This window comes from Vombatus ursinus, unplaced genomic scaffold (genome assembly GCF_900497805.2).
Source record: "Vombatus ursinus unplaced genomic scaffold, bare-nosed wombat genome assembly UNPS02014774.1, whole genome shotgun sequence".
In the NCBI taxonomy this organism is placed as follows: domain Eukaryota; kingdom Metazoa; phylum Chordata; class Mammalia; order Diprotodontia; family Vombatidae; genus Vombatus; species Vombatus ursinus.
In genome coordinates, this window is record NW_020954552.1 from 2167118 (window position 1) to 2239206 (window position 72089).

A 72089-nucleotide genomic window follows, 5' to 3' on the forward strand; every position below is an offset into this window, starting at 1 on the left:
ACTCCCAGTACATTAATAGTTGGTCCCATTTGGTGATCTTTGATGAATATATATATATAACAACTATGAGGAACCGTTTAATCATTCAATGCATATTCTGAACTCAGTTTTTCTTCTGCATTTATTATTAAAAAGAGCACCAGCCAAAGTGTGGGGAAATTGGACATATAAAAAAAAAGCAAACAGGCTATCATCCTGTCTTCTTTATTTTACACCTTCAAACAAATATGCAATGTGTCCCAAAAGTCATAGTATCGTTTTGAGCTTTAATACCATAAGAAGGGTTTTTTTTAAGCTTTTTAAGCTAGTAAAGTTTAAAGATGTACTGAGAGTTTTGGGACATCCCGCTTTTCTACAATATATTGTGACACCCAGGATGAGAATAAAAATTGAATATTTTTTTTCCCAAAGGATCTTCTTGGTACTACATACAGTTTTAGCTTTTGAGATGGAAAAAGTTCTACAGTGCCCATCCTAAAGACAAGGACAAATCACTCCCTGGAATGGCTGCCCCCAGGAAAGAGAATGAGAGGCCTTGCACCATAGCTCTGCACATGCCCTTGGAATGAATGAATGCCATTGTATCATCAACGAGGGCATCAGTGAGAGACAAAATACTCTCGGCCAAGAGTGGAGGAGCAATGACACAAAGGGCCCAATTCATGCAAAGCATAGTGGGTAGAGGATTCATTTGTCGACTTTCAACAGACTGCTGGCATTTCCATTTACTTTTTGTTTACATTTGATTTTTTTTTTTTACAGAAATGCTGAAGTGATTTTTGCAGGACCTCTTTACATATTGAAAAACTGAATATGTAAATGATAGCACAATTTGATATTTTGGAAGATTTATTGGTTCTCTAGAAATACAAAAAATTGGCATCAGAAAAAAAGCTATGAAACAATTCAAAACTATTCAAATAACAAACAAAAAATGTCATTTCCTTGTTATAGCTCTGCAAATGAAAAATACAGCCCTATTATTCCCTTTCATGCATCTGGCCCAAAGTGTGAAGGAACAAGCAGAAACAATTCCAAATGACAGATATTCAGTTCTACTTTATTGCACTTGGATTCTCAGTATCTTGTCAGAAATCTTATATATTGCTCACCTGTCTTTTTTTAGTAAGAAAAAAAAGATCCTCACATATATCTCTAAAAAATACCTAAATTCATTCTTCAGTATATGCCATGTTATATTCTAAATGCATTCTCATCTCATGTTGATGAAGATCTCATCCTTGGTGATAAGGACAGTAAGATAATGAGGAAAATAAATCATTAAGCCTTTTCTTTTTCCTCTTAGGAAATTGGGTCCACTGTGGTTGGTGAAAGTGTACAAGTGATGCATCTGTACAGAGCCAAAAAAGAATGTCCATGTGGATAAAGGATAGATACCGCCAGTCTTCTACTATTTGTTGTATATGTTGGAAGCTTCCTAGTTATGTAGTTGAATTCCAGGGCCAGAAGATGCTTTAGAACATACTTTTAGCTCTAATGAAATGTTTGGTTATATATTTCTTAAAAACCAAGTTTTGACTTACCAGAGAAATAGATGCTAAGGAATATGGGGTATCTTTGAAATATGTGCTTTTAGTTTATTGTTATTATATTATATTATTATTGTATTAAATTTATTATTTCATGTGTTTGTCATCTCATATACTAAGCCTCAGTTTCCACATCTGTAAAATTAGGGTATGATATCTAAGGTATTTCTAAGCATAAATCTATCATAATACATAGCTATTTAATAGACATATTAAATTCATATTGCTTGAAAATCACTCTGCTCAGCACCAGAAATGACAAATAGTATGAATAATATGAAAAAGAATAGTCCTTGGTGTTGTAAAGCTTCAAGTCTAGTAGACGGAGAAAAGGCCATAAATGCAGCTAGCTTTAACACATTATTGCATAACTATATAAGTGGGTTAATACTCACATGAATCCATGAGCTCATTGATTTGTATGTTCTCCTTCAATGATGCAAATTATAATCTATCTCCTCCCATAAGTTGGCCAGAGGAAGTCCACCCAATGTGCTAGAAGTCAAGTAGAGAGTCTTCCATCTGCCCCAAAGTGACCTCTTTTCTTGCTGCTGCTCGATTTCTAGCCTTGGGTGAGGAGAGGAGCCAATTTTCTTCTGACTATATTTCTTGTTCTACAGCATGTCCCCTGAGGCAAAGTGGCAAGGGGCTGGACCTTCTTTCATCTGCCTCAAAGAAATGACTTACATCTGTGCCAGGACAAGGCAACTTTCACCTCCTGTGACCAGCCTGATCTCCAAAACAAGATAAGAGGTTCTCCTTTGGTGCAAAGAGGAGCAACCTTCCTTTTGACCTCAAGTCTTCCATCTCCTGTTGCATCTGTCCCTGGAGGGAAGAGGAAGAGGAAAGTCAGTGGGGAATTGGACTTCCTTCTCCTATCTGACTTCAATCCACTGCTATACCCCTTCCTGACTAATCTCCAGCCTTGGAGGGAAGAGGAATATTGAAGCAAGGCCTCCCATCTGACCATCTGACCATATGCCTCCAGTCTCATACTGAACTTGTCTTCAACTCAATCGCCAGCTTCCTTTGGGAAGAGGGCACCTTTCATTCAGTGATGAGCATTCTTATACCTGGTCATGCTTTTCATATCCCATTCATTCTGAATCACTGCAGGTCATCTTCCAAACCCCATTTGCTACCTCCTAGCAGATGATTCTTTAGTCCCACCCCTCTTGACCATTTTAAAATTCCAACCAAAAACCACCCACCCCTTCCACTGTGCCCTCCTGAATCATGTTCCATAAGCAACAAGCTTTCCTTCATCACAAATTTTTTCTCTTTCACTCTTTACGTCTATTAGCTCTTACTGAAACCTAGCTCCTCCTTGATGACACCGCCTTTTTGGTCAGTTTCCAGTACTAGTTGAACCTTCACTCATTTCTCTTGGCTCATGGTCTGAAATGGGGGAGGAGGGAAATAGATTATTCCTTGCTCCTCATTGCCACTTCCAGATTCTTTCCCTACATCCATCACTCAGTAACCTTTTCTCATTTGAAGGTCATACTTTTTTTTTGTCTACCACTCAATCAAAATCCTGGTAGCTATCATACACAAACCATCTACCCTTTCCAAGCTCACTCTGTTTTCCTCCTCAATAAATCTAGGACTTGGCTCACAATTTATTTTCTTCTCTCCAACTCTTGCCCTCATATAAGGGGACTTCCACATACACATTGACTCTCTCTGATACACTCTAATCACTCAGTTCCTCCACCTACTTACTTCCCATTACCTATTCCTTCACCCTATCTCAGTTACACACAAAGACAGTCATACTCTTGATCTTGCCTCCACTAACAAATGCACCACTTCTCTGTTTAAGAATTGCAATTTCTTCATCCTTAATTTATTGGCTTCTCATCTCTCCCCAGTCTTCTTTTATTCTTTATCCATACCATGATCTTTAATCCCATCTTAATTATCTCCCAGATTATCTCAATTGAATTAGCCACTTGCTCTTCTTTTCCCCATCTTGACCTTACTCTGTCATCTTCTCCTGAGTTCTTAACTCCTTATCATTTCACCAACCTCATCCTACTAAGTCTCCATTTTAGATTACCCTCACCACTCCTGCCTTTGGTTCTATACACATGGTGCTGAATGAAAATAGGGAAAATCTTGTGACCATTTTGACTGAGTCCTCTACAAACTGATGTACAATTTTAACTGCTGGGCCCTCGCTGCTGCATGGCAAGTCTCCTATATCCATCTCATCAATTCACTATTCAACTCTCCACAATGGCTCTTCCAAACCTTTTCATCCCTCCTCAACCCTCCAATGGCTTCCTGTCCTCCAACCCTCCCACCTAAGAAATGCCTTGTATTTTATAGAAAAAAATGAGGCCATTTGCTATAAGCTCCTTCTTGTCCCTCTTCTTCATCTGAAATCTCTACAAAAGGTACTTCTAGTTTATTCTTTCACTCTCTTCTCAACCCTTTTTCCACCAAAACTCCTCAATCCAAAGTTATCAATAATCTCTTAATTGACAAATCCAACAGCCTTTTCTCATTCCTCAGTCTCCTTGACCTTTCTGAAGTATTTGACACTGTTGATCACCTTCCTCTTGTTACTGTCTTCTCTCTAAGTTTTTGGGACAACACTCTTTCCTAGTTCTCCTCCTACATATTGGACTATTCCTTCTCAGTCTCCTTTGTTAGATCTTCATCCATAGCATGCCCTCTAACGGTAGGTGGCCCATAAGGTTTTGTTCTGGGTCCTCTTCTCTTCTCCCTCTATGCTACTTCACTTGGTGATCTCATCAACTCCCTCTAATTATCATCTCTACGCTGATGATTCTCGATTCTATATATCTTTCCCCAAACTTTCTGCTGATCTCTCATCTCACATCTCCAACTACCTTTCAGATATCTCAAACTGGATGCCCAATAGACATCTGAAAGTCAATATGTCCAAAACAGAATTCATCATTATTTTTCTCCCTAACTCCCTCCTTCTACTTTCCCTATTATTATAGAGGGCAACCTCATCCTTCCAAGCCCTCAAGCTTGCAACCTAGGAGGCATCCTATATTCCTCACTATCTCTCACTCTGCTCCCCAACCCCACATTCAATCTGGGCCTGTTGATTTTACCTTTGCAACATCTTTCCAATATGCTCCATTTTCTCCTCTAACAGTATTATCACTCTAATACAAGCCCATATCACCTCATGACTATATTATTATAATAGGTGGATCTGTTTGCCTCAATTCTCCTCCTCCATTCAGTCACTAAAGTAATTTTTCTAAAGTGCAGATGTGACCATGTCACCACCCCTGATCATTGAACTTCAGTGGCTCCCAATTACCTCCAAGATCAAATACAAAACCCTCTGTTTTATATTCAAAGCTCTTCATTACCTACATACCTCCTAACTTTCCAGTTTTTTTTTTTATATTTTACTCCCTGCCACAAACTCTTAGTCCAAAGACACGTGACTCCTTGCTATTCTACAAATAAAACACTTCATCTCACAACTCCAGGAATCTTGTTTGACTGTCCCTCCATGCCTAGAATGCTCTCTCTCTTTCTTCATATCCACCTACTGACTTCCTTCAAGTTCAGCCTAAACTCCTATCTTCTATAGGAAGCCTTTCCCAACCCTTCTTAATTCTAGTGACTTCCCTTTCTTAATTATTTCCTATTTATCCTGTATGTAACTTGTACATATGTGTTTGCTTTTTTCCTTCCCCATTAAATTATGAGTTCATTGAGGGCTTTGCTTAGTCATTTTTCAGTCATATCTCTCTCTTTGTGACCTCATTTAGGGTTTTCTTGGCAAAGAAACTGGAGTGGTTTGGCATTTCCTTCTCCAGATCATTTTACAGATGAGGAAACCGAAACAAACAGGGTCAAATATCTTGCCCAGGGTCATACGACTAGTAACTGTCTGAGGCCAGATTTAAACCCGAGAAGATGAGTCTTTCTAACGTCAGGCTTAGTACTCTTTAAGGGCAGGGGCTATCTTTTTGTATCCCCATGACATCTGTTATCTCTGTACTTGGAAGTTCTTTATTGTTATATTTTGTAGGTCATTCATATTCATTATGAGCCTCCCCATTGCCTTTTCTTTACTATTAATTTCCAGTTCTCTGGAGACTATTATATTCCATGACTTGTATATAATAGCATTGGTAGAAGAGGAGTATTGAAAAAAAATCAGGGGTCTTTGTTTCCTGAAATTTGGAATCTGTAATTTCTTGAAAATTATATGTCCAATTGTAAGAGCTAGAAGAGATGGAAGAGCATCTATTCCAATTGCCTCATTTTGACAATTAGGAATAACATAGCACAGCATAGCATAACATAACATAATTAATGCGACATAACATAATATAATGTAATATACCATAGTATACCATACCATACCACACCATACCATACCATAACAGTATACAATACAGTACAATACAATACAATATAATACAATATAATATGATATGATGTGATATGATATATGACATGATATGATATGATATAATATTATATAATAAATATAATACAATTAATACAATATAAAAAATGAAATACTTTGCATAAAATTACACTGGTAGCAGAAATTTAGATTTTAACCTAGGTTTTAGGATGCTGAATCCAAGTTCCTTTCCAATACATCATGCTAGCTCTCTCATATCCTCTAAACTTTCTTAACCAAGCAAATGACCTAACATTGCTGGATAAAATGTCCTCTGCTTAATTTTTTTTTAATCTTGTTCAGTTCAACAAACCCACCTCATTATCCTTGTGTGAAGGCTGTGTCTTCACTGTATCTTGGATCTGGCAAGATAAGTGTCTGCTCTACATTGGCACAAATGCAAGCCTAATGGAGGAAAGTCACCAGGTCAATGTTTCGAGCTCTAGGTGACCTTGCAAAAGGTCATTCCTGAATGTGAGATTTGTGTGTGACTGTTCCTAAGTGATTTTTTAAAAGAGTAATTTTCCCAAATATAGTACAATAAGCTCATTATAGACATACATGGAGGGCAATTTTTGGCTTTTGACGTAACTTGGAACTCCCACTGATATCAATGAACGTTCAGCATGATGAAAAAAGCCCATGGCCCTCTGTGAAAAATACTGAACTATAAGAACTTTATTGCATACGCTTAAAAAGAATATAGGGATAAGCTTAAAAGTTTGGCATGCTAAAACCTCAAGATGCTAGTTCAAGGCAAAAGCTGTTAAAGCTTAGAGGGATCAGGGAAGGCTTTGCAAAACAGGAGGAATAAAAATTAAAGAACATGTAGAAATGTAACAGGTGAAGAGAGGATGAGAAGACAGACCTTCCATGAAGCCAGTAGAATGATATGAATATTTGACAGTAGAACCTAGTCCAATTAGACTTTACTATAGAGGGCATGAAGAAGAGAAATAAGAGATAAGAAAGTCACAGGATTGAGAAGGGCCTTTAAAGTCAGAATGAAAGTTTGAATTTGCCTTAGTCTGCTATGTGTCAGGCACTGCTCTAAATGCTAAGGATTAAAATAAAGCAAACAAAACAAACAAAAAACCATTCCTGTTCTCAAAAAACTCAAAATGTAATGGGGGAGATTATACACAAACAACTACATGCAAACAAGATATACACATAATAAATTGGACATAATGTCTGAGGGAAGATTAAGGAGTTCTTAAAGGCACCTTGTAAAGGATGGGTAATACCCTACCTGAAGCTTAAAGGAAGCCAGGAGGTGAAAGTGAGAAGAGAGAAAGTTACAGGAATGGGTGACAGACTGAAAACACCCCAAATCTGGTGTTACAGTGTCTTGCACATAGAGTAAAAAAATGGAAGTCAGGATAACTGGATCATATGTTATAAGTAAGGGAGTAAAGTGAAAGAAAAATAGAAAAGTAGATGGGGGCCAGGCTACAAAGGGCTTTAAAAGGCTAACAGAGTATTTTATATTTGATCCTGGAATTAAGATCCATTAGCATATTAATTAATTAATTATGCATGTTAATTAATTAATTATGTTATGTTATGCTATTAGAAGCCATTGAAGTTTATTGAATAGGGGAGTGACATGGTCAGACTTTAATCAATTTGACAGCTGAATGGAAGGTGGACTGGTGTAGAGACAGATGAGTTAGGTAGTAGTATATCCCGGAGGCTGTTGAAATAGTCTACATATGAGATGATGAAGAACTTCATCAAGGTGGTAGCAGTATCAAAGGAGAAAAGAGGGTACATATGAAAGATGCTGCAGAGGTAGAATGAATAGGACTTGGTAATAGATTGCATATGGGAGGTGAGAGTAAGCAGTCAAAAATGACACCTAGCTTGACACCCAAGCCTAGGTGGTTTGGAGGATGATGGTGCCTTTGATAGTAATAGGAGGGAAGTTTTGAAGAAGGAAAAGGGCTTTGAAGGAGGAAGATCATTAGTTAAATTTTGGAAATGTTGAGTTTAAGATATCTATAAGGCTTCCAGTTTGAGATTCCAGTAGGCAGTTGAAGATGAGAGAATGGAGGTCAGTGGAGAAGTTAATACTAGATAAGTAGATTAGAGAATCATCAGTATAGAGATAATGAGTGCATGGTTGCTGATGAGATGACCAAGTGAAGGTGATCTCTAGAGGGAGAAGAGGGATAAAGACAGAGCCTTGGGGGACACCCAGTGTAGGCGTAACTTGAATGAAGATCCATCAAAATAGACTGAGCAGTGGTCAGAAAAGTATAAGAACGAAGAGAGAGCAGTGAAAGCTTAGAGAGAAGAGAATAACAAGCAGAAAGTGATAGATAGCATCAAAGGCTGCAGAGAGGTCAAGAAAGATAAAGATTGAAGAAAAGACCTTTACATTTATCCATTAAGAGATCTTTGGGAACTTTGCAGAGAGAAATTTCCAGACCAAAGAGAATTAAGAAAAAAAAATGAGAAGAAAGGTAATGAAGGCATTGATTGTAGATAGCATTCCAAGGAGTTTAACCATGAAAGGAAGGAGAGAGCAGGAGAGAGAAAGGGGTGGAAGCATTTATACAGCACCTGCTGTGTGCCAGGCACTGCATTTAGCATTTTACAAATATCATCTCATTTGACCTTCACAACAACCCCGGGAGGTAGGTACTGTTACTATTCCCCATTTTATAGTTGAGAAACCTGAGGCAAACAGAAATTAAGTGATCTGCCCAGAGTCACCCACTTAATAAGTATTTGAGGCTGGATTTTAACTCACATCAGGATCAGGATCACACAGCTAGTGAGTGTCAGAGGTAGAGTTTGAAATCAGGTCTTACTGATTCCAGGCCCAGTGCTCTCTCCTCGGTACTGGCTAGCTACCTCTTTGAGAGCAGAGATTGTCTTGGCTTTGTATGTGTGTTCTCAGCACTTCTCATAGTTCTTTGCAAATAGTAAGTGCTTAAGTTTTGTTTTTGTTTTTGCTTATTCATTCATTCAGAGCTATGAGGGGCATCAGAGGTCATATAGTTCAATCTCCTCATTTATAGATGAAGAAACTGAGCCCCAATGATGGAGGGAAATAATCTGTCCACAATCACATAGGCTGAGTCGATAGCTGCGAACGGATTTGAACCCAGATCCTCTTCTCTTTCTCATTGTGCCACCCTGCTTCCCTTTCATTATAGATATGCCCATTTTATTGAAAGTTTGGCAAATTCACTTGAGTAAGAACTAGCTTAGGGATTTGTGCATATTAGGATTAGTCTCTTTTCTCTTCTAAGTAATTTAGTAAGTTTTATGAGTTTCAATCTTTGTAAATACCCAAAATTCAAATTTCTATTGGAACTAGAAAAAGCCATCTTGAAATGTTAAAAGCAAGGTGTTGTTTTGGGACTATTATGCTCAGATGGAATGACCAAAGTACCAAAAGGTATCAAAAAAGCATTCAGAAAACATGCACATTACAGCATGATCTGGAGGCCAGATCCAACAAGTTCAGAGAAGTCAGCTCATCATCCAGACTTTGTGATGTTTAGCCTAACAGAACCAAACTTCTTTAGTTTTTATCATTTTTTTGCTCGTTGATTCTCACTGTTCTCACTGTTTCTGTTGAGCTTTCTTCAAGCTACAATTGCAGTAAGTAGGCCTGTAAAACATTTCATATACTTCAACTCATTTCATCCTCAGAATAACCAAGGATTATCCCAAATTAGATGGTGCAGAAATTGAGTGTCAACAACATGAAGAGACCTGTCCAAAGTGACAAAGTTAATTAATGACAGGAAATAGGATTTGCCCAGGATTTCTAACTCCAAATTCATTGTTTCTTTCAATATATCACTTGCCCACTCAACTTTTGAATTACAATATAATCTAAGGTCAATCATAGAGTTAATTTTACCAGGCTCAAAAAAAAGAAGCTGACTTTGCTCATTCCTTTCTGTTGTTATTGTGTCGTTTTTCAGGCATATCTGACCCTTTGTGACCCCATTTGGGGTTTTCTTGGCAAAGACACTGGAGTGGTTTATCATTTCCTTCTTTAGCTCGTTTTGTAGATGAGAAAGCAGAGGCAAACAGGGTGTGGGTCACACAGCTAATAAGTGTCCGAGGCTAAAATTGAACTCATGAAGATGAGTCTTTCTGACTCCAGGCTTGGCACTCTATGCACTGTTCCTTTCTTTTAACCAATATGAATTACATTGCTAACTCTATTGTCCTTCAATGCTATTGTTGTTGTTTTCAGAATCAAGTACATGTTTTTGCTTTTCAAGGAATGTTCTTGATTACGATCACAAGATAGTATGTTGAGAAAAGGACCACTGTGAGATATAACTTAGAGGATTTTGAGTATTTGCAATACTAATCATTCATTAACTGAATCCCTGAAAACCTGGGATTAGATGAAACTATATTATATGTGGCAGCCTATTCTATAGGAATAATATTATAAATGAGAAACCATAAACAATATTACAGAGGGGCTTTATAATATTGCACTGGAGTTTGATTATAATATATTAATCCTTTTACAAGAAATTGACATTGATCAGTTGGGAAATAGTATGGAGGATATGAAAACATTTGATTACTCCTGATTCTCCCTACAGCTTGCTGTTCCAAGGGCTGAAATGACCAGGAGATTACCTCTAAGTGGATTATCTGGTATTTGTATTTTCATCATAAATTCTTCTCTTCATTAATTTGGATGAATAATATTCTGCTGTAAAAGCTTACAGATAGAAATCCTTTTCAATGAGGTTGATCGGACATAAAATCGTGGTTTATCATGGTTTAATTTCACCTTGTTAAAATGGAATCCTATTGCTAAGGTGAAGAACATATATATTTTATTGGTTTGCTTTTTATTTGCTAAGACTAAAGTTAGTTGTCCTATGTGTTTACTAACAAAAGTTGGAAGGGCATTGGTATAAAAAAACCTTAAATCAATGGTACATTTGAAGTTAAATACACCTATAATTTGGAATATAATATAAAACAGTTGAATGAAATTTAACTCGCCACCCCTACCCCAAATATTGTTTAGGGACTTAGCTGTGGTTATGTGAGTTTCAATCCATAGACAAATTCCTAGAGTTCAGAGATATATTTGCTGGCACATCATCGTGAGAAGCTGAAGGCCAGGGCAGGACAACAACTGGGAATAAGGCAGGGTAGACAAACAGGTTGAACAATGAGAGATGAGAGGTAGAAATTTTGACTAATTATGCCAACAGCAGCTACAGGAGGAGGCAAGTTCTGGATATCCAGATGGAGGCTTGCAGGGGTTAAGGTTCAGAGGTCCAATTCAACAGACAGATGGATGTTCAATGTATTTGGACCAAAGACCAATACCCATAGTTTAAAGACAGATAGTAGACAATAAGTATTAACGAAGTCTGAAAATGAAAGTAAGATTCAAGGTTCATTCTTAAAGCCTGAAAGCTTGAAAAGTCTAATGGGGACCAGAGTTTCAAACAAATGGAAAATCCTGAATGAAGATCTGGAACAGGCAGGTAGGCTCACACAACAATGCAACTGGACCCTGACTATTAATCCTAACATGGCCTCTGTCTTCCCTCTGTCCTGCTTTTAAAAAACCTCCCTAGAGTGAGTGGAAGAGTACTGGAAGGTGTGAATCCTCCTTATGTTGAAGCAGGATTTTACGGGGTTAAAAGCTGATATTTAAGCCCTATGCAGAGCACTTATGGTACCTCCTTTCTGATTGGGAAGGGCAGAACCTTTAGAGTTCTGGTTTCTCTTACTAACATTATTCGTGAAATGCTACAAAGTTGCTGCCAGGGCATTGCTGTCTGAATGCATTACTTATAAGATCATAGGATCATAGATTTAGACCTGAGAAGGACAAATTTCCTTATTATACAGATGAGGAAACTGAGACACAGAGTGGAGAAGTGACTTGCTCAGGATCACCTAGCTAGTAAATGTCTGAGGCAAGATTTTAATTCGGGTCTTTCTAACTCCAAGTCCATTTACTATATACTATGCCATATGCCTCTCTCTAACATCTTAACTTGGTGGTTAAAAATATTCATAATGGATTTAAAAAGTATTGCAATTTTCCCTACCAAAATCAGGTTTTTGTCAAGTTGTGGCCAGATTGGGTCTGGTTGAACAGTTCTAATATGAAAAGAAGACGGAGTTTATGTGTGTTGACTTGAAACCCAGTAATCAACAGATCACATAGAATTTAGTATTAGAAAAGGTCTCAGAGGTCTAGCCCAGCCTTTTCATTTTACAGATGAAACTGAGACCCACAAAAGTCCTACTACTTGCAAAGCTGTCAACCACTTTCATTGCTCCTTCTAAGCCATCTTGATTAATAAAGAAGAAAGGTATTTGGGAGAATATTTGGCAGGATAAGGAAAAAGACACATGAATTCTTTCTAATGGAAGACCTTGAACACTAGACCATAGATGTGGCTGAAAAAATACTTGTTTTCCAGGTGTAAGTTGTGCCCAAAAATCATGGGTGTTTTATGATGAGAAGGTTTCAATTCTTTTCTTTTCAATTATATCCTAGATATTGATGATCAGGGCTTGCAGCCCTAAATTATCTGGATCCTAGGTTTCCAAAGAGGCATAGAGTAGGTGTGAATAAATGCTTATTGAATGAATTGAGTGTGGTGTATCTTCTGGTCTCCCTATAGCAGAACATGGGCCAACAGGACAGCGAAATTCTCTGGGAGTCAAGTGGCTGTAACTACTCCAAAGAATTCATGCAGGTAGCATCTGTTTATTGAATTGAATGGAATTCATGCCATTCCTCACTTGCAGGATGTTCCTGGATTTTCTCAGTCAGCCAGACTTCTGAATATTCAGAACCTTGGGAATTACATAGCCTTATGTATCTCCTACTTTCCATATTACCCAAATGCATATGAGAGGGTTCTTTTGATTCAGCCAGAATGGAATTGTTTTGTAGCAGGAAAGTCCAGTTAGATATTGTCTCTGGGTAGGTGCACTGGCTCAAGATAAGCCTGCTTAATTGGGTCTAGAATAAGTCTAGATGAGTAAGAGTCAAGGCCCTCAACTTTTGCCCTAATTTTCAATGTCATATAACTATCCCTTTATTAGATCAAATATTAAAAATGTTAAATCTAGAAGAGAATGCAATCCAATTCCATAGTGTTCAGTTCTTTAATTGTTGAGTACTCTACCACAGGAATTTGTCAGACCTATAAAATAAATCTATTTCTTCAAGAATTACCATGTCTAAACTGTATTGGTGAAATGGTAGTTTGCCAGCCTTTCACTGTGCTTTGGTAATTTGCTTAAACTTGCAGCATAGAACCTGTTTCTTGGAGCACAAAGCAACTTTGCAGGAAGAAAAAAGAAATATTCTTGATCTCTGAGATGTTTTGCAGAGGGGAACATATGAGACCAAGGTCATGCCATAGATTTATGTTCTTTAGATGGCTATACACCTGATCCAGGCATCAGAATACTAGCACTTTCTCAACCAAATCAGGGTATCTGGTCATCTTATTTAGATATCATCCTTCAAACCCAAATGAATGCCTTACCTACCTCCTACCCTTTACTTTTACTTACAGTGCCTTTACTTTCCTTAGTAGTTCATGACAAGTGCCATGTGTTAAGCTTTTGTCCATAGCCAAGACACAGTCTTCACAAAGATACACTTATGACCCCTTCAGTGAATTAGCAGCAGAATATTTTGAAAAGCATATCAAAATTTACTGCTAATAATATGTAACTGCACAGGTTACATCCATAAATGTAATACTCACACTGATCTGTCCCTTGTCTAAATTCTTTTGCACTTGTTTTCCATATCACATAATGAATACTTATTGGATCATAGATCATTGATGTTGGTGCACAGAGGAATACTAGAAATCATTTAAATACAAACCTCTCCTGTTCTATTCTTCATTGCTTGACACTCCCCCTTCTTTGTCATAATTTCTTATATTTCTCTTCATGGGGGGGGGAAGAAAAATGCCTTAGTTTTGTTATTTTTGGCATACCAATATCTACCGATGTTGAGCCTAGATATCAACTTATTTTCATGTGCATTTCTTTAATGGAATATTTATTCCTGGTTCTCTGATTAGCTACTCCAATAATCCCTGGACAGATGAGATCTTTGCCTAAAGCTCAGCCTCCCAGGAATGGCCAATACAAGCCCTACTCTTGAGCATCCAACCCGTGTCTAGAGAGCTACAAAAAGTCATATGACAGGGTTAGGGATCAGGAGTCTCTACTACTTCTTTATTCTTCCAATACTTACTTCCAATACTCAAATATCAATTGTCTACTATGTGGCTTTCTTTACACAATTCCCTATGCCTGGAATATTCTGTTTCTCTCTCCACTCTTCCTTAACTATGAGTCTGGTCTCCCTATTGAATTTCTAGGCATATAAACATTTTCCAGGAATGGCTCTCTGTTCCTTGTAGTCATAGCCCTTTGTCCTCTTGGATGCCATCAAGAACTTTGCTTGAATTTCTTTTAGGCATTCAATTTGTATTGTTTTTTTTTTTTTCTAGTAATTTATGTATGTCTCCCATCTCCTCACTAGTCTATAAGCTCCAAGAGGGAAGGAACCTTTTTTTTAATCTAAACTTTGTATTTCACTCCATTCCTAGCATGCTCAAATGTATCTCAGATTTATTGGTATGGGAGTGGCCTCCAAAGGATGTAGATTATAACTTATCCATGCCTTCCCATCCTGTCCTGCCATAAGTTCTCCTTAGTGGGGCTACCCAAAATATTGGAGGCCTTCCTTGAATTGTTGTGTTATTCAACACACTTTAATTCAATTGTGTTATTCAACACAACTCAATTCAAAGTAATTCAATAATTTAATTTAATTTAATTCATTAAGAACCTACTATTATATAAGTTATTATGCTAAGGATGGATATGCAAATACGAAAAAGTAAAATAGCCCCTGCCTTCAAAGAATTTGTATTTTTCTTGCCACATATATTTTAAACTCAGTTGTTGAATCTAATGCTGCTGATGAAAAGGGGAAAAAAAGATCCAAAATAAAAAAAAAAAAACAACTACTCATGATGGGTGAGAAGCATTTATAGTTTTATAGTCTCTCTCTCTCTCTTAGTACATATGTGTATATGTATGTTTATGTGTACATATATATACATATTTACATATATATGATAAAAATGAATGTACGATGACTTCCACAGAGTAAGGAATTAATTAATATTCGTTGAATTGATCCCTGTTTGTACACTGGTAGTTTTCTAAAGGCCATACTACACTCACCAGATAAGAGATTCATATAATCTGTCTGAAATTGAAATAGATTCTCTCTAAAGAAACAATCCAGGAATTGAGGTTTTTGTTTCATTGTCGATTTTCCTGTCAATCTTTAGACTAATCTTAGTATTTTCTATGCTTTTGTATTTGCATTTCTTAACCCAATGATAATGAATCACTTTTTTAGGATGACATGATATAATATTTGAGATCATGTAATATGTAATAATTAAGATCGTGGAGTTAATTTCGAGCTGGAAGGAATCTCTGAAGTCATCTGGTTGGACCTTATCATTTTACAGATGAGGAAACTGAGCCAAGAGATGGAATGACTTTCTCAGGGTCACATAGATCCTAAGAGGGATAGTCAACATTTGAACCTATGTCCTCTGACTCCAAATCTAGCACTATGCTGTTAAATAAATCAAAACTGAGGTTTAACAGCATCATGTTAAGTCTGGATATATGAGGTAAATGCTACTGAATATCACAGTGAAAACCGATGCCCTTATCAATGTCTTTCTGAATCTAGAGTGATGTCCCTTTGTATACTAGTGTGTAGACGTGGAAATGGGATGTAAATCAAGTTTGCCCTTCGGACATTTTACATAGTAATGTTTACCCAAAACAAGAAGGTTATAGCATATTAGTAAATTAAATCTCTATCTATCTATCTATCTATCTATCTATCTATCTATCTATCTATCTATATCCTCTTCCTGCTGGATGTAGTGAAACACCCTTCCATCTTTCCAACTGTTTTCATTGTACCTGAGAAGGATATCACTTCAAAGGAGACAGTACATTATTTTGTATACTAAGACCAAGGCTACTGAGGCAGAATAGGTACAGACAGCCTGTGAGTTTACTTGGATCAATAGCTTTGGGATTTGCCCATTCATCAGCTACTGAACCATCAGAGCAATTTGTGATCTTTTCGAGCCATCTAGTTTAAGAGCTCAATAAAGCCACTTGGCTTTGACATTGTATTTATAATATCTACTTCTTGGTCATATGGTATAACTTACTATTAATTTTTTAAATATGTGAGGATATTTGGGATATATGATATGCTTTTTAACTTCCCCTAGAGTAACATATTTTCCCCTTACTTTTTCTTATAAGAGATGGCTTGCTACATTTGGATTTGGGAAGACCTGAATTCAAATACTGACTTTTTTTTCTCACTAGGTTTGGGAAAGCCACTTAACCTATCAGGTAATTCTGTAAGTTAGGGGAGGGAATTATTAACTTTTTGTTACATAGTTACTTTCCCATATCTCTGTGGTAAATGCAAGTTTTTTGTTTGTTTCTTTGTTTGTTTTAGTGCTTTTCAAAAACCTCAAAGTACAACATAGATGAGACAATGGTTCAATTCACTTTACTTTAAAAAGCATTTTTTTCATTGCCTATTATGTTCAAGACATTGAAAAAGACACTAAATGAATGAAATATATACCTTGCCCTCAAGGAGCTTATGATCTAGCAAAGGAATTGATATTTGCATAAATAACACAAAAGATCCCCAAATGTGATAAATACCACAAAAAAAAAACGTGCGGAGTACTAAGGAGGTTGGAACAGGGAGATAACAGAAAGTCTTACATTCCTGTGAATAAAAAGAGGATGGGTGTGATTGTCTTTCATTTCCCTAATGGAAAACATTACATGCCTGGCAGAGCAGGAACTGGGAGTCAGTTTTCTGGATTCTCAATCTTGTGTCCTTGATGCTAATCTAGGCTGCCTGGTCCAATAATGTGCTTGGAGTTTGATGAATCATCAAATCCAAGCTCTGACAAGGAATCATTTCTGGCTGCTTTTCTTTTTCTCATGATTTTCCCCTCTCTTGGCACCTCTATAGAGCCTATTACTATAGTGGAACAGTGTTCATACAGACACATATTAGACAAGATGAAGGCAGGGGGAGAAAATAGACTGCTGCATGCCATATCTAGCTTGAGAGCTTAATGGTAGTGTCTTGTTCTGAAGCAGAGTGGCTCTCTGGAATGATTCTTAGAAACTGCCATGAGAGAAAGGATAATAAAAAGAGAGCAATTAAAAGAAGAAATAGAAAAATAAAAATCATTCAGCTGAAAAATAGAAATGCATTGACTCATCAAAAGTTTCTGCCAGTTCACTGTACTTATTATTCTCTCCTTCTCTCTTACTTGCTCCAAGTGGAAACATGTAATCCTGAATGATAGGATAAGTGAAAGCCTTCAAAGCCCCATTCAGGCCAAGTTGCTGTACTGAGGATATGAGTGCTTTCTTGGAACACAGCCCAGCTCGCCTCAGCAAGAGGAGGAAAGTCACCCCCTGAATCCCTTTGCCACAGAAAACGACTCCTGCCATTGATATTCGACTGACTCTATCATATCTTAGCGTGTGATTCAAGTAGCATTAGGGTGACTGAACATGTAGCAGCTGAGCAATTGCAAATGTATGCCCAGGGAGACAGATCTCTCCATTAGAGGAAAATGAAAAATTCTGCTATGAAATGATCATCTATGACTCAGCATTTGTTCCATGACCTGACATCTCATGCATGAACTGATAGGCTATTATAATAACTCAAAATAGAAAGGAGGGTTTTTTCTTCTTTTAGTGGTATTTAATTTTTTTTCCCAGGAAATGATTAACAAAATGTTATACATTTGAGAACTCTGTAATCTTTGGGAGGATGATGGTGATAAAAACAGTTCAGTTAGAGGAGGGACAGGTTTTTTTTTTTGTTTGTTTGTTTGTTTTTGTTTTTTTGGAAGGAAGTGTTCAGCTTTGGTTATATTGAATTTGAAAAACAGGCAGGATGTCCAAGTTGAAATGGCCAGCAGGGAATGGGAAAATGTGGGTTTGGAGTTCTAGGGAGAGGTCAGGGATAGAGCTTTCTAATCAGAGAATCAAGGAATTTGGGAGTTGGAAGGACCTCAGCAGCCACCTAGCTTGGCCTATACTTTAAAGGAATTACCACAATAATGTCCTAGACAAATGATCTTGTAACTTTTTGAAGACTTGCAAAGGGGATCCTCATGTTTGTTGCCTAAATTTGGATCATTTTTAAATCATTTTTTAAAATAGGCAGACATTTGAGACCATGGATTTTATTACGGGCTTCTTTCTTGGATTTTTTTTTTTTGTAAAATTCTGCATATCTCTATTGCTATTCTTCCCACTTGAAGCTTCTCTCTATGGTATGTACCTTGGCAGGTTCATAGGCAAACTTCTCTTTACTCCATCCTTTTCATCTTAAGGCCCTTTTGATTAAATTTGCAAGACACTTGAAAATACATTCTTACCAACCTTCATTAGGCACAATCTCACTCTGGTTGGGAATCTATCATGTTTCAAGTCATGGCCAGAAATCCAAATTCTATCCATATAGTACCTTCTTCTAACCTATTTGATTTAACCAATTTCCTAAACCTTTTTTTTTTGGTTTGGTTTTGGTTTGAATTTTTAGAGGCAGCCAGGTGGCACAGTGGATAAAGTGCTGGATCTAGAATCAGGAAGAACTGCATACAAATATTGCCTCAGATACTTAAGATATGCTAGCTATGTGATCCTGGGGAAACCTCTCAACTTCTCTCTGCCTCAGTTTCCTCATCTGCAAAATGGGAAAAATAATACTACTTACCTCCTGGGGTTGTTGTGAAGGTAAGATAATATTTGTAAAGCATTTGTAAACCTTACAGCTCTCTATGATGTTATTGATTATTATTATTATTATTAATTTATGGATAACAGAGCAACATTTAGACTATTCATCTGTTATCCTTCACTTGCAATTATGTGAATAGCCTACCTCCTTTCTAGTCACTAGTGGATTTGATGTCTTTTATTCTACATCTACTATGCAACTCATAGTTTGGCAATATATTGTGGTCTGTACATCAATTATCTTTCCATTTTTTTTTATCATCTGCAATTTTCATTCCTCTGAGATTATAATCTTCCATGATTCATAGCCATATAGCATCACTAAGAGAACATGCATTAAAATGTTCTTTGGTTGTTTTTTCGTGTATTTAATAATTCAGTTTGTGATCTTGTCAATTCTTTTAGAATCTCCATTTTGTGAAATCTTACATATTGATTCCCCATGCCTTTAAATTTGTTCTTGCCTCCAGAATTAATGCCTTTCACTTATTTTCGATTAGGCTTATGTTTTCTTTCTCACAATACCTTCTTAAATGGCATTTCTACTTCCTCAAGTAATGCAAAGTGATAGAGTATAAATATAGTGGTTCCATTGTCATCAATATGAGAATAAATTGCTTTTGGAACTCTGGCAGATCTGTTCCATTTCACATCTACTTTTGGTCTTTCTTCCAGTTTCATCAATAAATATTCTTGGGATCATCTGACCTGACTGAGTTTCATGCCAAAACTTTTGTAGAATAATTTTCTCTCCATCTTTTTTTTCTGTTTTAGGAGATGATGCTACCGCTCCTGGCATCCTCCCCTCCTCCACCAAATCATTCCTGCTTGTTTTTACTCCTCAAATTACTTCATAGTTATGAATCAGGCACATAGGATCATAGATGTAGACTTAGATTTAGACCTCAGCATTCATCTGACCTATTCCCTTTTAATTTGTGGATGAGGAAACTGTGGTCAAGAGAAATTAAGTACTTTGCCCATAGTTACATGGCTAGGAAGGGACAGATGTAGTAATCAAAAATAGTAATGTTTCCTGAATCAATGTCTAGCATTTTTCCCACTGCCCCTACACTGCCTCTCATACATGTTATATCTCTATGTATAAAATAAATTCTTTGAGAGTAGAGACTTTCATTTTTGCATTTGTGACTCCAGTGCCTAGCACATTGACACACATGATGTTAAGTAATGCATGTTAAATTATAGAAATTAAATTATTTAAATCTTAGCAGAGCAGTAATAACTAGTGATTGATCAGCTGGTTTTCAGAAACAACTGTGGGCCATTAGATTATTGACTATTGAGAACAAGGGTCCAAAATCATTATTCCTCTTATGTACTTATTACATACATTCTAATTTATATTGCATTTAATTATCTATGTAGAATTTTTTTATCTTCTCCAACTAGATTTTAAGCTCCATTTTTTTTTTGTAGGAACTTTCCTTGTGCTCTGGGATCTTAATTCCTATGATATTTGCTATATTTTCCCCAATTGGCCTGACTCCAAGGGAAGCACTCTATCCACTATGCCACACTATGTCCTTGTGATCTGCATAGAGGTAATTGATGTCATGAGAATGGATGAGACTATATGCTAGAGAGTATACCATTTACTATACTATATGTTATATGCTTTGAGACCAAATGAAGATACTATATACTTGGCCTATCTTCATTAAATGTATGCAAAGTGCTATACAACCGAGAGTTATGATTATTATGTCACACTTATTACAGCTAGAAGATTATATACTCAAACTGTTATAAAATTATCCTCCACAACATCCTACTCTATTGGGTATTGGTACTCTTAATGTGAGATCCTTGTCCAATGGTCAATGAAGAGACTTATTGCTAGAGGAACTGAATCATATCAATCTTGACATTCTTGCTATAAACAAACTCAGAAGAAGGACATTTCAGGGAAATGGAAGAATAAATCAAGGGTACTTCTTGAAAAGGAAAAGAAATGAGCTAGAGGAGGTTTTTATTATACGCTCAGAGTCAAGAAAAAATAATATTCCATGGAATATTTGCTCACCATTTTTTCACTACTAATAACAAATATTAACAAAAGTATTATGATGAAAATAATTGAAGATTACGCACCAGCAACAGTTGCTGAATATAAAATGGTAGAGAAATCTATAAAAGAACTTGTTAGAACCCTCAAATAGTGTCAACATACATTTTTGATACTTGGTGATTTCAAAGAAAAAGTGAATATGAGGAAAGATACATGGGGAATCATGACTCTGGAAAAAGTAAAGAAAAAGGCCCCAAACTCATAAGTGACACAGAAGCTCCTTACTCCTATAAAATGAAGACTTTCTTAGAGAAAAAAAGAATTGGTAGATGTTAGACATGACAAGCACCATGTAACTAAAGCATAAAACAGATAATATTTTAACAGACTGGAAAAATAGTTTTTTTTAAAATGTAGTAGTTATCCTCCTATCACTATAAGGTGTGTGTATGAGTGTGTGTATATGTATATGTGTATAGGCTATTGGTACTCTAAATGTGAAATCTCTAGCTCTATCTATATAGATATATATGAGGGGAGAGGAAGATAAGTGTATATCTATATGTAGATCAATCACTAGATTTAGCTATAGATATGTGAGTCTCTATGAGTCATTGACTCATCCAAGGGAAGCTCAGAAAAAAAAGTACAAAGGAAAAATAATAAATGTTTCATTTCATTCATCCATTAAATTACAATAGCTTAAGTGTGGGGGATAAACAAACAAATTTTGCCGTCCAACATGTTGAAGAAATAACCAGTTGATTGAGTGAATCATGAAGATCCAAAATGGCTATGATTTCCACCAGACTACCAATATGTATTTAACATAAGAAATACTTATAACATTTATTAAATTCCTAAGTAAAATATTGTTTTACTTTCTTAGGAATTTTTTCTCTTAGGTGTAAAAAGAAACCTCCATTATGTAGAATATTTTCTATTTTGTTATTTTTATGAAAAGATGAACCAACAATGAAGGCTAATGAATATACTGACAATGATTAGAACCTGTTTATGAGTACCTAGATCCTTAAGTGGTCCTTTTCTGCAGAATCAAAGCAATGAAGTTATTTCATCTGTGGTGTTGTTAGCAATATTTGCTCTTCTTTGCCAAGGAGTATTTTTTTTTTTATATTTGCAATGATTGTGAAGGACTTTAACAACTACCAGAACAATTGGACACCGGTTTTAGTAAGACACAAAACAGAATAAACACAGTCTAGCCTTTGACCTCTTGGTTTGTAAGCAGAGATTAAATTAATAGTGTGTTGTCTACACCTATAAACAATCTCTTAAAATAGAGGTGACTCAAAATACACATGTGGCAGGTGTTAAAACATTCTTTTAAAATGCATCATACTCTCACTCTGAGGAAAAATGCATTTTAAAAGTTTTCTAGGAAATGTAAATTAATGATTTTCATAGTTAATTAGATTTTACCAATGATATGCAAAAATATATACTAAAGTAATATTTTATTTTCTTCAATTTTATAGTTTATGTAATCAAAGAAAATGCTTGAATTCAAGTTTTTCTTTTTCATTTCTTATGACTTTGTTAAAAAAAAAAAGAAAAGAAAAAGGAAACCTTTACCCCTAATAAATAATCCATCACTGTTGGTCAAAAATTTTCAGTCACTGCTTAGGATAAGACCATGAATAAGTCAATCTGAATTCTATTGATCTATCATCCTATTTCTTTTAAGATAAAAGACGCCCTCAAAAGGTTGAAATAATTGAAATAAAGGGCCACTGTGTTGAGAAGTTGTGCATTATGTAAATGCCCTAACATGTGCTCTTTATTTTGACTAGAGTAGTGAACTTTCATCTGAGTCCTGCTATTTCAGTAAACTTCTTTAATTATAGCCAGCTGATCAGTATTCACCTAACATAGGAGTAGAAAGCTACATAAGACATCTCCCAATAAGAGATGAAATAAATTTATTAAAATCATTTGGACATAAGACAGTCTTTCTCTCTTTCTCCCTTCCCCTCCTCTTTCTCCCCCTCCCTCTCAAACCTTGATGTCTTGTGTTCTATTATTTAAATTTCCAACATTTGACAAAGTAATCGACTTTTTGCCAACTTATATGGAGGAGTAAGATACTCAGGAAATATACAAATCAAATTTTTAAATCTATTCAAGTAGTTAAACAAGGCTATATGTTTCTTCTAGGTGGTGCAATGGTTAGAGTGCTTAATCCTGTTTGCCTCAGTTTCCTTATCTGTAAAATGAGCTGGAAAAGGAAATGGCAAACCACTCCAGTATCTTTGCCAAGAAAATTCCAAATGTCATCACAAAAAGTTGAACAGACCTAAAACAACTCAATAAATTTGTCCCAGTACCTGCATCTTTGTGGACTAAGCATTAGCTTTATTATATATAGAGAAGAGGTAAGGAAAGACTGAATCACCAATACATTACATTACAATACAATACATTAAAACCCTGCTGTAAATCAGTGGCAAATTGTGCTTAAAATTCCAAAATGTTGTAGTTTTTTTAGGGACAGTACAGCACTATGTGTATTTAGATGAAATATTCTCAGAGGTGGAGCCAAGATATATAGGAATAAGGGCAGGGACTCACCTTAGTTCTTTCAAATTCCTCTCCAAACAGCTTTAAAATAATGTTTCAAATAGAATTCTGAAGTGGCAGAACCAACAAAGTTTGAGGTGAAACAATTTTACCATCCAGGACAGCTTAGGAAGTCTGTCTTCCCAGCGTGGTGGTTGGACCTGTAGCCCAGCACAGACCTTGCAGAGTCCCATGTTCTAGCAGAAAGCTTTGAAGGCAGCTGCATCAGTGATAGCAGCAGCTCTGAGAGATCCCAACCAATAGATGGTAAGGGAGTTGGACAACTGGTCAGAAGGAGATTATAGTGGACTCTTTGCTAGAACTGAGTGCAAGACCTTGTTGCATTGTTCATGCACAGTTCCAGGATACAATACTAGGACATAATACTTGTGATCATAGGGATGCATGAACTGTTCACAATTTCAAGGCAGAGAAGAGTGCTTGTGGTCACTAACAGACCAGAGCATAGGCCAGGAAAGCAGTGACTAGCTCTCCCTTTAGACCATGCCACCTTGGGAGAACTGACCAGAGAACTTACAGACCCCTAGAACTACTTCTGAAAAGAGTGTCATGAAAAACATGAAGCTTGGAACAGAGTCCCTTCTACCCCGAGAGAAGAGCCCAACTTTAGTATAAAATTATAAGTCAAGAAATAGTCTGGGAAAATGAGCAAACAACAGAAAAAAAAAACCTGACTATAGAAAGTTTTTATGGTGATTGGGAAGATCAAAATATAAACTCAGAAAAAACAATAAAGTCAAAATAGTTACATGCAAAGCTTGAAAGAAAAATATGAATTGGTCACACAAAAAGAATTCCTTAAAAAGTTCAAAAAAAGGTTTTAAAAATCAAATTAGAGAAGTACAGGAAAATTGGGGAAAGAAATGAGAGTAATGCAAACAAATCATGAAAAGGAAGTGAACAACTTGGTAAAGGAGGAACAAAAATATACTGAAGAAAATTGTATCTTAAGGAGTAGAATTGGCCAAACAGTAAAAGAGGCACAAAAATTCACTTAAAAGAACTCCTTAAAAACCACAATTGACCAAATATTTTTAAAAGGATGTAAAAGAAGCTCACTGAAAAAAATAATTCCTTAAAATTTTGGATTAGGCATGTAAAAGCTAATGACTACATGAGACATCAAGAAACAATAAAACAAAATCAAAAGAATGAAAAAATAGAAGAAAATGTGAAATATCTCATTGGAAGAACAGAAATGGAAAATAGATTGAAAAGAGATAATTTAAGAATTCTTGGACTATGTAGAAACAATGATTAAAAAAAGAGGTCAGGTGTCATCTTTCAAGAAATTATCAAATAAAACTGGTCTAATATCCTAGAACAAGAGGATAAAATAGAAATTGGAAGAATCTACAAATAACCTCCTAAAAGATATCCCAAAATAAAAACTGCCAGGAATATAACCAACCTAATTCCAGAACTCCCAAATCAAGAAGATAATGTAAGCAAACAGAAAGAAACAATTAAACTTTCTCATTATTAGTGCAGTTAGATGGAATATACATAGAGATCATATGTGTGAATTGAATATGATGGGATGATACCTAAAAAAATAAAATTAAAGAGTGAAAAAGAGGAATGCACTGGGAGAAGGGGAAAGGGAGAGCTAGAATGGGGCAAATTTTCTCACATATAGGTAGTGTAAAAGGAAGAGATTTTACAATGAAGGGGAAGACAGAGGTTGGGGAGCAGCATTTGAACCTTACTATCATTGGAATTGGCTCAAAGGGAGAATAATATACGCACTTGGTGGGTATAGAAATCTATCTTGCCTTTCAGGGAAGGAGGAGGGGAGGGGAATGAAAAATGGGGAGGGGTCATAGAAGGGAGAGCAGATGGGGGAGCCATTGACCAGAAGCAAAACAGACTTTTGAGGTGGGACAGAACAAAAAAAGAGAGAGAGGGTGATGGATAAAGTGGAGGGGGGAGGATAGGATGGAGAGAAATAAACAGTAATCATAACTGTGAATGTGAATAACAAGGACTCACCAACAAAATGGAAGTAGATAGCAGAGCGGAATAAAACCCAGAATCCTACAATATGATATTTACAAGAAACATACTTGAAACAGAGTGGCACATATAGTATAAAAATAAGGGCCTGAAGCAGAATCTATTATACTTCAGCTGAAGTAAAAAAAAAATAGCAATATCTTAGACAAAACAAAAGCAAAAATAAATCTAAAAGAGATAAGTAGGGAAATTCCATTTTGCTAAAAGATACTGTAGTCAATGAAGTAGTATCAAAATACATATGCATCAATTGGTATAGCATCCCAATTCTTAAAGGAAAAGTTAAATGAATTACAGAAGCAAATAGACAGTAAAACTAGACTAATTGGGGATCTCAACTTTTCCCTCTCAGAACTAGATAAATCTAACCAAAAATAAATAAGAAAGAAGTTAAGGAGATAAAAAAATTTTAAAAATTAAATATGATAGACTTCTGGAGAAAATTGAATGGGAAAAGAAAGGAATGTGCCATTTCTCAGCAGTACATAACACCTACACAAAAATTGACCATGTGTTAGGTCATAAAAATCTCACAACCAAATGCACAAAAGCAGAAATATCAAATTTATCATTTTCAGATCATAGTACAATAAGAGTTATATTCAATAAAGGGCCATAGAAACATTAAAAGTAATTGGGAATTAAATAATCTTATCCTAAAGCATGAATGGTAAAGAACAAATCATAGAAACAAGAAATAATTTCCTCAAAGAGAATGACAACAATGAGACAACATAATAAAATTTATGAGTTGTGACCAAAGTGTTACTTAGGGGAAATTTTATATCTCTAAATACTTACATCAATAAAATACAGAAAGAACAGTTCAATGAGTTGGGCATGCAATTAAGAAAAAAACAAACAGAAAAAGAACAAATTAAAAATCCCCAATTAAATACCAAATGAGAAATCCTGAAAATCAAAGGAGAGATAAATAAAATTGAAAGTAAGAAAATCATTAAAGTAATAAATTAAAGTAGGAGCTATTTTGTGAAAGAAGTAATAAATAGATAAAATGCTAGTTAATTTATTTAAAAAAAAGTTACCAGTACCACAAATAAAAAAGGTGAATTTGCCACTAATGAAAAAGAAATTAAAGCAATTTTTTGGTGCTATTTTGCCTAATTATATGTCAATAAGTCTGACAACATAAGTGAAATGAATAAATAGTTATAAAAATATAAATTTCTCAGTTTTATAAAAGAGAAAAGAGAACACTTAAATAACCCTATCTTAGAAATTCAATAAGCCATAAATTTTTCCCCAAAGGAAAAAAGTCCTTAGGACCATGTGGTTTCATAAATTAATGGTACAAAACATTTATAGAACAATTAATCCCAATAATATATAAACTATTTGGAAAAATAGTTGAAGGAGTCCTACCAAATTCTTTTTATGACATAAATATAGTGTTGATACCTAAACTAGGAAGAGCAAAAACAGTAAAAAAAAAAAAACAAAAAAAAACTACAGATCAATTTCCCTAATAAATATTGAAGCAAACATTGTAAATAAAATACTAGGAAGGAGATTACAGCAGTTCATCCCAAAGATCTTACACTGTGACCAGATGGGATTTATGCCAGGAATACAGGGCTGGTTCAATATTAGGAAAGCTATCAGCATAATTGACCATGTCAATAACAAAAACAACAAAAATCATTTTATTATTTCAATAGATACAGAAAAAGCTATTGATTAAATACAAAACTCATTCCTAATAAAAACAAGGGAAATCATAGGAATAAATAAAACTTTCCTTAAAATGATAAGTAGTATCTATCCAAAACCATCAATAAGCACTATCTTTAAGGGGGATAAGTTGAAAGTTTTCCAATCAGATCGGGGTGAAGCAAGGAGACCATTTTCACCACAATTATTCAATATTGTACTAGAAATGCTAGAAGGAGACACAAATTATATGGATTAGAATAGGCAATGAGGAAACAAAACTATCACTCTTTTCAGATGATTTGATGGTATTATTAGCGAATCTTAGAGAATCAAGTGAAAAACTAGTTGAAATAATGAAAAACTTCAACAAAGTTGTAGGATATAAAATAAACCCATACAAATCATCAGCATTTTTATATATTGCCAACAAAGTTCAACAGAAAGAGAATTTCCATTTAAATAATTGTAGAAAATATAAAGTATTTAGGAGACTTACCTGACAGGACAAATCCAGGAACTATATGAACACAATTACAAACACTTCACCCAGGTAAATTCAGATCTAAACAATTTGAGAAATATAAACTGCTCATGGCTAGGCTAATCCAATATAATAAATATAACAATTCTGCCTAAATTAACTTACTTATTCAGTGATATACCAAATTACTAAAATTATTTTATAGAGTTAGAAAAAAATAACAACAGAATTCTTCTGGAAGAACAAAATGTCAAAATATTTTTAAAAAATCAATTAAAAAGAAACATGAAGGAAGGTGGCCTAACTACACCAGATCTTAAACTATATTATAAAGTGGTAATCATCAAAACAATCTGGCATTGGCTAAAAAATAGAATGGTGGATAACTAGACTATATTAGGTACAGAATACATTGTAGTAAATGACCATAGTATTTTTTTTTGATAATCCCGAAGATCCAAGCTTTTGGGACAAGAACTTACTATTTGACAAAAACTAGGAAAACTTGAAAACAGTTTAGCAAAACTAAGTATAGACCAACATTTCATACAGTATGCCAAGATAAGGTCAAAGTGGGTATATGATCTAGAAATAAAGGATTATATAATAAGCAAATTAAGGCAGCATGGAAACAGTTTACCCATTAGATCTTTGGATAAGGGAAGAATTTATGACCAAACAAGGGATAGAGAGTAATCTAGGATATAAAATGGGTAATTTTGATTGCATAAAATTAAAAAGGTTTTACACAAACAAAATCAATGCAGCTAAGATTAGAAGGAAGCAGAAAACTGGAAAAAAATTACAGTAAGTTTCTCTGATAAAGGCCTCATTTCTCAAATATATAGACAACTGAGTCAAATTTATAAGAATATGTCATTTCCCAATTGATAAGCAATCAAAGGATATAAATAGGAACTTTTTCAGAAGAAAAAATCAAAATTATTTATAGTTATATGAAACAAAAATGATCTAAATTACTATTGATTAGAGAAATGCAAATTAAAACAACTCTGAGCTACCACCTCATATCTATCAGATTGGCTAACATGACAGAAAAGGAAAATGAGAAATGCTGGAGGGGATGTGGAATAATTGGAACACTAATGCAATGTTGGTGGAATTGTAAACTGATCTAACCATTCTGGAGAACAATTTGGAACTACGTCCATAGGATTATAAACTGTTCACACCCTTTGACCTAGCAATACCACTACTAGGTTTGTATCCCAAAGACATAGCTTAAAAAACAAACAAAACAACAACAACAACAACCAGAAAACAAAACCAAAAAAAAAACCAACAACAACAATAACAAAAACAGAAAAAAGATATACATGTACAAAAATGTTTATAGAAACTTTGTGGTGGCTAAGAATTGGAAATTTAGAGGATATCCATCAATTGGGGAATGGTTAAACAAGTTGTGGCATATGGTTGTGATAGAATACTATTGTTCTGTATAAGAATAATGGGCAGGGGCAGCTAGGTGACACAGTGGATAGAGCACCAGCCCTGAAGTCAGGAGGACGTGAGTTCAAATCCGGCCTCAGACCAAACACTTGACACTTATTAGCTGTGTGACCCTGGGCAAGCCACTTAACCCCAATTGCCTAACCAAAAAAAAAAAAAAAAAAAGAAAAGAAAAAAAAAGAATAATGGGCAGGAGGCTTTCAGGAAAGCCTGGAAACACTTATATGTACAGATGCAAAGTGAAGTGAACCAAGTCAGGAGAATACTATTCATAGTAACAGCAATTTTGTGCAATGATCAGCTGGGAGCGACTTAGCTGTTCTAAACAATACATTGCTCCAAGGCAATTCTGAAAGATGTAGATGATGTACATCATGTAAAATACTATCCACCCCCAGAAAGAGAATTGATGGAGTCTGAATGCAGAGTGAAGCATACTTTTTAAACTTTATTTTTCTTATTATTGCTGTTGTTTTGGCCTGTGTTTTCTTTTGCAACATGTTTAATATGGAAATATGTTTTGCAAGACTATACAGATATAATCTATATTAAATCACATGCTTTCTCAAGGAGGTAGAAGGTGACAGAGGGGGAATAGAATTTGGAACTCAAAGTTTTAAAAAATGAATGTTAAAAATTCTTTTTACTTGTAATTAGAAAAAAATAAAATGTAGAAAAAAAACCTCTAGAAAACATCCATTAACACTTTGGTGAATTTCAAGTTACTAAGCAATCTGTGTATGTCTTTTTTTTTTTTCTGAAGCACAAAGTTTTCATCAAACCAGTGATGTCCAATAGCTCTTAGATAATAAATAATAAGATTTCACCTACAAATTCACTAATCATGGGTTCACTTCAGAAATTAGGGGTACTGGGTGCTGCTTTTCAGGCAACAACTGCATTACAGGATTGTAAAAATACAAACAAAAGTGAGAAGATCAATGAAGGAACTGAAGAATAAATATGCTGTGATCCCCATCTTATTTCCCAGTTAGCCTGGGTAGCAAAAGAGAGTTTGTAAAAACTCAGCGTTTACTTGATTTAAATAAAAAAATTCCTCAAAATTACATGTTTCAAGGCTCTTTAGGCTGAAATGAAGAATGTCTACTATGCAGTCTGCTTTTCCAAGTCTCCTTGATTAGACTTTTATTTCTAATTGATCACATATTTTCAAACAACCAGGAAAATATCATGGTGAGAGGTCTTTTCTGACTTGCAGAAAACATTCTAATTCTGCTGAGAGAGATGCTTGGCTCACCAGAATTATTCATTCATTTTGAAACATTTGACATTAACATTCCTCTTCAGTTTTAAACTGAAAACAAATATACCTTGATTAAATGGTGATTAATATTATTTGCTTAGGCACTAAGCTTCTTAGAGGAACTAAAAGGGATGTTAGAAGGGTATTACAGTACAATATCAGCTGCCTCTCCTAACTCTCTTTAGTGCCAATAAGCAATAGCAACAAATATCATGTAAGTAACTCCCAGATTGATAGGTTAAGTCCAGTTAGCAAGGACAAGTTGATCGTTTCTAAAATTTCAACCTGAAGGTCAAAGGTCTAGAATTGAAACTTACATTCTGTTGTATACAATGGCAAGAATTCTTTATCTATCTGTCTATCTATCTATCTACCTATCTATCTATGTATGCATGCATATATCTATCTATCTATATCTGTATCTATATGTATAAGTATATATGTGTGTATACACATACATTAAAAATGTATATATGTGTAATTATTCTTATTTTCACAAATAAGGCAATTCTAACATTATCTTTTGTGGCATTTAAGGTTTGTAACACACTTTGCAAGAATGATCATATTTGATCATCATGACAACCTTAAAAGTAATACAGATATTATCACCCCCATTTTATAATGAGTAGACTAGGACCCAGAGAGATAAAGCGACAACCAGGATCCCCTAGATAGTTGGTGTTAGAGGCAGAATTAGAGCACATTTCTCTCCTGACACTAAGTTCAACACTCAACTCAATACTTTACTGCTTATCCTAGCTATCAGTACAGTAGGAAAAATATATTATTCAATTGTTTTAAAATTCAATTTAATAGAAGAAAAATTTATTAAGAATCTACTCTGTTCTAGGCAATGTACTAAATGATGGAAATTCAAAGACAAAAATGAAACAGTTCCTACTTTCAAGGAAATTATTTTCAGTTTTTGGGGGGGATTACATGTATACAAGTAAATACAAAATATTTGGGAATTGAGCAAATTAATTAATTTAAGAAATTTCATGTTTATTAATAACAGTAAAGTATCAAACATATGCATAATTTACTATAGAACTTAGGAAGCTACAAATGTATCTTAATAAATCAAATTGAAAACTGAGGTTTGATGACCTATAATTGACCAGTATGACCTTCCTACACACTGATTACTATCTCATATTCACAACTTTCTATAGGTACATTCTTAATTGCCATTGGGGGAAAGTGATCTAAGATAATTATGAAGTCAATGGCTTATAGTATACCGAGAAAAAAGGACAGAAGTTTGAAACAATATAAAATCTAGAATTTTGTCTTTGATTGAGGACCCTGAGGGATGAGAAAAAACATCTCATTGGTTTAATTCTTTTTATTTAATAATCCTTATCAGCTTCCTAATAACAGAACAAAGTAAACATGGAGATATAGGTCATTTTTTATATCCCCTTAGGCTAGTAGCTGTGGCAGCTTGATGGAGGGTAAATGCTGGGAAGCTATGCTATCTTTTTCTTTGTTTTCTCCCCATACATTCTGAGTGAGGTGGAAACAGTGACTAGGGAATAGGTCTGTTCAGTGGGAGGAAAAAGTTTGGTTTGGAAATAGTGATCTCTCCCAATTTCCTGAGATAAGAACTAGAGGAGAGAGTGAGTACCTCTTCCTTTGCTTTCATTTTTCATCTGAAAATTCCCAAACCCTGCCAGACATCACCACCTACTGATAACATTTGGATTGTTATAGTTTGCAACTGTTAGTGGTATCTCCAGTTTGATGACTTTTTAAAAGAAAAAAAAAATCTGTTCCTTGGTCTGCTTACAAAATTTTATCATACGCCTGCTGTTAAAGCAACCACATTTTGTACTTTTTATCATATAGTGGTTGACTATCAATTGTTCCTTCTAACTAAATGTTAGCCATCCCAGTTGGATCATTTTCTGGCTTATTTTAGTAAAGACCAAGAGGAACATCTGGGTTTCCCAAATACAAAGATTGAATAACAGCGTCCACTAATTCAATATTTCCTTATTCCAAACCGTATGATACTGAGTCAATTAAGTAGTTTTTCAGCCAGTTTACATTCAGCTAAGTATAATCATACTTTATGAAGCATGAGCTAATTCTAGGACTATGTTTATAACAGCACTGTTGGTTTCAGATATGCAAAATGTGTTGAATAAAATAAAGAACAAAGTATATTCCTTAAATTTCCATATTTCTTTTATGGTTCATCTTCCCATTCCTTGTATTTCAATAATCTATTTGTCTTATCCACCTATTAGATTGTAAGCTCCTTGAGGCCAGGGATACTATCTTACTTATCTTTTTGGCCTCCATACAACCTAGTGTGTATGTATGTACACACATATATGTGTATGTATATGTGTATATATGTGTACACATGCACATAGTTATGTATATGTGTGTACACACACATATACTATATGTACCCTGTATATGTTATATGTACACACGCATATGCATGCATACACACATATGCATACGTACTAGGTTCTGTGGAGCTCAAAAGGATAGGTAAGATATATGTTTATGTAAGATAAGATATGTGTATATGCATTTGAATAGTGTACAGCACAAAATTTTAAGACATTATTATCCAGTTTTTTAAATATATTTTATATTTTTCATGCCTTAGAATTAAATCTACTGATAACTGCCCTCTTTCTGGGAAAAATTTCCATTGGCTCTATTTAACTCTAAAAAGTCAGCCCCATCTTATATCTCAGTGTCAGGCAAGAGAAATGACAGCAATTCCATTTGCTGAAAAACAATCAAACAATTTGGTATTTGGGTTTGGAATTTGATTCCATTGGTGTTGGGAACTCCATCTACCAATGAAGATCATCTTCGCTTCAGCAATTTATATCCTTAGAAAGTTGCTTAAGACATTGAAATATTAAGTGCTTTATCCACAATCAAACTAAAAGGTATCTCTCTTAAATGGAATCCTACAAAACATCAGCTAACAGAATTATGAAAATAAGTTGATATAACTAAATATATTCTTTACTTTTTGTCTCTTGAAGGCAGACCTGTTGCCTATGAGCTATTTGTCAGCCTTCTCAATGTCCTTGAACATCTGGGGACTCAATAATAGCATTTATTACTTCTTTTATATGAACTAAGCATCCAAAGAGTTAAATATCCTTGTCTTCTCCACAGTGATTTGACTGATTTACTTTTGCAGAGTTATCATCAGTTGATTCCAGTTCTGTTATAATATTTTAAATGAAATTTTATTGTTGACTTTTAATTTTACACCAGCCATTTTTATTTAATGTTTCCCCAATCCCATTGCACTTTTCCATTATAATAGAGTGGGGGGGGAAGAATCATTTAAGAAAAAAAAAGACAAGCACAGCAGCATAATTCTACCTACAAAGTCCCCACTTCTCTACTAAGTGGAGAGATATATGTTTCATTATTAATTCTCCAAAACAAGATTTCTCATTCCAATCCATCAGAATTTGACTACCTAGAAGTATTGTTGACATTTATATTATTGTAGTCATTGGGGACAGTATTCTGTGGTTCTTTGTTCACTTTTTATAACATCACATGCCTTCTCAGGTTTCTCTGAATTTCTCAGATTTGTCATTTAAGCATATTAAAGAATCAAACACTTTCTGAGTTAGAAGGGATCTCAGAGGCCAGAGGGCTAACCCATCCTTGAGAAAGAATTCCTACAGTATCACATCTAAAAATAAATTATTCATCCATTGCTTGAGAGAGAACCTTGTTTCTTACCTAGGAAGCCATTCCACTTTTGAATACTGCAAATTGTTAACAAGATTTTTCTTACATCAAGCCTAAATTTGCCAGTTGGCAACCCCCACACCTTAATCATAATATTGACCTTAGGAGGCTAAAGAAAATAAGTCTAATCTCCTTTCCACATGATAGCCCTTCAAATATTTGGACACAGCTTTCATGTTTCTGCCTTATAACCCCATGGCTTCTCTTCTCCAAATTACACATACTTACCTCCATCAACCAATCCTCTAATGACAGGGAATTCCAAATTCCTTCACTATTCTGGTTACTCTCCTCTGGATGAATTAAAAAAAAGTATTAATGCTTTCTAATTAGTAGAAACACAAATCCAAGTAACCAATTTAGTTCCTGTCCTCAAGGAGTTTAAATATTAATTGTTGTTTTTGTCCTTTGTTTTCAAAGAGGATCAATGACATCATGGGGTGATGTCTTGACTTGCCTGTGAATTGGATTAAGTGGGGCAGAGTTTTGTGAAGTCATCAGCCTTTTTCTTTTTCCCCTCATCTAAGTCAGGGGCAGGACAAAAGTCATGACCACTGGCAATGGCCCAAGATACAATGGATGAACTTGGCATCTCTGATGTCTGACCAAGCTCTAAGTGCTACACAGTGCCTGCTTCAGCTATCTTAGTAGCTGTTGGAACAAATTGTTCTCATCCGCCCATTCCCCTGGGGGAAATCTTCACATGCGTGGAGTGGACATCCTCTTAACTCACTGATGGGCTTGAGGTCTGTCAGTTACCTTCAACCTGGTTCAGCCCATCTGCTGAGAAGATTTTACCAAGATGTGGCTGCTATGTATGCTACAGCTTTTTGGAGCCACATGTGAGAGCTGACTGACCAGTTAGACACCAAAGATGGATGAGCAGCCCTGAAAATGGCTCAGTAGCTCTTATACCAAAGGTACTAGTCCTCCATTAACACCCCAGCTAGTTGGCTCAGTGGATAGAGAGATGGGCCTGGAGCCAGAAAGACCTGAGTTCAAATCCAGCTTCAGACACTTACTTAACAACTCTGTTTGCCTTAATTCACTAGAGAAGGCAATGGCAAACCATCTTAATATCTTTGCCATTGGTCCATAAGTTCATGAAGATTTGGACATGATTGATCAACCGAACAACAACACAACCCCAGTTGTGTTATTTAAATCTAATAGGAAGGTAGTGGCCAACAACACTTAAGGTGGTGGTCAAAAAATGCCCTCCTGATTATTTTGGTAAATTGTGGTGACCTGAAATGAACATAAACTCCAAATGCTGTCTGATGAGAGCAGAGTACAACAAGATTCTTGCCTCATTATTCCTGGAAGCTATGCCTCTCTTAATGTAGCCAAAGAGCACATTAGCTTTTTTGGCTGCCACATCCCACTGCTGACTCATATTAACTTGGAGTTCCCTAAAATTCTAGAACTGTCAAGATCTTTTAAAATATTCCCTCTGGTAGTCAATGTGGTAGATATTCCTTCCAGCTTTGTGTCATCTGCAATTTTGATGAGCATACCAGCTATGCTTTTATCCAAGTCATTGATAAATATCTTGGATAACACAGGGCAAGCCTAGATCCCAGGAGCACTCCACTGGAGACATCCTTCCAAACTGACATTAAACCATTTATGACTACTATTTGAGTCTGGAGATTTAACCAGTTTGAATCTATCGAATTGCAATCCCCTTCTCTCCTTCTTTTCCCCAAAGATAGCATGTGATATTTTATCAAGTGTTGCTAAAATGTAGATTCTCTTTAATAGACTCTGCCTACAACATTTTCCTGATGAGACCAATGAAAAGTCTGAGAGATGTTGTTTCTCGGTAATTAATAATCGCTCTATTAATTATGGCTAACAATGATCAACAAATTGAGGTCAGTGGTTTCTCTCAGCAATCAGACTCCCCCTAAAGAATGTTGAATGCTTAAAAGTCTTTGGAAAAGTAGGTGTCCCTGAGGGTGGAAATCAACTCTGATTGATTAACAATCAATGAGGGATGGACATATTAATGAGGAGATGGGCTGAAAAGTCTTTATCTCCTCCTGCTGAGAATGTGACTTAATCATGAGACTTAGCCCCCTCCAGCAGTCTGGATGAAAGAATCCATCTCTACCCAGAACATTCTGGTTGGATTTCCCCTTCATAAGCCGGATTACCCTAAATTCTAATGGATGATTCCAAGGACAGGGGCTTATTTCCTAAAGGCAAGAACTCACCTAGACTGGATTCTGTTTGTAAAGTCTTCTGGTTGGGTAGGGTCCAAGAAGTATGTACCCAGAAAATCTGGGCAATTTCATCATTCAGCAGTGTCCTTCAGAGACTGGCTGAATAACCTACAGGAGCTGTTTTCTGAATGAGGAAACAGAAAGAGAAAACCTTAAACCTAATTTAAAAATTGATCATTAACATTAGAGAAAAATAATTACTTTTCTCATTGATAAAGCAGTTTGGTAACCCAATCCAAATATGACAAAACAAAACAAAACAAAACAAAAAAAAAGGTTATTCTGACATGGTGATTACTGAAGTTATGCTGGCTCTTTGTGATGCCCTTTTCCATATAGTCACTAATTATCTCTTTCATTGCCCCTTACTAGGTGGCATTGTATTTACTGAATATGTGTTATAAAGGCCACTATGAACTTAATACATTCTAGATGCACCTTTTTCTCTTCTTTGAAGAGAACACTATGGAACACTCATATACCATCTGACTTGGTTGATAGATTGGTTGGTTTTGCTCAGCTGTTTTCTTCCTTTTAATGTTATAATGGATGATTCTCTAAGTAGGAAGGTGCAGGGATATGCTCAGTAATAAAAACAATATGAAAAGAAAAGATAGCAATACGAATTTTAAAGAAATTAAAAACAAAATTGTTAAATTGAAAAAAAAGAAAAAAAAGACACTTTATGGATTTTTTCAAGAATCAAAGTGAAACACAAATGATTATAGTTTGCATAGCTTTTGCAGACTGTCTTCTTCCTTTTTTTTAATTGCAGCGTTTGCCTTTGTCCAGTCCTGTATAGCCCTCTCTCATTTTGCATAATCTTTCAGATATCACTGACATTGATTCAAGAATCATGTTCACTAGCTTTTTCAATGCCCTAGGAAAGAGTTCACTTAGAGTAGATGACATGTATTCATTAATGGCCTTTGTGTGCTATAATGAGTGTGCTTGTGTATGCATATGTGGTAAACCTGTCATTGATGTGGGAATTGTGTTGTTCACTTGGTGAAGAAACTCTCTCACCCAATGCAGATAGAAAACTAGTGTGTAACTTATACTTAGAGAGTTGCCTGGGGATAATGAGAGGTCACACAATGAATATGTATCAAAGGAAGGGCATAGCCAATATGCCTCTGGGGTGTTCTTTGACTACTTCTTTATTTATGTTATTTTATATTATTCATATTAGGCTGCTTCATAGCAGCATAGTATTATGCGATAGAGAGCCAGCCCTGGAGGCCAATCATTTGGATTCAAGTTCTTCCTCCCACACAAGTGACTACATGACCTTAGAAAAGACAGATAACCTCTCTTGTAGTCCCAGACAACTCTCTAAGACTCTAGTTTGTAGAAACCTTGTTGATCTGCATTGGGAAATTGAGGGTTTCTTTTTTTTCCCTAAGAATTTCTTCTCACCCTTCCTAATAGCCATTTTTATTCTCTCTTTAGTGCTAGAGGTCAAGAGGTCATTATTCCTATCCAGGAAAGTAAAATATCAATTGAGTAACTTATCAATCCCATTCACCCTGAGGAGCTATCTTTGTCCATTTTCAATTCTCTTCTTTCTTTCAAGGAAGCTTAAAATAACAACAACAAACAGCAAAACAAAACAAAACAAGACCCATTACCCTTTTTTCCTACTTCAGATGTTCCTAATAAACTGAGGCAGCTCACTCCGAGCATTAGAATTCCTGACAATCTCCTTACAATTTTATAGCACACTACTCTATTAATTCTCTATTATCTGCCTTGGTTAACATTTTCTGTGCATATCTTTAGAACAAACAATACCACGTTGGTTCCTGAGGTCTCTATGGATCCACCCCAGTCTTTATAGACAACTTCTATTTTCCTCTTCATAAGAATGATTTCATCTTGAGTATTTAGAATATCATTCTTTTGAATTTTCCATTTCTCTTAGGTCAATCTTGCCCCATGGAGTTTTAGTCCACGGGATTCTATTTATCTTTCCTCTGAACACTGAAAATGACCAATGGAAAGAGCATTTATTTCAATTCAAAGAATCTGGATTCAAATCTTGGATCTTCTATCCACAGTATATGTCATTGGGTAAGTTACCTATAGTCTTTAAGTCTGTTTCCTCATATATAAAATGAAGTGGTGGGACTAAATGGCCTAAATTAAATCAAGCTCTAAATCTATGATACTGTGATTATACGACAAAACTGCTTTAGTTTGTAGCTGCAAAGATATTTTTCTAAGTACATGTCACCATGTTTTATATATATTTTATATATACATATACATACATACATATACGTATACATACACACACATAATACACACATATATATATATATACATATATAATTTCTTCCCTCTCTTATCCTTTTGACTTTTGAGACCTTTTAATTAGATTTGTAACACTATCAGCAAATGCATTCTATTTTTATAATAATTTATTATTATTTTTATTTTCAAGTAAGAAGTATTTTAATATAAAACTCTCATACTCTCACTAACACCCCCCACAATGGGCAATTATTTTAAAATGTGAAAACAAATCCCTCAAATTTCCATACACCAACAAAACAAACTTTTACATTTGCTATGGCCAAAAAAGCATGTCCCTTTCTGCATTTTAAATTATTCTTCTCTGTCAAGGGGTGAATGGTATGTTTTATCTTCAATCTTTTGAACTCATGGTTTGTAATTGTGTTGATTAGAGTTCTAAAGTCTTTCATGTTTGTTTTTCTCTATGTTACTACTATATAAATTGTTCTTCTAGTTTTCCTTAACATAATTCTGTATCAGTTTATCTTCCTAGTTTCCTATAAAATTTTATATTGAATGATTTCTTACTGCACAATCATGTTCCATTGCAATAATATACCATAATTTGTTTATCCATTCTATAATAGGATACTTTTGGCTACTACAAAAGGAACTACTATAAATATTTTGTATAAATAGATCCTTTTCTTTTTTCTTTGATGGCAAACATATATATATATATATATATGCACTCACACATACATATACATATATGTATATCTATCTATAATACATGTATATGTGTATATATACATATACATACACATATGTGTGTGTGTTTACCAACCCTTGTTAGGTACATTCCGTTCTTGATCAAGAATTAATTATTATTATATTTTTGACATTGTTTTCTAAGTTTCTTCTGACAGTAGTTTTTGTCCTTACATGAATCACTAGAAGTAAGGAATTCAATTCAAATCAATTTTGAAAAGTTTGGCAAATTTTCTGTTATAACCTGGATACAAATAACACTACAGACCTCTCTTTATCATATTATTCTTACCAGGTTAATGAATAGTGGTTTCAATAACCCTGAACAGGGACAGCCAGATATTATGACTCTTTTCTTCATTTTCTGACCCTTAGGAAATGATCTCTTGAAGTAGAATATTTACAGTTCCTTGGAGAACAAATAATTGAAGAGGAAGAGTTAACAAGTCAAGTCAACAAGTATTTATTAAGTCCCTACTACATGCCACACATTATGCTAAAAGACAATAATGTTCTTTTGTTTGTATTTAGCTCCAAGTGTGCAATTGTTCTTTGATTCCTTGTCTTTGTGGCATCCCACCTCTTGAGACAGGTCAGATAAACCCTATCTTTTCAGGTCTTTACTATTATTAAATATTATTCATCCTCTTTTTATTATTGCATTGAAGCTGCTCTTATATTTATAGGATTTGGAGAGGGCAGAACACATCTTTGACTTTAATAAGCTAGAATTTGAAGATAGGTTCCTCAGATCTCTTTACCTCCCTGTCTAGGAGGCATATGATTGTACACTTTGAATACAAACAGTAGTCATCTGGCCCTGGCAGAGATACAAATGTAACAAATTCAATTTGAATTGATTTTTTTACAATGCAGTATTACATTATATTCACATGTAACATTTTTTCAGGTATTTCCCAGTTTGAGGAGGAAATAGCCTTCTCTTCCTTGTCATTGTTGTTGTTTTAATGGGGAAAAAATAGCCTTGGACTAGTTGAACTAATATGTCTTGATATGCAAAGATCTACCTCTTGTACATTTGCATGTTTGTTGCTTAACTTTGAAATTGTAAAGTTTAACCATTATATCCTTTGATGATTACAGCTTGGGATTTTTCTTTGTTGGTGATCTGTGGTGGAGTCTATCTCTGTTTTCAATGCTTCTGAAACAAAAGAACCTTGTATGGCATTCAAGCTTTTCATTTCATCATGATTTTCTGGAAAACTTATGCTTTTTACAATGTCTTTGTTTATTTATGTCCTAAATAGCATCTGTTTTGGTTGGCTTAGAATCTGTGTCTTCTCTCAATGCTATTAGATTTTTAAAAAATTATTTTACTCTGGTCAAATTTTCTTCTAGGTGTTCTATAACTGTCATTTGCTTTTTAATGCCCTCTATGGTCTGGTAGAGATTTTCTGTTATATTATAAAGAACTATAATACTGTAATGTTCTAAATTTATTATCTCTTATTTTTCATACTGACAAGTTTAAAAAAAATCAACAGCCTAAGAGTAAGATTGTGAAACACTTGCTGAATATCAGTCTACATTACGAACACCTTGAAGTTTAAGGTTACTGCAAGCTTAATCTAAAGAAGTAGTGTGGCATGGATGACAAAACAACAACAAAACAAACTAATGACCATAATAATGGAAGTACAGTGTCCATAAAAAGAAGAGAAAGTCCCAATGTATTCTGCAATGGTTAAATTGCATCTTGAGTGTTATATTCAGTTCCAGTTTCCATATTTTAAGAAGGACATAGATCAACTACAGCATGTATAGAGCTGGATGTTTGAGATGGAGAAGGGACTAGAAAACACATCATAGAATGAATAACTAAGAAATTGGGAGTGTTTATTCTTTTTTTTTTCTTTTTTTATTAATTAATTTAATTTTAGTTTTTAACATTCACTTCCACAAGATTTTGAGTTCTAAATTTTCTCTGCATCTCATCCCTCTCCCCACCCAAAAATGTCATGCATTCTGAATACCCCTTCCCCTAATCTGCCTTCCCTTCTATCTCCTCCTCTTCTCTTATCTCCTTCCACTTATATTTTCCTGTAGGGCAGGATAGATTTCTGTACCCCATTGCCTGTGTATCTTATTTCCCAGTTGCATGTGAAAACAATTTTTAATATTTGTTTTTAAAACTTTGTGTTTCAAATTTTCTCCTTTCCTCCCTCCCCACCCACCCTCATTGAGAAGGCAAGCAACTCGATACAGGTTATACATGAGTAGTCATGCAAAACACTTCCATAGTAGTCATATTGTGAGAAACTAACTATATTTCCCTTCATTTGTCCTGCCCCCTGTTTGTTTTATTCTCTCTTTTGACCTTGTACCTTATTAGAAGTGTTTTCTTCTGATTACCCCTCCCCCAATCTGCCCTCCCCTCTATCATCCCCCTGTTCTCTTATCCCCTTTCCCCCTATTTTCCTGTAGGGTAAAATAGATTTCCATACCCAATTGAGTGTGTATGCTATTCCCTCCTTAAGTCAAATCCAATGAGAATAAGATTCACTCATTCCCTCTCATCTTCCCCTTTTTCCTTTCCACTATAAAAGCCTTTTCTTGTCTGTTTTATGTGAGATAATTTACCCCATTCTAACACTCCCTTTCTCCTCCCAGTATAATCCTCTCTCACCCCTTAATTTTATTCTCCAGATATCACCCCTTTATCTTCAACTCACCCTGTGCCTTCCATCTATCTATCTATCTATCTATCTACCTATCTATCTATCTATCTATCTATCTATCTATCTATCTATCTATCTATATATACATACATATAATTTTTTCCCTCCCACTACCCTAATACTGACAAAGGACTCATAAGTTACAAATATCATCTTTCCATGCAGGAATGTAAACAGTTCAACCTTAATAAGTCCCTTATGATTTCTCTTTCCTGTTTACCTCTTCATGCTTCTCTTGAGTCTTGTATTTGAAAGTCAAGTTTTCTATTCAGTTCTGTTCTTTTCATCAAGAAAGCTTGATAGTCCTCTTTCACTGAATGTCCATTTTTTCTCTTGAAGGATTATATTTAGCTTTGCTGGGTAGGGTGATTCTTGGTTGTAATCCTATCTCCTTTTACCTCTGGAATAGTATATTCCAACCCCTCTGGTCCCTTAATGTAGAAGCTGCTAAATCTTGTGTTATTCTGATCGTGTTTCCATAACACTTGAATAGTTTCTTTCTGGCTGCTTCCAATATTTTCTCCTTGACTTGAGAACTCTGAAATTTGTCTACAATATTCCTAGGAGTTTTCCTTTGGGGATCTCTTTCAGGAGGTGATTGGTAGATTCTTTCCATTTCTATTTTACCCTCTGGTTCTAGAATATCAGGGCAGTTTTCCTTAATAATTTCTTGAAAGATGATGTCTAGGCTCTTTTTTTGATTATGACTTTCAGATAGTCCAATAATTAGATTATCTCGCCTGAATCTATTTTCCAGGTCAGTTGCTTTTCCAATGAAATATTTCACATTGTCTTCTATTTATTCATTCTTTTATTTTGTTTTACAATGTCTTGATTTCTCATAAAGTCATTAGCTTCTATTTGTTCCATTCTAATTTTTAAGGAAGTATTTTCTCCAGTGAGCTTTTGAACTTCCTTTTCCATTTGGTCAATTCTGCTTTTTAAGGCATTCTTCTCCTCATTGACTTTTTGGACCTCTTTTGCCATTTGGGTTAGTGTATTTTTTAAGGTGTTTTTTTTTCATTAATTTTTTGAGTCTCCTTTATTAAGCTGTTGACTTGTTTTTCATGATTTTCTTGCATCATTCTCATTTCTGTTTCCAGTTTTTCCTCTAATTCTCTTTCTTACTTCTCAAAATCCTTTTTGAGTTCTCCAATGGCCTGGGACCAATTCATATTTTTTCTTGGAAGCTTTGGATGTAGGAGCTTTGACTTTGTTGTCTTCTTCTGGTTGTATGTTTTGATCTTTTTTTGTCAACAAAGAAAGATTCTATGGTCTGAGTTTTTTTGCACAGTTTGCTCATGATCCCAGGCAATTACTTGAGTTATAAACTGTTTGTTAAGGTAGGGGTCTGCTTCTAGTGTGGAGAATGTACTGTCCTGAGCTTTGGAGATTTTGTGCAGCTGTTTTCAGAGATACTAATAGGGACCTGTAGATTTTTAGTTCTTCCAAGGTGGTATGATAAGAGGTGAGGTGTTTACTCCTTTCCTGGCCTGTGCTCTGGTCTATGAGTAACCACAAGTACTCTTTTCTGCCTTGGAACTGTGAGGAGGATTCCCTCTCCACTACCACTACAAGCTCCACCACACCAGTGCTCCTTCTCCCCCCAGGACTGCCATCTAGAACTGCGACCCAGATCCAACCACAGGCAAAGTAAGAGAATCTTGCCTCAGCACCAGCAAAGATAACCCTGCAATCCCCCTCTGATCAGCCACTCAAATCCCCCTCTGTCTGTGGGCTGAGCTCTGGAGGCAGCCGCTGCCCTGGGGCTGTGCCAGGGCTGGGAATGGAACCAAGCTTCTCTTACTGTGGTCATAGACTTTTCCTACTGACCTTCTAAGTTGTCTTTGCTGTTTGTGGGTTGAGAAGACTGGAAACTGCCACAGCTGCCCATGATTTAGTCCTCTGAGGCCTGCCCCAGGTTTGCTGAGGCCTGGTACAACTTTCCCTGCACTGAGCTGCGCCCCTGTCCCAGTCTAGTGCAATAGACCTTTTCAATCAACCATCGAGGTTTTCTTGGCCTGGAAATTTGTCTCCCTCTGTCTTTTTGTGGGTTCTGCTGCTCTAGAATTTATTTAGAGCCATTTTTTACAGGTATTTGGAGATGTTTGGGGGAGAGCTCAAGCAAGTGCTTTTATTCTGCCATCTTGCCTCCACCCCTGGAGTGTTTATTCTTGAGAAAAGAATGTGTGAGGTGGACATAGGAAATATTCTTAAATATTCAGAGAATTTTCATCTGGATTATTGGCTAGATTTATTTTTTGCTAACGAGAAGAATTATGGCCAATTGGTAGGAGTTATAGAGACACAAAATAGAGAAAAACATTTTAATATGTTGGATCTGTACAAAAATTCCATATGCTACTTTATGAAGTGATGAGTTTCCTGCCACTAGAAATATTTTACCAGAGGCTCTGTGGCTATTGCTCAATTCAACTGGCTAGCAGCATAATCAAAAGTTATAGAGATAATCATTCAGGGCTTGCTATGTACTGATTATTCTGTTATTGGATTATATAGGTAAGAATTCCAATAATTAACTCCTGGACATTTAATTGATTCATCAGAGATCTCTGACTAATATACATTGATGTTTGACCTTGGATGATCAAAGTCAGGTATGAACCTGTATCAACCTATATAGAATAAAAAATGTCCATGATCTAGATTGAATTTCCAGTTAATAATTTCCAGTTAATAATAATTTGATGTCTACTAACTAAGTAATACTCTGGAAGTTACAGTCCACACAATTAAAATATATATATATATATGAATACAGAAAAAAATCAAAGGCAAAAAAAGTTTGATACTGTTTATGAACATTCAGAGTGGCATTAGGCACTGATTTTTGATTCATGTGGCCTGAGTGTAGCTCATATACCCTATTTAACTACCTGAGCTATTCCTTCAGTCACCCATGAGCTCAACAAAATGAAGAAAAGCAAGCTCTGAAAAGGTAAAAGCCAAGAGGTTCTGGAATGTGACTAATATGGCTGTTGGTAAAAAATCAATGCTTATAGAAATGAAATTCTGAAGAAGGACATATGTAGACAATGAATAACAATAGGATTCTTGATCAGCATTTTCTTTTTTTTCTTTTTTTTTGGTGAGGCAATCAAGGTTAAGTGACTTGCTCAAGGTCACACAGCTAGTACATGTCAAGTGTTTGGTCTGAAGCCGGATTTGAACTCAGGTCCTCCTGACTTCAGATCTGGTGCTCTATCCACTGTGCCACCTAGCTGCCCCACTGATCAGCATTTTCAAGAGAAGATGGATTATCCATCAATCAACCAATCAACAGGCATTTGTTAAATTATTACTTTGTGACAATCACTGTGCTATGAGTTGGGAATACAAAACAAGGCAAAAACAGTCCATGTTCTCAAAGAACTTATATTTTAATGGGGGGGCACAGGAAATATATAAGTAAGGGAGGGAGACTAAAGCAAGGCTTTCTTGCATAAGAAGGGATTTGAACTGAATCCTGAAAGACGTCTGGAATTCTAAGAAATGGAAGTGAGGAAAGACAGAGTAACAAAAAAGGTGCGGCACATAGCTAGACCAAAGACAGAAAGCATCATATGTGAGGAATATCCAGTAGTCCAGTGTACCTGGATTGTAGACTCTGTGGAGGCTAATGATATATAAGAAGGTGAGAAAAGCTGGAAGGAACCAGGTTGTGAACAACTGTAAATGCCAGATAGAAGTAAATATTTTATCCCAGAGGTAATAGGGATTCACTTGACTTGTTGGGTATAGGCTGTGATATTGTCAGACCTCCATTCTAGGAAAATTACTTTGGCAGCTGTGTGGAACATGAACTGAAGCAGGGAGAGCAAATCTAATACATTTTGAAGCTAAATTTGAATTCAAATTTATAATGATGGCTCTATGATGTCCCTTAGATGCATCAACAGAATGTGTTGTTATGACCAAGAATACCTTTAAGAAAAAAAAAAAAAAACAAAAGCCTCCTCCTCTCTTTGGATAATAAAATCATCTTATATTTTACCTGGAACACTTATAACCTACTCAGAGAGGATGCACCAGAGACTTTTTAAAAAAATCACAGAAATATAATTTAAATTATAAGGAAGCAAAAGAGGCATGATGTAAGGATAGACAAAAAATGGGATGCAAATCTGAAAAGGTGAAGACCGTAAGAGAATACTTAAATCTACAAGATCATGGAGAACATGGAAAAAGTAAATTGTTTCACAAAATTCCAGGACATGCCACTCATGGGTAACATGATATGCTTGAAAGTGGTATCAGAACAAAAATTATATCATTTCAGTCCTAGAAAAAGGAAAATATAAGATGAAATGTCAAAAGTTACACAATGATCCATATTAGTCCAACGATGATGATTCCCACCTTGCATTATCAAGGAAACATGGAACGCTTTGTGGCTTCTCTGCAATTTGTCAAAGATGACATCATAAAGGGCATCTCTCATAGTCACTTGCCAAGTGCCCCCTGGGTGCCGGTGTCAAAGACATGATGGTTAGATCCCTGGCCTAATCAGATATGACATTTTATGTGTATTTTAAATCCTTAAATAAAACTTTCTGTCAGTTTCATCATTTCTGAATGGGAAGGACAATTATAACATCTAATACCTAAAGCTAGGGTTGTTCCTTTTGTTTTGAATAATGGGATCTTGCTGACAACTGGCATTATTATATCCCCTGTTACTTCTGCCCTACTATGAGCTAACTCCAAATTTCTACTTATCTTCTTGGCTTCTTTTCTGCGGAGACTATCTTTGTGTCTTGCAAGTCCTATTCATACCAAGCTATTGACTCTTTTTTTATGAATGCCTACAAATAGCAGTGGGTGATAGCAGTATAGATTTTGCTGAGAAGGAAAACACCAAGATGGTGAAACAAACTCTTCATGCTTGACTAATTTCCCTGCTTTGATCCCAGACCATACAATGTCCATTTAAAAACAAATTTCACAAAATAATGTCCAATATTTTTTTATATGAGTATTATGTTATCTTGAAGAGTGACTTGCCATACAGGTAGTATGTGTCAGACATGGTAATTGAACCAGATTGTCCTGGTTCCAAAGCCAGCCCTCTATCTACTAACTATACCTTGCTGACTCTCATTTCTAGTTTGTTTGTTTGTTTGTTTTTAAACAAGACTTGTGATTTCATTGGTACAACTTCTACAGAGAAAAGATTTTCTAAAATTGATGAAAAACACACACTTCTTTGCAACTATGTCCTAGAGGCACTAAGAAATTAAGTGACTTGCTTAGGGTCATACAGTCATTTCAAGTCCAGGGCAGTACTTGAATCCAGGTGATCCTGACTCCTAGGCTACCCATTTCTCTACTACATCATATTAGTTGAGAAGGCAAACAACCACTTTTTTTTTTCCCTCTGAAATATAAAGATGCTTATAAGATCCTGAGCTGTAAGGGACCTCACTAGCCATCTTATCTAATCTTCTCATTTTACATTTGAGAAAAGTGAGGCTCAGAGGGCTGACTTTGCCCAAGGTCACATGAGGAATAAGCATCGGAGGAGTGATTTGAATCCAGGTCCTGGATTGTTATCCACTTTGTTATCCACTCCAAAGCCATTGTATTTTCTATTCTGCTGAACTTTTTTGTTTGTTTGTGCTTTAATTACTCAATTTGCCAATTCAGTTTTTTTGTGTGAATGTTTAGCGAACTTCTAAAGGAATGATGGAGTCGGGTCTGGTCTTCAGACTGTTACTTCATACACCATTGACATAAATCCTGCTGACAATAAATGTCATACCATTTTATCTGAGCAACTCCCTTTAGGGAAGACGCATCGAAACAGACTTTTGACAAAACAGTTTTAAGGTAGTTTCTAGACTCTGTATTATACTCACAGCCATATTTGTTTCTGTTGCTTTCCATAACACCAAATTGCTCTTTTCTCTCCACACACTCTGTCTAGTATATTTCAAGTATTTTCATGACTTTGAATGCTGCTTTCACATTTTGGCCCACATCTATATCTTGTCCCTCTTTTCTCTAAACTGGCCTTGAAATCTGGATGTCAATTTTAATTCTTACATAGCCAGGTCGGGAAAACAAAACCAAAACCAAAAAGTCCAGTTTTTCCTTCCAAATATTTTCTCTTAGCCATACCATCTTCTCCACTCCTATTTTAATCACTCTAGTCTAATCGCTCATCATCTCATGACAGGATTACTGCAGTAGCATTTTAGCTGGACTTTCTGCCTCCAGTCTTCCCCTTATTTCAGTATATCCTGCATAACATTGCTAGAATAAGCCTTGTTGAACTCAATTTTCATCATGTCATTGAACTACTCAAAATCCTTAATAGCTTCCATTTTTTTAACTGTATCAAGTTTAAACTCCCCTGAACAGATTTCAAGGTTCTCCTTAATCTCGTTCCAATTCTTCTCTCCTGTGTTATTTCTCAATACTTCGTAATATAAGCATCCAGTTTTAGTCAGACTTGTCATCACTATCCTAGGAATGTGGAGAACTCATTCCTGCCTCTGTGATTTCATAAGAAGCAGATTTGTTCAATTATTTCAATCACATCCAATCCCCATTTGGGATTTTGTTGGCAAAAATATTGGAGTTGTTTGCCATTTCCTTCTCCAGCTCATTTTACAGATGAGTCAACTGAGACAAACAGAGTTAAGTGACTTATCCAGGGTTACATAGCCAGTAAGTGTCTGAGGCCAGATTTGAACTCAGGAAAATGAGTCTTCCTAACTTCAGATCCTACACTGTATATACTGAGCCACCTAGCTGCCCATGAGAGATAGATGGATGTGGTAAAGAAAATATACTTGAAGTTCAGATCTTGCCTTAAACACTTACTGCCTAGACTCTGAGACTTGTTTTCTTCATGAGTCAAGTGGGGATCATAGCTTCTGTAGTACTGACTTCACAGAGTTTCTATAAAGAAGGAAATGAAAAACTGTATTGCAAACACAAAAAGTGTTATGTACTCCTGCCAGATATAATTCTTCCTGTTATTCCATTCATTTGGAATGCTCTTCCTCTTCATTGTATCTATTCAATCATGCCCATCTCAAGTTTCACCTCCTACGTGGAGCTTTTCCTGATTATTCTAGCTCTCATTTATCTTCTACTCGTTTAAATTATAGTTTGTATCACATGATGTGGTTTCTAATTATATATCAGTTACTAAACTTTTTAATGCGCTAGTCTTGTTTCTACAACTAAATTACTAGAAAGGCAACATTCCAGAGTGGCTTGAGTGCTGGATTTGGAGTCAGAGGTACTGAGTTCAAATTCTATCTTATACACTGAAGAAGTCACAACCTCTCTGGACCTCAGTTTTCCCAGCTACAGAATGAGGGGATTGGACCTGAGCAACTTGAGGTGAAAAAACAAAACAAAACAAAGCAAAACAAGAAAACACAATGTCCTATCCTTTTGTATTCTAACAATCTAATGAAATTCTGAGCACATAGTAGGTGCTGAAAATTTGTTTAATGATTAATTTATCATAATTGGTCCTTGAGTCTCCAGTGGGATCTTGATTCATTTTGTATAGCTGGAGTAGAGTGTTGTTTGGGGTAGTATAATAAAAGAATTAATATTATGCTCTCCTCACTTGGTCTAATCAGAGCACTTCTACCCAGGCAGTACAAGACTTATTTAGACATTTGGTGTATTTTTTCTATTTATTATTGCCTTTAAGATTTTAGGACTTTGTACAGTTAACACAATTGCCATATCAATGTTTTATATATTTTTATGACTCATACATCACATATTTGTCCTTTCCGTTTTATCTGAGAACAAGCTGTGAGCGTTTTGTACATTGTTTCAGTCAAAGAGATCAGAGGAAAAAATATAGCTGAAAAGGCAGCACCATTTCCTCAATTATGTCCACATAATAAATAGCACTTGGCAATCCAGTAGTTCCACATGGTACATTCATAGTGCTATCTCTCAGACATCCCACCACTGGGACAGTAGTTTCATGGATCTGCCAGCCTTACAAATTAGTTTCAGAAAGATTTGTTTTCAATAGTCGAGTTTAAAAACATTCTAAATTACATTTAGTATAGTTTGTTTAAAGCATTTTCTTGCCTATCTTCTTGTGTTGCAGCTTAATTTTTCACTGTCTCATTTTAATTTCTCTCTTTTCCAGATTTCAACCTCTTGTTCATTATTCTTTGTCTTCTCCCTCTTCCTAGCTTTTCTTCTTGCAGCTGGGCTTTGGGATGAAGGGGTAGAAGCAGCTGCTGGACCAGAATTTTAAAATTATTCACTGATAGGATTTTCTTGAGGTAAAACACCCTTTTAAAAGTATTACTCAACAATTAAATGTTTCTATTGTCCTCGAACTGTGGGTCAATTTCTGCCAAAGATATGCTTTACAGTTGTTTATGTTGGTTCTGTTCCCTTCCTATTATGCATTCCTTGATTTGTTCTTTTTTTGTTAGTGTTTTCTGTTGTTCTTTGTCCTCGTTTCCTCTTCATATCTCATCTGAAGTGCTGACTCTGTTCATCTGGCTCTTCCCTTTCTGTGGGCTTTTGTTGATACTTTCCTTCCCTTCACAAAGTTCAAGTGTGTTTTGCACTATTTTTTTTCTCAAACTTTAAAGGGCAAATTTTCAGAGCATAAGGTGGTGGTGGGGGAGGAGGGGGAGTTTTGAGCAAGCAGTTAATTGTCTGAATACTTGGCCACCTGCCCTACCTTTGAAGGACAGGACTAGTCAAATGTACTCCAATGTGAAGCATGACTGACCTCAGCAGGTACAAGGACTGGAGGGCACGAAATTGTGCCCAAAAGCAGGTGAGGTCTAGTAGGAACCTCTCAAATGTCTGGCCTTGAGTGTTACCTCTACATTGAAGTGTCTCTTAATCTTTAAGCAGTTATACCAGACTTTTGCCAAGTACCACTTGAGCAGTAGGTTTCAATAGAGGCATAGACTGTTTAAGCATATAGTTCTCACAAGTGCACTGAAAAATTGCCTTCTTCATGGTGACTATTTTATTTTTAGATGTACAGATATGTATTTTGCCGCTCAATTCAAATCTGTTGATTTTTACCATCCACAAGAATTCAGGACATATGGGTTAAGTTGACTCTACCTCTCATTCATTTTAAAATTACTTTTCATTGCAAATGGCTTTATTTTAACTTGCAGATTATGATAGGCTGATTATGGGATGGAAGAGGGGATCTGATGAGACACCAACACTCTCAATATTTTTCTTCTTCCAATAATTGCTAATAAAATATAGGCAACAAATCAGCCCACTGATTTTTATGTCTGAGGTACTCAGTCCTATATAACATCTGGATTCTAGACATTGACCAAAGACTAAAGCCTATCATTCATCATTTGGTTATTATTTGATAGCTGAGCTCAAGCTTGACTTAGTAAGAATGAGTCATATAAGTAAAACCTATAGGAGATTATCAGAAGTTAATGTAAGACACATTTTAGGTCACTAACCTTTGGCTAACCTTTAAAACATCCACATTGTACTTATGGGTATAGTTTCAGAGGAAAAGGTGAAAAATGATATTTTCTTAACAATTAGTATTGTGTAACTTTTTAAAAGGCTTGTTTATCAAAGATTCTGAGCCTTATGGTGACTGGCTCTGTGTCCAGGGACAAACAGAGAAAACAATTTCCTGTCCCACATTTTTCTGTGCTTCTACCCCCACCTTAATCACAACATTATTGATTTTAAAGATTGTCTAATTGATAGCCTTTCTTTTCCTTTGGCTTCCATTCTATGTTGAACAGTGATTTAATGAGAATATTTTTCACTTCAGATTTTCCCATTAACAATTCTTTGAAGCCTCCCTTCATTCCTCATTGAAATGGACTTCCATTGTGCAAACCCTTTGACCCAACAATACCACTATTTGATCTGTATTCCAAGAGCTCAAAGAAAAAAGGAAAGGGACCCATATGTACGAAAGTATTTATAGCAGCTCTTTTTGTGGTGGCAAAGAATGGGAAATTGAGGCGATGCCCATAGATAGGGGAATGGCTAAACAAGTTGTAGTATATGATTATGATGGAATACTCTTTGCTATATGAAATGACAAGCAGAATAGTTTCAGAAAAACCTGGGAAGACTTACACAAACTGATGCAGAGTGAGGTGAGAAGAACCAGGAGAACTTTGTAAACATTTTAAGAAAGTATTTGGCTGGAAGTGACCTTAGAGATCTGCAGTTTTCCAGTATTTGGGCTTTGGACTCAGTAGTGGAGCAACACGAGAATTATCATAAGAGGTTTGCAATCTACATGCAAATTGGCATAGAAGTAAACTTACTTTCTGTAGAAAGTCAAATAGTGTTGCACACACTTTTTAAAAAAATGTTTATAGGAGCAGTCATGATAAAGAACATACACATTCATTTAAAAATGTTAATGAATTAACACTAGGTTGCTTCTTTTTGTTCTGGTTTTTTTGTTTGTCTTTTTTTTTTTTTGGGTAATGGATTTTTTCAGTTAATAGATGTAAGTAGCAAAAGACTAGGGGTATAAAGGGATGCTAGATGGTGCAGTGGATAGAGTTCAGGAGTCACTCATTGTCCTGAGTTCAAATCTGGACATAGACACTTACTAGCTGTGTGACTCTGGGCAAGTCACTTAACCCAATTTGCCTCAGTTTCCTCATCTGTAAAATACCCTGGAGAAGGACATTGGCAGTATTTTTGCCAAGAAAACCCCAAATGGAGTCATGAAGACTCAGACATGATTGAATAACAACCACAAGGGATATGAAAAGATTTTTCATGTTAAAAGAGGGACTTCATTTCAGAAAGACTCAGAATCACTGATCTAATCCAACTACTCTCATTTTGTAGACAAGGAGTAACTTGCCCACTCTTGGGGCTATTAGTAAATAAAATATCTCTTTCTGTTATGCTTTCTTTCCCCCTTGCAATGGAAAAACAGACAAAAACTGGTCAGCACGTCCCTCAGCCAACTAATTATAAGAGGAAAAGGGAACCTGATCCTCTCTTTAACCTTAGAAAATGCCTTTGTAACTAGCTTGACACTGAGCCAGAATTTACCTAGTTTTCAAAAAGCTCAGTGTATCTCAGAGGCCTGCTGCTATCTGAGTAAACAGAGCTGGTTTTCCTCGAGTGAAGTTGGCTACCCTCTAAACTACCACTGCTCTTTAATTTCACTCTCTACAAGTGAGCTTACTCAGAAGACTCATCATGTTATTTCACACAAAGCTACATTGAATATGCCAACACCTAGATCTTGCTTTTTCCAGTTATATATTCTTGAGTGTTTAACACCTAGGCATTTTGAAAAATATATTGTCATAGAGAAAAAATAATTGAGAAAAGACTTTTTATTTGGCCTGTGTGACTAGCAGTTTTCTTCCTAATCCAGTTGGGGTGTGATTAGGCAGGACTGTTTAGTAATGTATGCAAGGAGATGCTTCTTAGATTCTGGAAAGCTAAGTTAGAGAGAGCTGCTTTTTCAAGGACATATGATCTCAGAGTTTAACATCATTTACTTCATAGGTTTTGATCACCTACATTAGTTGTCATTTTAATGAAGGCCTCAGACACCAGCCCAGACAAAATGTATCGTTATCTATCTAGTTGGGTTGGGAACTGACCATTGACTTTAACATGATTGTTGGTTTTGATTTTTCTTTTTCTTCTTTTCTTTAACTAGTTTTGCAGAATAAGGCTTATAGTGAAGCTTCACATTACTCATTATTAATGAGTAAATCTAAAGTAAAAAAAATAGCTTCCTTTAATCACTGCTCTACATAAGATAGGAAACCAAATGAATTGAAAGGACTTCAATTAGGTAAAGTTTAAGTCAATAATTCTATACTAGACATGGTGATGGAAGCCCAGAAATCTATAAGACAGGAAATTATTTGGTCTCTCTATCCCTTAACAAACTATCACCATAATGCCCAGGTCTTTTGATAAGTGAACCTTTCAAATCTTAGATAATATTGATTGTTAAGAAAAATATATTTAGACTTTTCCTCTGGGATCTATCATTTACCTATCTTTATCTATCTGTCCATCTATCTATCATCTGTCTCATGTATGTATGTGTACATAAATACATATACATGTATGTATACACAAAATTTGCTTGGGGTACTGTTTGATATGTCATAAATTTCTAAGGCAACAGTTCTTCAACTTGAACCACAAATATCCTCTTAAGTATATCTCAAAAATACTTTGTCCTATTATGAGCATTGCTTAAAATGGTAGTTTTTTTTAAGTGAGGTTGCCAGATTTTAAAGTATTGGAGACCATTCATTATAACTTAATCATAAAGAGAGTTATAATGAATGATTCTGGCATCTAGTTTAAGTAGCACGCTCCAATCAGAGGCAGGGAGGTAGAGTTTGTAACATGGGCCTCTGAGGCAGAGATTCTAGAATACTACGAGGCTGCTTATGGTTAGGCTGCTCCTAAGGAAGGGGAAAGGGCAGGGATAGGGAGGAGTCACATGATCAGGAGAAATGGAAATAATAATAGCCTCCATGTCAATATTATTATTTTTCTTTTACATACAAGGAAACTGAGAATGAAAGAAATGAAGTGGCATGCTCAGAGTCATATACCTACTAAGTGAATGAGGCTGCAGTTGAACTTGGGTCTTTTTAACTCCAAGTGCAATGCTGTATTCACTGCACTACCTACATGTGTATGGTTTAGTTCAATTGTTAGTCTTCTAGTTTCTTTGATTATTTTTACACGTCAAATGCCAAGTTCAGCTTTTTTTTTTTCTTTTCGACTTGCTGAATGGTTAAAAGGGCTGTTGTTAACCTTCATTTTTTGGCAACCTAGGACAAAGTCCCAGCTGCCCTTCCATAGTTGCAATTCAGGTCACAAGTGATGTAGCCCTGAAACCACATGGACCCTAAGACATTTACACTCTGCACAATGATGTTTATACACAGAATTTCTGTGAGTACTGAATAAGCACAGATTTTACTTATCTTAGCGCATTTTCCAGTTACGCATGTATCATTGGCTTTGCTTAGTGATTTTTACAACCCAGCTCCTTATAAAGAGCTTTACAGCTTTAATTTTCATTAGTTTCTCATATTAATTAATACTAAAGTAATAGAAGCCTCTGAAAGTATCAGGTCAGTACTGTTGCCCTAAGGAACATATAGGGATATAGTACTAATAGTACTATGATGATATATTACTATTAATACTATGTGTGGTTGACTCGGTTGTACCTCAATAAAAAAAATTATGATGTTAATAATAATAAATAACAGCTAGTATATATAGATATACATAATACATACATACATACATATATCTGTGTTTATATATGCATACACAAATACATGTACATATAAATAAAACATTAAAGTTTGTAAAGGACATTATATGCATTATTTCCTTTGATCCTCATAACAACCTATGAGGTAGGTGGTATTGTTATTATTCTCATTTTAATGATGAAGAAACTGAGGCTATGGGAAGTCGAGTGACTTCCTCAGGGTCAGTATCAGAGGCAGGATTTACACTTGAGTCTTCCTAGCTCTTAAATGTAGCACTCTATACACTTTTTCTCCTAACTACCTACAACAAGAGCCAAGATTTAACTTCAAGGCAAAATGGTTTCTTTGTAACCTTTTTTTTTCCTTATATTTTTTACTTCCAAAATTACTAGTGGAAGGTAAATATATCCAAACACTTAAGCAAAACACAGAAATTGAAGTTAATAGCTCCTGACGTAAGTGGGTATGTAAAGAAATTAAAATGACTCTTTAGGAGTTAAAATTATTCTATTTAATACATCTTCACTAATCAAGGTAATTGTACAGAGCAAAAATTCAAACAAAATTAGGAAAACTAACTTATTCTTCTTTGCTTCTCCATTCTGACTACTATTGAGGAATCCTTGGCCTACCCTTTCAAACTTAGGCTCTAACTCTGGTTAACTGCTCCTTAGAAAATATTTTTCTTTACAGTCTCTTCTTTGATGCTTCTTTATTGTTGTATTGTTTTTTTGTCTTTACTTGACCTGACACTTCACCCCAAACTCTGCCTGTTCTCCCTGTGTCTTTGCCTCCTTCTTATTCAGTCTGTCAGCTACTCTATCCTGGTTAGAATCTTTCCTCAGTTGAGGGCTGCCCATCCCCTACTATTGACTGTCATATGTTTCGTTATGTTTTGTTTTCCCCTTAGGAAAGAACTGGTTTTGACTCTTCTCTTTCTTTTGACCTTTAACAAACAAAATCGACTCAGGATAATTATTTACAATTTCATCTGCTCATGAAATTTTCCACAATTCCACTATACATAAATGATTTACCTTACCCAAGAAAAGTTGTCTATTTCATCCCAGTCATATTTAAATTATTACTAAGCTGATCTCCTTAAGATTGAAACTGGTCAAAAGAACTGATGTAGCAGTGCATCCTACATGATAACCCTTCTTAGTCATCGTCTCTAGTCAGCAGAAAGCACAACACTCCTTTCAAAGTCAGTTGTCATTTGGTTATTTTCCTCAGAGTACCCTATTTTTTTAAAATTAGGAACCCACCATTGAGAAATGAACTTAAGTATACACACATGCACAGGACTCTCAGAAAATTAAAACAAAACAAATAAACAAAGAAGCATTCAAATTTTGAATTTCTGAATGCACTGCTTTATCAATACTAATATATCCATATATCAATACCTATATAAAATTACTCTAGCTATAGAAGAAGAAAAGTTTAATATTTATTCACTTTTATGTTTTTGAGCTTATAATTAACCCTCTTTTCACAAATGCCCTCTGGGTACATGTTCAGTAAAATACTGAAACATTGAAAGTTTTTTTTTTAAATATTAAAAAGAAGATCTAGGCTAGCAGATCTATGACAATCAAGAACAGAAAAACAGATTAAATTAGAGAGCTGCTAGAAGGCAATGATCCTCTGGCCTATTAGGACATGAGGCATAGACAAATGTGCAATTAGGAGGAAAAAAACCCTGTGAGGAGGCAATGCTAGAGAATAAAATCCCTCTATAGTTCTTCTAAGAGTCTTGCCAGGAAAAGCCATCTGTCAGGAGATTAGTAAGAAGGTAATTTCTGCAGGAATTTTCCCCTGGGACCATATGGAGTGCCAAGAAAAGGTGTTGTGGCATCAGGAGTGAAGACAAAAGCTCAGGGTCCTAAGCAGTGTTTATCACAGACAGAAAGGAAGCTATCAACCCATTGAGTCTTCAGGAAGAAGAGAGAGAACTACATTGCTTTTGACAGGAGACCTGGAGAAGTATTGGGAGTAGTTGATGAAACCAAGTATCCTGAAAGGTGAGTTCAAATTCACTTCATAGTATACATACACATTTTCATAATGTAAAGAAAACATTCCATTGTACAAAGGTTGTTTTTTAAAGAGGTTTTATTTTATTTTTATTTTTTAATTTTTGGCAAGTTAGCTCATTTTGTGGAAGGTATACTGCAGAAACTCATCAAAACAATTTATTTAACCTTAGAGGAAAAAAGGTTGTCATATATGTTTTAAAAACTTTGATCTCTGGAGATTTGAAAAATGCCCAAAAATAGTGGTAAAACTAAATTCATGCAATACTATGATCTTTTCATTTATCTCTTCAGTGCAAAATCTGGGTAAAAAGGAATCAGGGTGGTCTCAAAGCATATGCCTCCAGGGAATTAAGTTTGTAGTATACTGTGAAATGGTTTTGAACTCGGTAGTGCTAGCATATATAAGATGCAAGAGGAAAACAGGACAGATACCTCAAACAGGACAGCACCATTACAATAAACTATGCTATAATGTGTTTAATTCTTAAGTTATCTATTCATCCTCTGCTTATGTATTACGATTCTTGTTTTGTCCTCTTAAACAGTAGTGGTATTTTCTGTTTCTTTTTTGTGAGGGAAAATTGATATTTTTGTGATGGAAAGAGTTATAGGTCATCATAAAAACAGTGTATTAAATGATGTATTTCATTTATTATTTTTGTGAATTTTTAGAAGCAAGGTTACCAACTAAGAGAAAAAGAATGGATGAGAAAATATATTCTGTCATATTCACTTTCAAGCTAACAGAAAGTATGGATTACTTCCCTCATTATCAAGAAAAAAAAATGAAACTTGAATTATAATGTCATATTTTGTGCTTCAACTAATGAGCTTTAACTTGTAATTATTCAAAATAGTTTTTAATGTGGAATTAGTACAAAAATTGAAAACCAGTGATGTGGTGTGGTATAATTCTTATTTTTCCCTACTCAGATTGTAGATACTTGTTCTAATTTCCCTAAAGTACTGTGTATACTGTATGTATGCATGCATGTATGCATGCATGTATGTATATTAGATCATATCTATATATTATGTATATATAAATGTCACACACATATATATGCATATGTATATATATATACATATATGCACACATATATAAAATCTAAAAAGGAGAAAAGAAAAAAAAGTAGATCATTCTCTGATTTTATGACCTGAGAAGAGGCACAAAATCTAGTAGAATATTAAAAGTCATCTCTGGAGATGAGCAATTAACATGAAAATTCAAGAAGTGTGAACAAATGATTTGAATAGTCCATGCTCCTAAACTATTTTTTCCCTTCAAAAACAACAAGTTTGTTTTAATTACCAGGGTATTTAAATTTTCCATTTAATTTGTTCCTTAAAGGAATATTTAAAATATCATTACTATGTACAAGATCTTGTGCTTGGTGTCATTGAGAAGCACCTTAGTAGGTGTCTTCAGGTAATAGCTGAATCACCACTTGTTGAGGATGTGGCAGATGAAATTCTGATTCAGATACAGGCTGGGACTGGATGGTCTTTGAACTCAAGATCCAGTGATTCTGAGGGAGAAAAAACATTGAACAAGATCCAGTCTCTGCCCTCAGGGAACTTATGATCTATTTTATCTTGCTCATGTCTATGAAGCCTTTTCCTCCATCTTTAAACATGCCTTTAAAAAATGTTATTTACATGATGTTTGGTAGATAGTAAATGCTTAAAAGATGTTTTCATTTATTTCCTGTTTATTTCTTTGTTTTGTTTTCATTCAATAAACATTTACACAGTAGCTCCTCTGGATTAGGAACTGGGCTAAGCACTGGAGATGCAGAGACATAAATGTTTTTTCATTCTTTTTCTTTCATACTCCATATTTTCATTAATCTTGTGTGCTAGCTTTTCCCCTTAGGAAAACTTGTGATTTACATAAATGAACAGAATTGTTCAAAATATCAAATTCAATATAAAAGTTAGCCTTTGAATCAGAACTTCTGGTCCTTTGCTTGTTTAATTGGTACTTTATTATTATCATTGTTATTATTATTATTATTTTACCAATTGAATTAGCAAAGAATGTAATGAGGAGGATATCTTTATCAGAAAAAAAAGGTTTACCCAGAAATGGGGAAAGAATTCTCATGCCAGAAATCCAGATTAAGTTAAGCAAATATGTGTGTGTGTGTGTGTGTGTGTGTGTGTGTGTGTGTGTGAGAGAGAGAGAGAGAGAGAGAGAGAGAGAGAGAGAGAGAGAGAGAGTAATCTTGTCTGTTTGGAATCAAAGTGTTATCTAGATATACCAGGAAATGTTTTGGATTAAGCCCATTTGTAGCTTTGAAACAGATTTTCCCCCTTCTAGATCATTTAATTGCCTGTATTCTTAATTTATGAGGAATTTATCTTACTAGGGTTTAGGAAGAATTAAAGTGGGTTGTCCTGAACAAAAGCAAAGTTTGGGATTTTGAGACATAGAGATCCTTTCTGGGATCCTTGCCAAGAAGAAGGAAGAAAAACATGAGTCTTGCTTAGATGGCTAGGTCTGGAAACTGTCATCCCAAATAAAATATATTTCTAACAGTGTAACATCATTTTAGCTTTTCATTTTCAAAAACAATACAGAAACACCAAGTTAATGCAATATTTTGATAACTGAAATATATGTTAAGTGATGGGAATGTAGTTTCTGTTTGTAGAGGATGAGTTAATCAAAAGGGAACAAGGGAGTTGTCATACACAGTGCAATTGTTTAAAATGAGATGGTAATACAAAGTTAAATAATGTTTCCAAGGCATATGACCAAAGAGCAATTTTCAATTTTGGCATTCTTTGAGGGCATATCAGGCTCTGGTTAATAGACCGAAGAATGGAATAATTCCTCATATCATATATTTAAATCTATTTGTGCTGTATTCTCCCCAGTATCAAAGCCACTTCCTTGGTCAGGTGCTTAGGGAAGCTATTGGAATACCATTTGATAAAAAACACATTATGAAGACTAACCCATTGCATTAATGTTAGGTATTTTTGTAATATGTCCCTTTCCCCTCAGTTCCTTCATCCCTTTCCAACTACTGATTTAGTCTCATCATGGAGGCATAGAATGTCAGATCTGGGAGGATCCTTAAAATCATCTAGTTCAAACTCCTAGGCCCTAGGGAATATGTTATGCATTCAAGAAAATTCTGAATATGCATAGGAAGGAGATTGAGCTGGTGTAAACCTATAGAAGAAAACTTAGTGAGAATCTATAGGTTCCAATGAAATTGGGGTTGTATAGCTGGAAACAAGGTGAATTCCATTACACCTATACTGCAGTGTTATTTTCATTTCATCCATGCATAATCATGGAACAGAGATCCAAGGATGAGGTCCTATTTAAAGATTTAGCTAAGAGTAGGTGTGAATACACCATGTTATTTTGGGAGTAATTGTTACTGCAATACCTACTCCAAAGGAGTCTCTCTCTCTCTCTCTCTCTCTCTCTCTCTCTCTCTCTCTCTCTCTGTCTCTCTCTCTCTCTCTCTCTGCAATATTTACAAAATGAAAACATTTTAAGTAAAAAAAAGTAAGTTTGGGAATATTTGCATTTTGTTGATACAGCTTGAACAAAAGGGCAAAAATAATGGTTTGATGTATTCCCTATGGGATATCATGAACCTGCCATATCAATGTTAATTTTTACTTTGTAGAGCCATCAATTTGTAGAGTTGGAAGAGATTATAGAGGATATCTAGTCCAAATTCTAGCTAAAAAGAGAAACTCATCTACAAACTTCATGATGACTGGTCATTAAACCTCTTCCTGAAGACTTTATATAAAGATAAATCATACTTTCTGATATAGGCCATTCAAGTTTTTTGGATCATCCTAATTTTTGAGAAGTTCATCTTTGTATTCAGCCAAAATCTTTCTTCTTTTGATTTCTAGCCAGTGATCCTAGTTCTATCTTCTATAGTCAAACATTGGTCTAATTCATTGCCTATAATGCAACCAAACTTAAATTTGAAGATAGCTCCCATATTTTTCCTAACTTCTCTCTGTTCCAGGATAAAAATCTACAATTCCTTTAACTGTTCTTCATAAAGAATTTTTTAACAATATTCTGTTCCTTTACTATATTTGCCACACACTTCTGGATTTGGTCCAGTTTGTCAATATCCAGTCTAAAATATGTCACCAGTCAATGAGATACGACTTGGATAAAGTACAATAGAACTATCACCTTTCTTGTTCTAGACCCTGTACTTCTAGTAATGCAGCCTAATATTAAATTAGATCACTCGTTATGATCTCATATCAATGATCCACATTGAATTTCCAGCATAATAAAATTCCTAGGTCCTTTACACATGAACTGCTTGCCCCATTGTATTGTTATGCAATTGAACTTAATTGTAGATTTTTACATTTATCTCTATTAAATTTCATCTTATGAACTTCAATCCATCAAGAACTTTTTTTTTTACATTCAGATTCTGTCTTCAGATATATTAGCTACAGTATCCTTCAGAGCTTTATGTCATCTGCAAATTTGATGCTTACCATCCAGGCCTTCATTCAAATCAAGGGTTCCTGGTTATCAAAAGAAGGAGGGAAAGGGTATATTTAATAAATGATATGCTTATATCTGCTACTGTCTTTCATTGCATCTATCACAACTCAAATGTACTGAGACCAGTATTCTTGGGATCTTGTAGGCACTGGCCAATAGACAGTCTGAAAACAGAACCTTTCTTTTAAAGATACAATTTCATTCAAAAGAATGAGAGTATTATTAAACACATGGACTGTAGGGGAAATTCATAACTCAATAATGAATACTCTGTCTAAGTTAGAGGCCTATAAAGCAAATGAACTATCAGAAGAAATTCTTAATTCAGAACAAAAGCACACATCTAAAAATGATTCCTATATAATTAAATTAGAATTTGTAACAATAATTCTAAAAATATAAAGTACCCTATTATTTTTGAAAGGAGGATGACAATTGACTTTCTCTCCTGGGCTTGGTTAGTCCTACCTTTCTATAAGGCCATGATGACTTCCCAACATCCAGAAGAGAGAAAAGAAAAAAGTAAAAATAAATGATAATTTCTCTGCTCACCAGACGTGTAGCCTTTTATCTAGTATCATCCAGACAGAAGCTGACAAACCATTGTGTTACCTACTCTTCCAAGCTTGAGAATAGAAGAGATACTGGACAGAGAGAGCAAGAGACTAAAAAAGAGAACATGATTCAGGAAGAGAGAGAGAGAGAGAGAGAGAGAGAGAGAGAGAGAGAGAGAGAGAGAGAGAGTGAGACAGAGAGATAGAGACAGACAGAGATAGAGAGATAGAGGCATACAAACAGAGACAGAGAGAGAGACAGAACTAAAAAGTATCTGCTTTCCTGGGCAACAGGTAATGGAGAACATAGAGCCAAGTGATTTCCAGCTCCAGTGGTTGACCAGGAGGAAAGACGGAAGAGTTAAGCTAAGGATTTGCTTTCCTGCTTTATCTGAGACAAAAGAAGGACAGGATCAAGAGAAACAATCTTAAAGACTTGAGTCCTTATCTACTAATTTTGGTGAAGTCAGATCCCATAAAATATAGTTTTTGCTTTTTTTTATTAATACAATATTATCTTTTTCTTCTGCATTCTATAGTCTTTCAGCTCATAGATGTTGTGTCCCTTTCTAAGAAGAGAATGTGTTTTGAATCAAAGAGATTGCATTCTATTCATAAAAACAAGATTCCACCTCAATCTTTGACCCACTGTTAACCGCTTTTTTCCTGAGCCCTGATGTCTTTGAAGAAGCTAAGTGAGAGAGAGGAAATATTGTTCTATATCCACCACCTCCACCTCTCCTGTCACAATTCCAGTGAGTCTGAAGGCATAACTTGGCTGAGTATGCTGGCTGGTAATACTGTGTGGACTAAAACCGTAACCAATAGTTCTTAAAGGGAGCCAGATTGACATAATAAAATAAACCCCAAAGTTAAAGTCAGAATACCAGTGTTCATCTATTAATTCTACCCTTTCCTAGCCATGTGATCGTAGACAAATGACTTCTGTTTCCTCATGTGTAAAGTGGAGACAATATTTGAATTACTTAATCTTCAGGGCTGTTGTGAGGAAAGTACTTGGTACACTGTAAAGTACTAGATGATTATGAACTATTATTATTATTATTATTATTATCATACTTTGAACCTAAAATCTTTTTTAACCTAAATTTTGAGTATTTGAATGCTGAAGATAGGCAAAAAAGTTATATGGAACATTGAAATATTATCTTGCTCATCAACAAAAAAGCATTTATTGAGTACCTGCCTTGTATAAAACATTGGAATAGGTGCAAGCTATTGACAATTAATAATAATAACAACAATAATAATGTTACTATTTCAATGAGTCTGTGATCTCATCGATGTGAATATATCTTCTAGTGGTGCATGTTATAACCCACCCTTGCCTTCTTATTCTACATGATTCTTGTCCACATCTTTCTACAAGTCCTGCATTAAAGGTCTATCCAATATGCCAGAGATTTTTCTACCCTTGGGAGTACCAGTGAAGCATTTGGGTGGTTCCCATGTCCACCTTTCTTCTTGCTATGTGATCAAACTCATCTACTTCTCCAACCATGAAACAAGAGTATGCAAAAAGATAAGGACAACACAATTACTTCACTGAACTCCTAATGTGTCAAAAGATCTAGAAGGAAAGCCTCTAGCTGAGATGATATTCTTTATGACACTTCTTAAGAGCATAGTGTCATTGGTAACATTTTAAAACTTATATATGCTTGCTACATGTATCTCCATTGCCAACGAAGTCATCTTTTTTGTTCTACAATGTAATAAAGGAATTCCCTCAGAGTTCAAATGAAAGAATGGGAATGATGTGAGATCGTCTAGATATCTCTATTTGTAGGTTTCATTGATTATATAAAGCTCCAATGTACAACAGTCCCATTCTTCTCAGTAAGATCTATGGCCATGAAAAAGAGAGATTTCTAACAATCCACGCATAAAAATTCAAGTGGATGAAAAATATCTAACGTCAAGACTATAATCTATAATTGAAGTCATATTCCATTATGAGTCCGTAAGACAGACACTGTAGATCAGGAGCTCTTAGCCTGGTGCCTGTAAACTTAAAATTTTTTTTTAACTATTTCAATGTAATTAGGTCCTTTTGTAATCTGATGCTTTTTGTTTTATGCTTTTAAGGCATTATTCTGAGAGGGTCTTTAGTCTTCAGCAGACTGCCAAGGAAGTTTGTGATACAATGAAGGTTATGAATTTCTAGTTGTAGATGAACAATAAGCTGAGTTCTAAATTGAAAGGAAGGAAGGAAAAAAATGGCATGGCTTGCAGTTGGAAGATTGCATAGTGATCAACGATCCCAAGATTCTCCTTGACACAAAATCCCATGTTTGAGAACACCAAAATTATTCGTAGTTATGTTGCATGACAACAAATCATAGAGCACTAGATTTTTTTAAAGATGATGATGATAGTAAGATGTGATTTTTTGTATAGTGTGTAGATACATATATTATCTCATTTAATCTACATTATTGTGTCGTTGAGAAGAAGGCTTATCATTATAAAAAGTTTCATGACTGAAATGTTTTCAGTATTTTACAATTCTTGTGATGATAATGAGTACTGGAAAAACAAGTGATAATGACTAGCCCCTCAAGATCCTAATAAAATTGAGATTTTTTTCATGAATCTGACTTAAGTGATTTCGAAAAAAAATGTGACTATGTAGATAGTAAAAAGAGCTGAACAACACATTTATTTCTTTATTTTCACAAAATGCTAAGGTATACATGAATTATCTGCCGATAAGGGGAAAAATTTATGAACTGTTTGGCCATAGGTTGTGGAAGAATACTTATATTTGAAATAGTTCCAAAATGTTGGTCTTTCTTTAGCACTCTTGAAATATTCTTTGGTTTTCCCCAACTTTTATTTCAGTTTTACATGCAAATTCTTTTGTCTTATCTGTAGAAAATTCAAGGTGGAATTTATGTGAGAAGGTTGATTTATCTTATTCTTAGAAAAGTTAAGGCGCAGCTAGGTGGCACAGTGGATGGAACACCAGCCCTGAAGTCAGGAGGACCTGAGTTCAAATGCAGCCTCAGACCAAACATTTGACACTTAACTAGCTGTGTGACCCCGGGCAAGTCACTTAACCCTGATTGCCTAAAGAAACAAAAAAGTTAAGGTGAAATTTGGACTTCAAAATATGATTTGTATGCCCTTAATCAATTATTCTCAATTAAAGCAATTATTCTCAAATATACAAGAATGACTTGATTTACCAGACTAAAATAGAAACCCAATTTTTTTAAAAAAATGTTATGAGACTCTGACTGTGAGAGTTTTGTATTGTTTATCTCCTTACTTTATGCCTCCTTAATTATACTACTAATGTGATTCACTTCTGTTGAATAACATTCATTGTATGCATTTTATTACAGAGTTTAGTAATCTGGGTTTTGTGATTAACAGACTGATTCTTCAACAAGCAAACTAACTTCATTTCACATTAAACTGAATTCAGTTGCTAAACCTTTGTTGAATTTTTTAAACTACACTCAGTATAACTATCTAAAACACCCCCAGTTTGACATCTTCCTATTGATATCAAAGATGCGTTTTGACATCTGATTCCCAAATATACAGAATCATTTGCTCTAAGATTTTGAAAATAAAAATGTACTGAGTGCAGGAAACATTGGCTGCAGATGTAGGCTAAATATTATGAGTAGGGCACAAGTACATGATTGCAACACATTTCATTATCAAGCAAAATGTTGAGATCTGCAAATGTAGTGTAACTATGATACAGGTTCTTCATCGACCGTGTCTACATGTTTCCAAAAGTTGCATATGCTTTGTTCCCACAGTTAGTCACTAATTCCCCAAAGACATGTTTCAAGGACTTCTCTTTTTCTCAGGAAAATCTACAATGTGTGTTTGACTCGATCCAGATGCTTGTTCCCATTTGATATCCTTTCTAGGGCATTACTGAGACACCATCCAAGCTGCTCCTGTTTCCTTCTACCAACCATTCTCTGGATGCTGAGGTCCTCCTTGCTTTTCTTGGCATGAAACAATGTCTTTAAGGTCAGCAAGACTATGCAGGGACATAAGACACATCTGAGTGATGGAAACATGTAACAGCAATAAGACATTCAGCCCTGGCCCATTGGGACTGGTGTGCCAGTAATCCCCTTTGAAGGGGTTTAGATACTCCTCTGATGTAATGCTTCTGGGTAGAGATCAATGACTGGATGAATCCTAACATACGATGTTAGCTGAAGAATAATATATTGGAAAAGCTACTGAAGGAGAACCCAAACTATGAGAAAGGGGCTGGCGAGCTAGGAGACACTGATCACGGAGCCAAATCTCTGGAGAACTGAGTGATCGCTGTGCAGCTCTGACCACAGTCTTAAGAGTGTGTGGCAGGATTTCTTAAAAAGACCACTGTCTTTTCTTCGGAACCCCAAATTGCTAGTGGCTCATAGCAGAGACTGTCATTTGTGTTGCCAGCAGACTCAGTCTCATAAATAGTGAAACTCATCTATGACATTTTTAATGCTTTGCAATTGCTATCCTGAATTTATATTTATCGCAATCCAACATATCCATTAGTGCATCTATCAATGATAAATTTGTCACTGCTTCAGGAACACAGTACATCATGTTGCAGCAATTTCACTTTACAAGCTATTAATGCACTGTAATGTAGCTTACAATATCATGTGGATATATTTGATTAGAGAGGTGCTACAGTCAGTCAGATTGAACTGAAAATTGCAAGAGGCTCCACATTTTTAATTTATTTACTGTACAGATGAACAGGCTTGGTGCATAGTCAATGTGTTAATTTAACAGGTGTACCCTGATCCTCTCTCAAATAGTCACCAAAGAAGAATAAATTTAAAGCAATCTATTTTGACTCAGTTGGAAGCAGAGCTGGCTTAGAATGTTTTGTTGACACTTGACGTGTTTATTCTTTTAACAGAATCATGATGATATTTGAACGTTCTGTGCGTTCAATTAGCAGTTTTATTCAAAAGATAATGATGGCACGTGAGTCCATGAGATAGGACAAACCATGACTTTCAGAGAGAGAGTAAATAAAAATGTTAAAAACTTAGCAAGTAAATAAGGCACAGCTTTAAAAAAAATGAAATTGGGGGTGAGTGGGTGAAGTTTTAACATTTTCTGTTAAAAATAAATAAAAACAGAAAGAACCTGTGGAAAATAATTAGGATTATGTAGAAATTAGGAAAACTCATGAATATTAACTACTTCTTAAAAAAAATTTAGAATCTGATAGATTGCTTTGTGTTTATGAGAACCAGGGGATTAAACATTAGGTCGAAGTTACCTGGTATTTCTTTCCAGGTGTAGTCACCATTAGATATATGATAGCCACTTTTTACATCAGTAAAAAAATTTTAAATTAGTCCATCTGTAAAATAGATTTGAGATCTAGCATTCTTTTATAATGCAAATTGCAAAATGCTATGATGTGGGAATTAAAAAAATACTTCTCTAAAGAGGCTGAGAGTTGTGTCAATCATAAAAACAGATCTTTCCTTTCCAGGTGTGGATACTGATTTGACTGTTTAATTTTAAACACATTGCCTAACCTCTCTGGGTTTCAATTACCTCACCAGAATAATGATGAGGTATGTCCAAATCAGCAGTTCCCAACTTTTTGGAGGACCACTCTTTTTAAAGGTAAAATAAATTTTGATGACCCCATATGATCATAGTTGTACTATTAGCATCTCTTGATTGAAAAAATGCATATTGATAAAACACAACTATATTCCAGAATACTTCTACATGCCTTTTATTTTATTAATTAGAGTAACATTTACATACATGTGGAAAATGAGAGAACATATGCATGACACACCCTATTTGTTCTCTGCAGATGATAGTTTGCTTACTTATTATAATGAATGAGTTAGGCCTCTTTCAATAACCATAAGCTCCCTACCCTTCCCCCATAACTACCAAGGATCTGTGGCACGTGTTTCCATAGATTGGGAACCACTAAACAAGGTGACCTCTAAGGTCACTGTCAACTCTTTAATTCCAAGATTTTGTGAAGGAACACTTTGCTGATGCTTACATTTCTCAATTTCCTGATAGGACTTTCCCTTTAAGGAATATCTGTTTGGACAGATTGGTCTCAGCTGGTTTTGTTGTTCTTTTATAGAAAAGGACAATAAAGTAAAGTGGATAGAGAACCTTCCTCGAAGTCTGGAAGACTTGTGTTCACATCCTACTTTTGACACAGTTTGGTTTTGTGAACCTAGGCAAGTCACTTATACTCTCACTGCCTAATACATCTCTTTAAGATTATAAATTACAGAACAGGATCTAATCTGAAATGGTAGAGGGAATATGGTTTGCCAGAGTTCCTACACCAGTGAAACTGCAAAAGAAAAAAAAAGACAGGGCAATCACTTTATGTTCACCTTGCTACTGAACATAAAGCAAGTAACATTCCTTTTTCTGGATACTATTTAGGGTTTAGGTTGTTGGGACATGAAATTATTATTGTTATTATGTAATAAAAGAGCCAGTTTATATCTCAGATCTAGAGGAGCAACGAATACCTCCTTGTAACCATATATCCAGACTTAAATTTACTCTTGCCATAGCTGGTTTTGAGCTTTATCCTTTGCCTGACCTTTCGGCACCCAAGCATCTTCACAAAATGTTTAGTAGCTCACAGGATTTGAACTTAGAATTCACTTTATAGATCATTTAACCCAACCCCCTCATTTTACATAGGAAGCATCATTTAATGACTTGCCTGAGGTCACCCAAAGGTAATAAAAGAGCTAGGATTTGCATCTGGATACTTTTTCCACTGCAGCATGGATCATTATCAATAACTCACCTGATAAAGGATCCCAATTTCCTTGAATTTATACAACTGTCCAATCAAAAATGTTTCAAAACTAGAGGATTCTCTCAATTTAACCTCATCAGACTTTATTTCTAGCTACAGCTAATACATTTCATATGATTCTCTCTCAGAAGTTCAGCTGTGCTGTATTTTTCACAGATGGGGGTGGAGTGGGGTTCCTATTTGAACAAATATACTCACCTCTAACTCTAGGGGCAAAGTTACTTAACAACAACTGCTAATTCCTGGGAAAGGGATTCCATTCATTTAGGTTTCCCAAGAGTTACAATCAGGGTCAGGGAAGGCTTCAAATAGGAGGTGGCACTTCCATTGGGCTTTGAAATAAAAGAGAACTATTAAAAGAGATTATGGAGGTAGGAGAACATTCTAGGTCTGGGGGACAATGTGAGCAAAGACATAGAGATAAGAGAGGTCAGGATGGGCTGAGGGTACCACAGACAGAAATTATTTCTATTTGGCTTGATCACAGAGAATGTAAAGGGAAATTGTGGTTTAGAATAAGAATGTGGGGAGCTTTGAATGACCCAAATATGGATAATATTTTATCTGGCAGGCAATGGTGAACCAACAAAAACTTTTGACATGATTGTGTAGATGCATTGGGAAAATTGCTTTGGTAGCAATGTGAAGGATGGTTTGGAGATGAGGTTGACTGGAAGCAGGAAGAAAAGTTAGGGGGCTGTTAAAATAGTTTAGATGCAAAGGAGAGACAATATTGAATACTAATATAGAATTGACCTGGAAGCCACAAAGTCCTGGGTTCAAGTCTTGATTCTAATGATTTTTGGCCTTGTGACTTTTTTTTTTAACCTTTTAGGCTCTTGGCAACTTTCTTATCTTATACAGTTATAAGTGGCAGAGATTCTGCCTACTGGCATTGATAGTACGTTCTATGTATGTTTAATACACCCCTGAAATCCCAGGACAATCCCTCCTTAGATATAAAGGAACAAGCCTGTGAATGAGAGTGGTTTCAAATAGCTGAAAGGAGGCACCAGATGTGAGGGGTATTGTAGAAGTAGAATCTATAGGACTTGGCAATCACTCTCTACACCTACTGCAACCACCCAAGGTCAGTTTTGTTTCTTCTTGAAGCCACTGGCAGCAGGGTGGATAGAGTGCTGAACCTGGACTCAAGAAGACCTAAGTTCAAATCTGACCTTAGATAATTATTAGCTTACTCCTGTGTTTTCCTCACTTTCCTCAACTGTAAAATAGGCATAGTAATAGAACCTTTCTCACAAGGTTATTGTGAGGATCAAATGAGATATTTGTAAAAAGGACTTAGCCTAGTGCTTGGCACATGGTAGGTATTCTAGATATGTGTATTACCCTCTCTTGTTGCCCAGGTTAGAAGTTCAACCTATTACATTATTATCATGATTTTATTTTAAACCTTTTTTGATCTTGAGAAGGATCAGGGGTAGTGGGGATGGAGGAGGAATTTAACCACAAAATAAGTCAGTCCTTTTTTTTGTTGGTTGCATAGACAAGTTTGTTGGTAAATAATGTATGGGCACTACTGCTGACTGCACTATGAATGTGGTAATGGATGGTCATGTGTAGAGAAAAGAAAGAAAAAAAAACCTGCAAGCATTACAGCCTATTTTAGGACTGAACACAATGATTCCAATATTCAGCTTATTCTGTGATATCCCAACCGTCTGTAATGTTTTCATCAATGACAGCAGTGATTGACATCCATAATATATTTATTTCATGACCTTTAATATACACTGTCCCAAAAGTCTTAGTGTAGGTTTTAGCTAATTATTAATGCTTAAATATGCACTAGGACTTTTGGGACATCTTTAATAAGGAAAAAAAAGTGATTTCTAATTCTTATGTTCTAAGTCCTCAGAATGATTCAATTTATCTCAAGTAATGACAGGAAATCATTGAAAAAATTTCAAGACAACTTTTTTTGAGAATGTTCTTTTGTATTGGGAGTGGAAGGATATAACCCTGTATCACTAGTATAGAAAGTCAGATTGTCCCAGCACTGATTATGAGGGGCCTTCACAGGGACATAAACTTTGTGGGCTATTGGAGTACCTAGTATAAGTCAGTTTTCTACATTGTGATGCTCTAATTCTCCCTGCTTCCATATCTTCTATTCCTCTACTCATAATTCTGAAACATCAGTTTGTCAAAAAAAAAGACCCAGAAATTAAAGAAGTGCCCCCATTCTCAATGGGAAGTGACTGAAAAATTGTGCTTTTTGAATGTAACTGAATATTGTTATACTCTTAAGTAAGAAATAACAAAAAGATTTAGGGAAACATATGAGCAGGTGCATAATGAAGCAATCAGCCCCAGGAAAACAATTTAGGAAGGAAAGAAGGAAGCATTTGTTATCTGCTATGTGTGAGACGAGGTAGTTATGTGATGCAGTGGATAGACCATTGGGACTGAAGTCAGGAAGACCAGAGTTCAAATATAACCTCAGACACTTACTAGTTGCGTTACCCTGGGCAAGTCACTTAATCTTGTTTTCCTCATCTGTAAAATGAGCTGGAGAAGGAAATGGCAAGCCACTCCAGTGTCTGCTGAGAAAACCCCAATTAGGTTTACAAGGAGTAACTTGTACAAGGAGTAACTGAACCACAACATATGAGAGGTGCTATGCTAAGCACTTTATAAATATCATCTCACTTAATCCTCACAATAACCCCAAAAAGTAAATGTTATTATGATCTCCATTTTATGGCTGATGAAACAGAGGCAGACAGAGCTTAGGTGATTTGCCT